At 32.4% G+C, this 64,794-nt stretch overlaps 4 protein-coding genes across 4 annotated transcripts; 3 read left to right on the forward strand and 1 right to left on the reverse strand.

The window, feature by feature from the left end:
* Positions 1-2,545: 2,545 nt before the first annotated feature.
* LOC109802475 (pescadillo homolog) lies at positions 2,546-9,270 on the reverse strand. Its single transcript, XM_020363860.3, has 13 exons — positions 9,107-9,270; positions 8,707-8,792; positions 8,203-8,451; positions 7,992-8,117; positions 7,689-7,773; positions 7,491-7,601; positions 7,262-7,355; positions 6,875-7,164; positions 5,843-5,950; positions 5,635-5,756; positions 3,600-3,822; positions 3,276-3,476; positions 2,546-3,017 (listed from the first exon to the last, which is right to left on the reverse strand). The coding sequence occupies exons 1-13, from the start codon at positions 9,128-9,130 to the stop codon at positions 2,931-2,933; spliced, it is 1,806 nt and encodes a 601-aa protein (XP_020219449.2). The 5' UTR covers positions 9,131-9,270; the 3' UTR covers positions 2,546-2,930.
* Positions 9,271-20,271: 11,001 nt separating this feature from the next.
* LOC109802145 (Cyclophilin-like peptidyl-prolyl cis-trans isomerase family protein) lies at positions 20,272-24,274 on the forward strand. The gene is made up of 7 exons (XM_020363377.2): positions 20,272-20,529; positions 21,153-21,176; positions 22,452-22,539; positions 23,012-23,104; positions 23,455-23,487; positions 23,593-23,649; positions 23,943-24,274. Exons 1-7 carry the CDS (start codon positions 20,351-20,353, stop codon positions 24,051-24,053), a joined length of 585 nt encoding a protein of 194 aa, XP_020218966.2. The 5' UTR covers positions 20,272-20,350; the 3' UTR covers positions 24,054-24,274.
* An 8,495-nt stretch (positions 24,275-32,769) lies between these two features.
* Positions 32,770-35,699, forward strand: LOC109802302 (LYR family of Fe/S cluster biogenesis protein). The gene is made up of 2 exons (XM_020363612.3): positions 32,770-33,131; positions 35,362-35,699. Exons 1-2 carry the CDS (start codon positions 32,916-32,918, stop codon positions 35,545-35,547), a joined length of 402 nt encoding a protein of 133 aa, XP_020219201.1. The 5' UTR covers positions 32,770-32,915; the 3' UTR covers positions 35,548-35,699.
* An 11,817-nt stretch (positions 35,700-47,516) lies between these two features.
* On the forward strand, positions 47,517-48,629 carry LOC145950532 (putative F-box protein At3g23260). Its single transcript, XM_083061625.1, has 2 exons — positions 47,517-47,859; positions 47,974-48,629. Exons 1-2 carry the CDS (start codon positions 47,517-47,519, stop codon positions 48,627-48,629), a joined length of 999 nt encoding a protein of 332 aa, XP_082917751.1.
* Positions 48,630-64,794: the final 16,165 nt, after the last annotated feature.

Here is a 64,794-nt window from a genome sequence, read left to right on the forward strand (position 1 = left end):
AAATTATTTATTTTTTAAACATTAACATTTCATTTTAAAAACTTAATTTTTATATTTTTAATTAAATAAGTACAGAAATAAACAAATTTAATTAAATTTATATTTTAAGTATTTTGTTTAATATAATTAAAAATATAGTTTCAGTAATTTGTTAATAAATTTAATTAAAAATAATTAATTGTGTAGTTTAAAGAAAATTTATTATTTAAGTGTATTAATAATTTTTTTATATGTAAATTTTAAAAAAACCTGGGCAAAAAATAAGGGAAAGAAAAAAATGTAGAAAAATACAAAAAAAAAGAATTACAAAATAAATTTAAAAAAAAAACTAGTAGAATAAATCTGGAGAAAAAAATGACCCAATAACAAAAAAAAACAAAAATTTAAAAAAAAAACTGAGGTAAAGAAAACAAAAAGTAAAATATAACATAAAGGTATAATACACTAGCACTCTAACTTTTTATATTAATAAACTGTTAATTTAACCATCTAGACATTTACTTTAATTTAATTTGATCTTTTAAGTTTTTTCTATATTATAATATCGTAATTCATAAAGGCTGAAATTAAAAGTTATAACTTATAAGACGGTAATATTTATTTTTCTAATAAGCTGTCTATAATATGGTTTGTTTTAATTCCAAAAATAAATCTCATAAATACATGTGCTTCTACATGACCAAAAATAAATTATTATTAATAATAATAATAATAAAATGAACGCGTGAAACTACCAATATATTATGATATTATTTACATGAAAGCGTGAAAGTGAAACTACCAAGAACTTGCGTCTACGATCTACTATCAATAAACAAAGTACACTTGACTTTGAGTCTAACATTTTATAGATTTGTATTTCATAATATATTTAAAGGAAAATTATTCAATATAGAAAATTTCATCATCTTCTAGAGTAACTGAAGGCGACCCTTCATTAAATATCAATTTTTTCATTGAGAAGTTGTAAAATGCTGTAAAGAAAAAAAAAAGTATAGAAATTTAAGACAACAACTAAAAATAAGACTAATTGCAATTGTGGAATCCTTAAAAAACAGTGCACCAAATAATTGTTTCTGTTTGGATCTTTTAAAATATTTAAGAAGGATAAATTTATTTATGAGGGACATGAAAAAAGAATCTTAGTGTTCACACTTACAACTCTTTGTCCCTTTTCGAAAGATATATTTTTTTACGAAAGTTAAGTGTGTTTCGTCAACTTTGGTGGCTAACTAATCAATAAATAAACTCAACTTATCTAATAATGCATGTATTTTTTATGAACATCTTTCCAGCCAACAATTTAGATTTTATCATTAATTTAATATTTTTTTATTGTTATATTTAAACATTATTTACTTATTTATCATTTCTTAAGTGACCTAACATTTATTAACATAATATATAAGAATAAAAAAAAAAAAAAATTAACATGCAAAAGATTCTATTTGTATATATTTTTACGAGTGATAGAAATTTATTTATATATTTTAAATTTTTTATTTTTAAATATTATGTTATTAAATATCATATTACTTAATATTATGCTAGTCCTAATTTACTGTACCTTTCTAGGTGCATACACCTATAAAATATTTAAGGTTTAGGGTTTGATAATTTGTTTGTTATAAATGTTATAATATATATATATATATATATATATATATATATATATATATTATAACATTTATAACAAACAAATTATCAAAATGCTTGTCACAAACTATTTTTGAACATTTGAAAAGCTATAGGTTGGACACGAACGTTAACTAGCTTAATTGACTTAAGTGCTACACTAATTCATTAAATAAATTAATGATAAAAAAAGTGTAAGTTTTACTCTTTTTCTATTATAACATGCGTAGAAAATGATCATAAAAACAATTTTGTTTTTCATTTATTCTATACATCATCAGTGATTTCCAAAATAACTTGAACAAATACTAATTTATCAAAGTCATAGGTCATTATTTTGTTATCATCAAAATTGAATTATTGAGACATATTATGTCTTTGATTCCACAAAATGGTTAAACCGAACTGATACCAAAATCAAGTATATTGAAAAACAAGGTTCCAATTTTTAAGACAGGGTGTACTAAAAATTACAAGAATAACTTTACTGAACTTTGTGGGCATGGTAGTCACAAATATCTCACATCTATAAAGACAAGTGAGCTTGAGGATGATAATCAGATTACAAAGCATTCCAATTCAGAAGGAATGTTGAGAAGGGAAAGCAGTATAAAATCAAATCTCGACGAGGAATCACTGGAAAAGATTGCAGAGTCATACTCTATTGATAATTCAAAAATCAAAAATTGTGGAAAAACCTTGCCAGAGTGTGGTTACAAAACAAACAACCAATCGGAAAGATCAAGCCTGAAGAGTGTGGTTAAAAATTTTGTAACTTTATAAATTTTTTATATTTAGTTCACTTTTAAAAAGAACAAGAGGAAAACAAAACTCTTCATCTAATTGTCATTCTCCTTAAATATTGAGAAAATTTGCAGGAATGGGAAAGAGAATAAACTAATTTTGAATATATCTAAAATATCTTTATATTTTTTAATTCAAAATTTTATGAGTACAAAGATAAATTAATTGTTAAGATATCTTCTGGTCAATGAAATAAGAAAACAACTCATCTCTCTTCCTAACCAAACAGAATTCTAGCTCCTTTTTCCTTCCCTCATTTGGACCAAACTAAGCCTTAGTCTCAAACAAGAGATACCAGCTATAAAAATTTCGTTGCTTAAATGAATTTCTTCTTTTGACTTGAAAGATATCAGTAACAAAACAGAGAACAAGACTGCAATAAGTTCAACTGCCTCTTACTCGCAAACCACAAAAATGAGCTAGCCTTTTAAATCAGCAGCTATGACACATAAGGAAGCCAATGCTGGAATCCTTGAAAATGCAGCATCTCTTCAACTCCTTTGACTCTGAGCTTCCTCTATTTTCTTTTTCCGTTGTTTAATAAGATCATGCTGAGCTTGCTTGCGTTTATTAGATATCTGAATCACAGATTTTAAAAAAAAAAAAAAAAATTTAAATCAGAATCGAAAAGATACACCACGAAGTTTACATAATAAGTTTAACGACAATCCATCACACTTTGCAACTGGTTATATAAGGACAATTACTTAGAGAATAGTAATAGTAATATTGTAATTTCAATTCGGCAGATAATTGGAACAAAAAAAAATTATACGCAGGCAAAGCACTGCAATGAATCAACTCAAACCCAGCATAAGGAGGATAAAAAAATTTACCTGCATAGCTTCCAATAACTTCCTCTTTTTACGTGACATCATAAGTTTACCCATGTCATCTTCATTTTCTTGAACATTGGTAGTTGATTCTCCTGTCGGTACCACTCCAGTAGATGTTTCTTTAGAACCTGCTGAAGTATGTGTAACACCTTGAAGTTCTTTCTTCAAATCATCATGGTATTGCTGCTCCAGGATCATCATCTGCAATGCAATCATTCAAATGTAAAATACTTGAGTATCAGAGTTTACATAAAATGATCCACTCCCATTATGCCACTATGAAGATGCAACCTTTTTATCACAACATGCATGCATTATGCATACCTTCTGCTTTCTCTGAGCTGCATCATTAGCCTCTGCTCGATCAATAACACCTTCAACCAGAAGACTTTGAGGATCTTCCAGATCTTCCTTCCCAACACCTGGAAGAAGAAGGACTTCCTTTCTAGCAGCAGCTTGCAAGTGCTTAATGGTCTTTGCATAGTCAGGAATGTACGCTCCTTCTTCGTCATACTCAATAAAAGGTGACAAGTGTGGTGGAGGAATCCTGTTGACAAAAACATTTTAGCTATGAAAGTTATCATTAGAATCAAATAAGCTTTGCCTAGTATACATACACATTTTTCTTTAAATGTAACACACATTTCTATATATTTATGTATGGACTATGAAAGTGCATGGACTTGGGTATTACGGGGTGCCTAAGTCCCACATCAGGTATTATGCGACTTAGTTCTCCCCCCATAACAGCTAGCTTTTAAAGGAGAGTTCCCCAAGTGCTTGAGTAGTCATCAATTGTTCCCCACTAGGACCTCAACTCTTAACAGCTGTGCTATGATCGGAGCTTAAGTACCATGGACTGCCCAAGTCCCACATTAAGTAGAATAGGATGTTTGTTAGAGTACTAATAGCCATCTTTCAAGAGAGGGTTCCCCAAATGCTTGGATACTCTTATCAAGAGATTTTTCTAATCTGTTTCCTTAGGTTAATTAATGACTATGTCAGGAGAACTAAATTGTGGAACTAATTTTTTTTGTAGACTTAAATATGTTTTTAGTCCCTCAAATTTAAGGTAAATTTACTTTTAGTCCATCAAATTTTAAAATTATCTTTTTAGTCCATGTAATTTCAAAAAATCTTGTTTTAATCTTTATGTTCAAATATTTTTTAGAGTCTGTCAAATATTGTTGCACAAAATTTACCTACTAATGTCTCTATTAGCAAAACCATAACATTAAACTAAGTTGATTTTGCACAACTATCTCAATTTGTCACTTTTAGATGTTATTAGTGATTTAAGAGATTAAAACAAGATTTTTGAAAATTACAAGATTAAAGAAAACAGTTTTACATTTGAGGGACTAAAAACATATTTATCATAAATTTAAGAAACTAAACATATTTAAGCCTTTTTTGTTTTACATAAATGCTGTAGATTATGCATTGTATTTTCATTATTGAATATTAATTATAACTTTCATGCATGAGAAGTAATTATACTAAACTATACCAAATACCTTTATGTTTTTAATACAACTCACTCCATTGTACACTAAATTACTTATCCAACTTTTAATCTCCCATCGAATAAAAATCAACATAGGTCAGAAGAATATAATTTTTTTCCAATTATCATTTCAGGATGAAACTTTCTAATTTATATACTTTGGTATGCTTATTTATTACGAGTTTTACTCGCCTGTTTTTCTATATATGCAAAAAATAATTCAAATAATTATAGATATAAAATACTAGCATATAGACACTGTCTTACAAGCTAGTAAATTCATCCTTTTTATTGTATTCCTTTAGTATAGAGGGAAAAACTGCAATCCTACCCATAATTTCTTCAAAAGTAATTCTGAAACTTCAAAGTAACTACGCACTCTACTAATTTGGGATTTAACTACCCACTATTCAGATCCATAAGGTTTATGCCACAGCCTCAGGCGTGTGCCTGCAGATTAGAAGTATGCAGATGTGGTGTCTGTCTCTTTCAGATTAGATGATAAATATTTTAAATTTTAATTAGTAACAAATTCATGAAACAAAATGAATAGATGAATATGTAGACCTATGATCCAGCAGAAAGATATCACGATTTATTGTAGAAGAAACCTAATTGGCTCAAGTAGATTCCTACCAAGACCACTACAAACACTAAAGAGCCCCAACGAACCCATAAACCAAACGAGAGGCATTGATAATGCAAATTCAATTACCAAAGAAAAGAGGCACCAAAACTAGTTTTCTGACAATTAACAATATTAACACTGTCAACATTGTAAGAGAGAAATTGTAAATTACCACAATCAACACCAAACAGTAACTATTAAAGAAACACAATTGGACCAGTTACCTTCCCACCAAATAATTCTCCGTTGGCAAATTAATACGTGCATTCACACAGTCATATACCCACTGGGGTTGAATATATTCTCTTGAGAGGAACCTATGTCCTTGTGATTCCCTGTCAACAATCTAAACATAAGAAAGAAATAGATAAGTGAACCTAAAAGTATGGTATAAAATGTAAGGACACCTAGAAGGTATGCTTAATCACAAACCTGATGAGTAATGCTCTGGTCAGACTCCCCAAAAGGTGCCCCTTGTCCCTCCCAAGAAACTATACCACCAAAAGCAGGAATAACAAAAAGTAATGATTCCCTTGGCACCTGAATAATTAGACCAAATCAGATGCAAATATGTCAAAACATACACACAACCAGGATAAATTTCTGTTCTATAAATCGTTCATCTAGCAACACAACAGTACACAAATTCACTATAAATAATGATAAATTCAGCATTTACCCACCATTGTAAAAGAATAAATCAACTATGCCCAAGTACTAACTTGACAGATAACTCCATGGTTTCCACAAAAATAAGATGATTCTCCTTAAAAGAATTTTTTTCTTGGTACAAACAAGTATAGGGAGAGAGGAGGTTGCCCCATTCTAAGGTGGGGCATGCCAAAAGCTTTTAACAAGGGTTTACATCGGGTACCACTAAAAGTCCACTAGTATGAATCAAACCAAAAATCTTGCAATCAACAATATCAAATCTTAAATATTGGGGGCAGTTTAACCCAACCCTAATTGCTTAATCAAGATAATGTTTACATATTATCCAATAACATCCAGTAGAAATTCAACTACAGTGGCAGTTCAAGTTCTAAAACAAATTCATACATATTTTCACATATTATAGGGAATTACTCAGTTGAGAAACTTGGTTGTAAGAAATGAGAACAATGAATATAGACCACTGGACCTTAATTGAAAGGTCAAAATCAAAAGATAAATATGCATATAGCTTGTAAATGATCATATAGAAAACTTTTAATGTTGATAATCCATGTCTGGTTGTATGATCCTAATTTATAATTCTCACATTCTTAAAAATTAAAATGAAATGAGAATTGTTGCCATTGTGTATACGTGACTCACATTCTCGTTAAAATGAGAAAAGTTCTCGCATTCTACATTTTTTGAAAGAAACATAAAATGTGACTCAGCAATACAAGTGTTCAAATTCCCAAACTATTGACAGAAACTACTTTAAAAAGTAGGGCTAAAACCATCAAAACATCTTACCTCCCTGCTCAGGAAGAATTTCATATTTTTAAAGAGCTTTTTACATTCTTTTGTATCTTGATCCTCTTCATCTTCACCAGAAACTTCCTCAACAAGGTGCATAAGTGCACCTGGCTCATTAGAAGGAAGTTGATGCTGAAGTTGAGCAAGTCTTAGTTCAGATTTTTCAGTTCCAGTCTCTGCCTCGTTTTGTTTGGTCTCTATTTGTTCAGATTCAGATTGCAAAGATTCAGAATTCACTACAGAGAGTCTGGTATTTCCACTGACATACCTTGACAGTGCATATAGATCTGCATGATTTGAAAAGGAATTTAATCACCAGATACATAAAAATGTATGCGGTAAATGAAGTTTCTAGAGTTTGATTTAAGTTGAGAAAAACAGTACCTGCTGCCAAAGACTCCAACCGTGGATCAAGTATTGGGGGATACTTCAAATTTATAGAATGATAGAGGCGGAAATTCACGAAACTAAGAAGAGGCTGTATCATTATAAAAGATTAAGAAATTAATGTCAGCAATACCAAATAAATAAGGATGAATATGAAGGATTAGGAAATGCATGTCCAAAATAAAGACACAAGTACATTTTGTACAAACATGAATATGAAACTAACCTCATACAATTGCAGAAAGTTTAGCATGGTAATGATGTCAACATCATCTGATACAACCTGTTGTAGTGAATGAGGAGTTAACCATGTTATTGTCTGACCCTCAACCTCAGCCTGCACAAACAACCAAATCAATCCATCACATTTACATAACATGTGCAATTAAGATTAAGAAACATTTACATGTGCAAGAATTGATACCTGGTAGTATATGCCTTTAACAGATACAAATGTTTTTCTTAACTTGTGAGTGCGTGATATGAATGCTTGCCATTCATGTGCCAATCTAGCAAACAGATAACAATAAATACATATGATTAAAATCATAATATCGGATTGAAATTTTAATATTTTTCAAAAAGAAAACTCAAGAAAATACCAATGAGATTTAACCATAATCTATTCCCCATGTACTTAACTCCTTGTTTTCAGAGGAATAAAGCCGCAGAGGCTAATTTCCTCATTACATATGAATCCAAAGTTATCCAAATTCTATGTATATACCTTCGACATTTGTGGACACTCTCCACTTCAATTTTTTTACTCTCTGATGCAGGTAATGCTGCAAAAAGGTGCACCATTGTAAGGCAGTCATCCAATTCTCCCAGTGCATCCACAAATCTCGGGTACCTATAAATTCAAAGAATAATCAATTAAATTGGAAATTCATCAACAGTTCCACAACATAAATTGAAATCAACAAAACCAAACAAACCTCTGCCGAATAATCCTATCTATCTTGGGTTTGGGTGTTTTCTCCCGCAACCTGTTTGCACGTTCATGATTTTTCTTAGCCTCTGCCTTCTTTATTTTTCTCTCATGCACTCTTATTGCTCTATGTATTTCAACCAAAGGTTCATGATGAAGAAAGGCAATATCCTTCACATGGTAATAAGTCTGATGAGTTCCCTTGAACTTTTTCTTTGGCTCCCGAGGAGTTACACCTTTCAAAATGCATAGTTTCCTAAAATTTGAACAAACAAATATTAGAATCAAAATCACTTCACCAAACTTTCGTTTCCAAAATGTTTCAGAGTCACAAAAACATGCAATTTCCAAACAACATCAATTCAGTAATGACAAAAACTATAAATGATACAACCAGGTGATTTTTAACCTGAAGGCACCATCCTTTTCATCCAAGGAATTCAAGGACAGAGTTGAACCAACTACCTTAAATTGATTTATATATGGTCATGTGTTTCATTCAGAGTGGTACCTGAAAAGGGGTAGACTAATTTGAAGCTGCTTGAGCGCTTGTGACCTAATGACAAACTTAGCAGCATTTCCCTCCTTTTTCTTCCCCTGAAACACAAAACAACAACAACAACAACAACAAAAACAAGCTCTTAAAGCACTTAAAAACTCAATAGCTACAGGCATAATAATGAATACAGAGAAAAGGATTAACTTTCTGCTAGAAAATTCAATTTTGTTCCCCTCTAATTCATTATTCCAAATGAATAGAAGCAACTGAAACATTACTATTCCAAATTTCCTCACATCCAACAAATAACCACGGCATGGCTACCAACCAAAAGACAAAAACAAAAAACCTAAAATAAAAAGAAGGTAACAATGATTCAGCAAAGAAGTGGAAAAGCGTGTTGTGTACTCACCGGGGGTCTATAGTGTTTCACCATTGACGCTGTTATGCGATGTGCTGAATAAGAGAAAAAACACAACGACAGTAAGTTGATATCCGCACACAAGTGAAGCTTTCAAGTTAAGGTTTAGGAGGGTATATAGGTGGAGACAGAAAACAAAACCTCCGTTTATGCCTCTGTTTTTGTTTTGGGCCTTTACGCCTTCCTCTTATCCTTTTATAGTGAACCGCTGAAGCCCAATGAATACTAACCCATCACTTTTTGTTAAATACACCTCAATGAATTAATAATATACCTTCTATATTATTTTATTTATCCTCTAAATATCTTTTTCCAAAAAATAATTTTTGCAGGAAAAAAATACTTCAAATAAATACTTATCTGAAAAAAAAAATACACTTTTAAAAAATAAATAAATTTACTCTTAAAAAAATATTTTTTGAAAGTATTTTTTTCTTTCAAAAATTATTTTTCAAAAATATATAATTTTATTTAAAAAGTACTTCTCAAACGTATATTTTTGAATTTTTACAAGTACTTTTCGAAAATATGTTTTATCACCCAAATTCTAAGAGTAAAACTATACTTTTGAATAGTATTTTTTGAAAGATAAAAAGAATACTTTTTGAAAGTATTTTTCAGAAACATGTGTTGTTTGTAATTTGCATTATCCTAATTTAAACTTGAATAAGAAATATATATATATATATATATATATATATATATATATCCACAAAATATTAACAAGATGTTTGTAATAACATTAGATGTTGCAATAGTAAAATAATATAGCAAATCAAATAAAAAAGTAGAAAATATCATATTAGATAGTTGTTGGGATTAAATTTCACCTATCTCATTCATATATGTTCCTATGATCATTCATAAATGAACCTTATTATCCAATGTTATTGAGTTCATGAAAATCATTCTAATCAATTCCTTGCATTCATAAACTTTAAGGGACCAAGCTCAACAATTGATTCCTCTAATTATCAAGCTAGACACCTTGCATTAAACGTTAAGAACTTGACTAACTAACAATCTCAAAACTATTCCTAACTTTGAAAATGATAGATGATTAGATTCAGAACTGATTCAAAAATTATTTTTCAACCAAATTTTAAACCAAAGATCAAAGATGAGTGATCAATTTATCCAAGCATCAAGTGCAAAACCATAATCACTAACATTGAATAATACGACATATATATAAATGAATCAAAAGGAAACATAGGAATTGATGAATTACATTTAATCCCAACAAAACAAAAGGATTGACCCCTCATCATGATAAGAACCAATCCAAGATACAAGAAAAATGGAAAAGAGAAGAAAAGAAATCCATAAGAACCCTCGTTCCCAATTGGTTCCAAGATCCTTCAAGCTCTCTTCTTTCTTTCACCTTATTCCTCTCTTCTTTTTCTTCATTTCTCTCCTTGCTTCTCCTTTTATATGTCAGCCAAAATAAAACAGAGTGTGGAGGAGAGAGATTAAACCGCTCAGCACTTTTCAAATGGCTGAACGATTTGAACATTCTTTATAGTGAAGAAACATTAATGGATGAGCCCTTGAAGATCTGCTGAGCCTCGAAGACTCGTTGAACCCTTTGAGGTCAAATTCTTCACGTCCTTTGGACCCAAACCACTCAACTCTTTCTAAATGGCTAAGCGATTTTGGATTTTCCAAAATCCTTTCTCTTTGCCTTCAAACCGCTCAATACTTTGCCAATGGTTGAGTGATTTTGGGTTTGAATTCGAAATATACTTGTTTTTTCACCTATAAGACCATAAACCCAAAGTCAATATACAAATGTCATCAACTCTTAACAAAATATATAATTTCATATCCTTTTTGATTCTAGTAACAAACATAGGGAGTTTACTTATCAATTTCATATCAAACTAGCTAGATAAGTGTCTAAAATGATCAACTAATTAAGTAAATTAGACATTTATCACCCTCTCTCTCTTTCTTTCTTTCTTTCTCTCTCTCTCTCTCTCTCTCTCTCTCTCTCTCTCTCTCTCTCTTTCTTTCTCTCTCTTTCTCTCTCTCTCTCTAAATGTTGTTGAACTAAAGGCATCTACGAAGATTTAACACCCTAGTTTTGATAATAAAAAATTAATGAACTTGAATGACTAATATTTGACTAAGTTATTTCAAGAAGCATGCATCCAAGCTGAAGAAGGAATGACGACAAAAAAATTGTTTTATTAAATAACATCTTCTACAATCATGCAAGAATAAGACTAGTGTAATGCATAGTAATTAGGATAGTTAGCGTCTACACCCAATACGTTACAAGTGTTTGTGTCCTATAGGTGTTAATAAGTCCAAAGCTTGTTTGAACATTTCATGCCCTTAAAAGTCATATTTAAATGTTCAAAAAGTATAAATGATAAGTGCCCTCATAATAGGTGGATGTCGTAAATGCTTTATTTCCTATTTTGTGATTGTATGTTGAATGGTACAATACGTTTAAACAAGTACATCGTCTAGAAAATGAAAGTCATCCACAAAGAATTATCAACATATACAATAGTACGTTCATATGTTATTGCCCTATGTTTCAATCTTTTATAATGACAAAGCATGTATGAAGCTTTGAAGCGTTTAAATACAAGTATAGAATGGCCACTTTTATGAGGATCGAAGATTATCTGTTTTAATGGTCAAAAACAAAGGTTCTCATTAATGGATACATATCTAAAGCCTATAAATACAAGAAGACTTGAAGAGAAAGTTGTTGTTGTGTGAATATTGCTAAAACATTTTCAGGTTGTGCCAAAACTCTATAAAAATATCTCCAAGTGTATAACTTTTTGTATATCCTCGTCTAGTGGATGATCACGAAATAACTTAAGTTTTAACTTAATTTTTTGGTGTACCCAAACTTACATATATTTCTTTGTGGGAGTTGGTTTTTAAACACTTTATGCCTTTGTTGTTGTAAGCTTGAAGAGGTTAGTTAAAGAATACTGTAATGTGTTATTGTTGGAAAGAAAGATACACACTAGAAGGGGGTTGAATAGTGTATATCAAAAACTCATACTTTTTGCAGTGAGGAAGTAAAGAATACAAACAGAGAAAGTACTAGAGAGTAATTAAATGAAATAATGAAGAAAGATGAAATGACACAAGTGTTTTTATATCGATTCGTCTCCAACCTAACAACTACGTGCAATTATTAATCCAACTAGATTGAATTTCACTATCTTCAATAAGATACAAGTATTTTTTTATAAGCCACTTTTGACTCAAGCCAAGTATTCTTTCAACAAGCCTCTCTAGGTTAGAACCTAAGAACTTTTTCAACAAGCCTCTCTAGGCTCAAACCCAAGTATTCTTTCATCAAACCTCTTTAGGCTCAACACTAAGTATTCTTTCACCAAGTCTCTCCAGGCTTAAACCTAAGTATTCTTTCACCAAACTTCTTCAAGCTCAACACTAAGTATTCTTTAACCAAGCCTCTTCAGGCTCAATACTAAGTATTCTTTACACAAGTCTTTATAGGCTCAACCCTTACAAATACAATTGATAAGAGTTATAAGAATAGTTTCGTTTCTTCTAGAAGTGATGCTACACAAATTAAGTACATGTAGTCTAAAAAGAACTCTATACAAGATTTTCTATGAAGATCTTCTTCGTAGAGATTCAGCTTTGTACTTCTCACTGTGTGAATTTTGCTCCCTGTATGATGCTTCTTATTTTCAGCACTGTCTTTCATTTTGCTTGCACACTTTTTTTACTTCATCATTCATATTATGCTTATCCTCATTCACATTGTGCATTCATTTCTTCTTCATTGTTTGAGAGCTTGACCCTTATATAGTAGATTCAGAGAAGATGACCATTAGAATAATGTTCAAATTTAAACATTCATATTTCTTCATTTGTTAGTTTGTTTATCTTCCTAGTTGATCTTGAAGAGTATTGTTGATGCATTTAATGCTCACATTAAATGTTGATCAGAGATGTGTGTATCTCCTATCTAATCTAGGTAGCTACTCATCATCTATTTCTTCTGTTTTGAGTATGGAGAGTGGTGTCAGTGTAGAGTAGTTTAAAACTTGGAGTTGGTTGAGGGTGAGGAGGAAGGGGGGTTTATTCCCTCAATTGGTTCTTAGACTTTGAATTTGTTGGCTTGTTTTAAGGTGATTAGTTAAATTGGTTTGTCAAGGACATTGCATGAAGGAAGAAAGTGGAAAGAGTGATTGTAGTTCTCCTCCAATCTCCATCTTCAAGTCCAATCGTTCTCTTGAGGTCTTCAATGGTGATTTTGACGAAGCAAACACAAGCTCCAAAGCTTGTAGAAGCAACAAAGTATGTTCGGTTTCTTCCTTGAAGAGAAGGAAGAATGATGAACCAAGGCACAAAGGAGGAACTCCTTTGTGAAAGTTCCTAGGGGAGAGTGATTCTCCACGGATTCTAAGACTCTTGGAAGAGAGAATTTGTGAGAAAATTCTGATTCATTAAGTCCAAAAGTGATTACAAATGGTAAGAAATGGTTTATATAGAGTAAGGTAGCTTGTGGAGCAAGGTAAGCTTAACCATGGTTCAAAAGAACCATGGTTGGCTTAGCTTGACCGTCCACCATGGTTTAGGAGGCTTGTGGAGCAAGCTTCTGACTTAGTAGCTTGGGAAGCAAGCTAAGTTAGAAGCTTGTAGCACAAACTTCCCAAAGGCTCTAAGAGTAAGAAGCAAATCCGGCCAAAGGAAGAGGTGGGCGGCATTGGGCTTGTTTTCTCCATTTGTCCAATCCTAAATAATTTGGGATTGGTTTAGTTAGGTTCACCCAATGATGGTGAGACCTAGCTAAATCAATTCCCTGAAAATATGGAGCAAAACAAGTCCAATATGTAAAATTTGGCCTAGGCTCAGCTCTGACCCATTTACTAATTACATCCTCATACCTTGTTAATTGTCACTCGACCACTTCTACTACTGAAAAATGTACAATGAGTGACCTTTAATACAAGGTCAAATGGAACAAAATTTTCCAAAGAACCTACCCTAAATACAAAATAGAATAGTCTATAAAAAGGAAATAAAGTGCCTCAAATACAAAAGACAAAATAAACCTATACAAGTAACTACTATGTACACAGTCATATGAAAGGTCTTCAAAATCATCACATTCCTCTTGGGTCCTTCAATGTATCACCTTTTGGTCTTCTTAGCCTTGACATGTTTCCATCATTGCACTTGTAGGGTCTATCAATTTTGGAAAAAATGTAGTAAGGTTAGATTTATATCATTAGATAACACACTTGTTGTGTAGTTATCATGTATTTGCCCTTTAAGTGTCCTAGAGCATGTGATTTGCGCTACTACACAATATGAGTATTTTTTATTTTTATTTTTATTTTATATTTTGTATGAGTTCATTTTGTACTTTATTGAGTATGATTTAATAAAAATTTCTATTTTGCTCTCGAATTTTTTATAAAAGAAATGGTTATAATATATAAAATTTAATGTCTTAACCTCATAAAATAATTTTAAAAAAATGTAAACAGAGCTTGTTTGGGGAAGATTTATTTTGCCACTTTCAACTTTTTTTTTCTTTAAGGAAAAACCGTTTACAAAATAATATATATGGAATAATAGCTTAAATTTGTAAACAATTTTTTTCTTCTAAAAAATATTTTTTTTTATGAAGCTAAAATTTTAAAGTTTATCATAATTTCTCAACAACTTTTTTTTCTTCTTCCTTTTGAGTTGATTTACCACCTAAAAACTATTCTTTTTTGTTATTGCATTCAAATGGAATTAAAAATCTTAAAATCATTTGTAGCAAATTTAAGCAAATAATTTTCATTGTCATTATAAGTGATTATGACTTATTTATTTAATTAATTATTAAAATAATTTATTTTTCACAACTTTGTCAAACACTCACACCAAACCTAACATATATGGACATGCACATAAAAATAAAGGCTTAAATGTAATTTTGGTATCTCGAATATTACAATTGTGTAATTTTAAAACTTACATTTTAATTGAACAATCTTAGTTACTTAGTCCCTGCATTTTTTATTGAATAATTTTATTTCCTCAAGTATTATAATTATATAATTTTAAAAATTAATAATTTTTGTTGATACGACATTAACAAATGATACAATATATCAATATTTTTAATTAATTTTTTTCTAATATATTTATCTTGTCTAATATATTTATCTTTTTCATAAAAGTGTACTATTGTATTCAAATTTATATTTATGAAACTATTAATTTATTAATAAATATATTTATAATATTATTGATGTTAATTTTTAATAATATTAATAATATATATATATATATATTATTTATTTATTAATAATAAATATATATCATATGATACATGAACATAAATATATAAATTAAATAGGTTGACAATTATATAATTTTAAAATTATTAAATTTTTAATAAAAATACTAAAATTATATTTTTATGATATTTAAATGAATTAAAATTGTTAAATTAAAACTTTAAAGATTAAATTTGCACAATTTTAATATTTAAAATATTAATATCGTACAATTATAATAATTAAATAATTCAAAACACAACTAGGCCAAAAATAAATTAAAAACTCTAAAAAATAATACAAAATATAAAAATCATAATGAATACCATGTATTACTAAGGGGAAAAAACTAAAATTAATCTACACGTTAATGTAATAAAAAAAAATTATTACAATATATCAAATTTAACATAATAAAAAAATTATTACAATATCAACATTTTTACAAGTTATTTTATAATATTTTTAAGAAGCTAACATTTTATTATACGATTGTAGATAATTTTTTAATAAAAGAAACATTAAATCAACTTTACAAACATGGTTAGAAGAAGATAGTCACTGAAAGTGAAGCGAAGATTGATTATTTGGAAAGTTAGTGATATTTATACCAAATGGTTCTAGAAAGTCTTAAATATATATATATATATATATATATATATATATATATATATATATATATATATATATATGTGAGACCCTGTTTTTCTTTTTCCCATTTAACTCCCCACCTACTCTTTCTCTCGTTCACTTGGACTGAACCATTTTTCCTCCAACTCTCAATTCTCTTCTTCCTCTTTCTCAATTTCTTGTTCTTTTCTCTGGAATCCTTGGTGGCTGTAGGTGCTGGTGGTGAGTGAGCTGATTTCTTTCCCCAGGTGCATTTTCTCAAGCTTGTTCTTCTCCTCCAATCAAGCTTCTTCTTCTCTTTCGTTTTCCTTTCCCCGGAGCTCGGATTTCTTCTACCGAGGTAAGGAAAGTTAGGATTTTATGCTGGTTGTTGTTGAGTGAGTTAGAAACTCATGGATGTGTCTGATTCCTGAGAAATTGATGGCTGTGTTTGTAAAGTTTCCGTTTTCGGGGTTTCGTGGTTTGATGAAAAATTTGGGGTTTTTGGTGATTCATGGTTGCATGTTGGAAATGATTTGGTTTTCATGTTGTTTGATGAAATGTGATTATTTGGATGGTTTGCATGTGTTGAAAATTCTCTGGTTGCAGGTTGTTGTTCAAAAATGGAGGAGGGATTGTGTTTGCTATCACAAACGGCTGAGCCCTTTGGGAGTTTCGTGACAGGGGAGAGTTTTTGGAACCAAACGGCTAAGCCGTTTTAAGGCGCTGAGCGCTTTTGAGGCAGAGAGCCAGAGGAGAGTCCCTGGAGGTAAAGCGCCGAGCGCTTTGGAGGCGCTGAGCGCTTTTGTGCTTTCAGAATTGGACTTTATAGTCTTCATGAAAGTTGTAGCTTTGGATCTTAGCTTTCCAATGGCACTGAAATCACCCAAAAAGGAGTTTTAGAACTCCAGATATGGCTGTTTTAGTGAAGAGGGGTCAAGCTGCTAGCTTTACTTATAGCTGTTGTGGTTTTTATCATTTTCAACAAGGTAGATGAAGGAATTAGGACTTGGTGCCTTCATGAGAGTTGTAGTAAATCTTCTTATCTTTCATATGAGATAAGGATGAGTATGTTAAGAGTAGTATAACTCCTGATGCGCTGGTTTCTGTGGAAGTTGCCATTTCAGTTTAGTAATTTGGTTGAGTTGAAAGTTGTCTTAGGTGCTTAGGTTGATTGGTGTTGTTTGGATGAGTGTCGCAACCCGAAAATTTCTGATCTTGCGACCTATGGTTTAGACATCCTTTTAAAGATCTCATCAATTAAGGAATGCCCGGATACCAGACTAATCCTTAATTAATGATTTTGAAAATAGGTTCATGGAGTCGCCACCAATGTTTTACTCAAAACATTGGAAAAAGAAAAGATTTTTAAAAGATCCAATAATGGCCTTGATAACCAGAATTGGGTTCGGGGGTCGGTTACGTGTAAGGAAGGTATTAAGCACCCTTACAACGCCCTAAATCGGTACCCTATGATGAAGTTAATGCAATAAGAAATAATAAATTAAATATTATATCCCCTTTTATTGATGATTATTTACATGCTTGAAATTAAAATTATACGTTTTACCCTAAAATGTCTACATGATTATTTTTATTATGAATTATATTTATTAAAAAATAAGAAATAAAAGATACAAGAAAATTAGCTGAAATACCTCTTGAACGAGCTCTATTAATCTTCAAAATGGAGATTTGGGCGCTTTTTGGCAACCCCTCACACTACAGTGCCTCACAAAAATCTCAAGAAATACAAAGAGAGGGGGGGAGAGACAAAAAGAGAGAAATTTCGTGCTATAGGAAGTCTAGACGAAATTTTTGGAGTCCCTAGAAATGAGCCCCGGCTGTTTATTTATAGACTTCGGAAAGGGGTCCAGAACGGCCCGTTCCAAAATTGGAACGGCCGTTCTGGATATGGCCGTTATGTGTTAATTCGGACCCCCAGAACGGCCCGTTCTGAAATCAGAACGGCCCGTTCCAGGTAACCAGAACGGCCCGTTCTGGTTTCAGAACGGCCCGACGGCCCGTTCTAGACATTGGAATGGCCCGTTCCGATTTTGGAACGGCCCGTTCCAATTTAGGTTTTTCGCCCCTTTTAAAAGACTTGGAACGGCCCGTTCCGGGCCAATAAAAATTTTTGGGCCTTTTAAAGCCCTGTATTCTTGTTGGTATGTTTTGGGAGCTCCTTCCCTTCACATCAGAGGTCCATGTCCTTGTTTGTATGCCCCCGGACGAAATTGGGTGTCTACAATGAGTTGTAAACAAGGTGGATGAGTCGTATTATGTGTAGAATATGTTGTATGTTGAATTAAAATATTGTTGTACTATAGATTGTTGAGCTGAGTTGTGAGTAGTAAGTTGTGTTGTAGACTACCTAGCTGTGCTGGATGCTGATATTAATGTGCTGCGCTGAGCGCGGCCCTTGTCGCGCTGGGCGTGAGACTCCTTGGGAGTCTCTGCCTTGTGGGTGCTGGGCACAATTGGTATTGCGCCAGGCGCGGGTGAGCCTTGGGCTCTCTAGCTGGGTCCTGCCGGGCGCGGGCATGCTTGCGCTGGGCGCGTTAGCCCCCTGGTGCTCTCTGGTTGTACCGCGCTGGGCGCAACCACGAGGGCGCCGGGCACGAAGAAGAGATTTTTCTATATGATGGTTTATGTTGCTATGTCGATAAATTGAGTTGTGTTGTATGTTGAGTTTGAGTAGAAGCTGTTAATTATAATGTGATGACTTGTGGTTAACGTTGCTTGTTGATGTTGAGTTGTATCCGTTGTATATTGTTGTAAGTTGATATGTTGAGTTATATCAATTGTATATTGTTGTGAGTTGATATGTTGAGTGGTAAAGTTGTGTTGTGCTGTATGTTGATATTTTATGTTGTAGGCCGCAAGGCTGAGTTGTTGTAGGCCGCAAGGCTGAATTGATGTAGGCCGAAAGGCTGAGTTGTTGTAGGAGATCTCCGAGTTGATATGTGTGACGACGCATTGTGTGCTTATTGCTGATTATGCTGTAAAATCGATGAGTTGTATGCTGATGATGTGAGATGTGTGCTGTTATTGCTGGACGTTGTGGTATTTTAAACTAATTTTGTTAAACTGATTGATGTGTTGATTTAATGTGCTGATAGGGGTAGTTATTTACTATTAATATATTTATATATATGTATGTTATTTCTTTTCACTAGCTTACCCTTTGTGTTTCCATGTGGTTGGACTGCTATGATCGTACTATGTACGGGAGCAGAGCAGGGATAGGCGGTGGATAGTGACGAGTCGGTAGCCGATACATGGAGCTGATTTCTATGGATGCTTTGTTTGTTTTGGTCACTTGACATAGTGACTTTTGATGTAATTCTTGTATTGCATGCCCTAACTCTAGTCAGACTCGGGACATATGTATATATTTATATTCTAGATCCTATATTTATATACTCGTTCTATTCTGTCTAGTGTTTCCTGTGCGCTGTGGTTGTGAGTGTAGTGACCTGCCGGATCGTTACAATATATATATATATATATATATATATATATATATATAGCTTTAAGATAAATTTATTTTTAGTTATTAAATTTAAAATTAATTTTTTATTTTTTATAATTTAAAAAAAAATTATTTTAATTTTTGTACTTAAATTTTATTTAAAAAGTTATTAAATATTATTATATAAAATCTATTTACTAATGTAAACATCATATTAAATTAAATTAATATTATATAACTATTTTAATTTATTATTTTTAAATATATTATTAATGATTTATGAAATTAAATAAAATTTTAAAAATTTATAAAATTAAAAATAAAAATTTTAAATTTGAGAGAAAAAAATAAATTTACTCTAAATTTAATAAACTAAATACATATTTAAATAAAATAAAAATAAATTTTTCAAAAAACATTAAATTAAAAAACAAAATGCTTAAATAAACTAAAAAGATTGAGGTACTTAATACTTTTAATAGTTACACATACGGATTTTATATATATATATATATATATATATATATATATGTATTCATAAGAAATTATGACATAATTAAATAAACAAAAAAGTTTAAGAAAAAATAAATTATTTAAAAATATATTCCTTTTATTAATAGATATAGTGACGCGGGTAAAATTGCTTAAATTAAACAAATGCTGAATTGATTTTAAAAATTCTGAAAAAAAAAAGATATAAAAATATTTTTTTTTTAAAAATTAATCAGAAAAATGAACGGGTTAATAATTCTATTACCAGTGGACATTTTTCGATTCCATTTGGTTTTTATTCCCCTCGGGTCTTCACTTTGAGTCATTTAGAAGACGAGCGTACATCCCCGTTGTAATTGTTTTGTGCCGAGTGAATGAATGGCTGGTTCAGTTGGAGGGAACGCGAGCTCGAACGCGGGTGTGGAGTGGCACGTGCGTCCTCCAAACCCTAAGAACCCCATCGTCTTCTTCGATGTCACCATCGGTAACATTCCCGCCGGTCGAATCAAGATGGAGCTCTTCGCCGACATTGCGCCCAAAACCGCCGAGAATTTCAGGTAACAACGCTCTGGGCTTCACTTCGCCGCTAATTTTTCATTTCTTCTTTGCCTTTCACCATTGCTTCGTAGTTTCCCTTGCTACTATCATGTTCAGAATCAACTTCCACTAACATACTGTTTAGTTCATGTGATGTGATGTGATGTTATCTGTTTTACTTTAGAATTTAAGAATTTCGAGTTTCGCCTTACAGTTACATGACAACACCTTTGAAAAATGTGTTTTAAATGCAATGCATGTTCGGAAGCTTGAGTGCTTGTAGAATGGTATAGAGGGACATGAGGTGTCAGCCTGGTGGTCTCTGGTTCGATTCCTGTTTGTGTCTGTGTTAAAATAATGGTTGGTCAGGGTGAGCGGAAGTCACTTCCTGGGAGCAGATTAGTTCTTGGTTGTCGATTTTGGGACACTGCGTGAATTATGTCTATGGACTAAAAAAAACAAAAAAGAATAGTATAGATGATTTGATTACTTTAGGAAGACTACTTATTTTCACTCCTCCTTAAACTATATTTTGGACTCTTTTTTGGTGAATGCTTGTTAATGGTTATTGGATTGAGATTCTCTTTTGTTGACAAGTTCATGCCCTTTTCAATTGATGAATTTGTCTTTTGTTATTTGGCAGGCAGCTCTGCACTGGGGAGTACAGGTAGTGAAACAGTCTTTTCCAGTCTGGCCCTATTGTGGTTTTCCATCTCTTTTCATTTTTTTTATTTATAAAATTTTCGTTTGAAGTCATGATAGTTATGATGGTTTTGATCTATTAATGTGCTTTTTTCTTTTTCTTTTTGTTTTTAAGACACCCGCAACATCATTATCATCGTTATAGTATACTTTACTAATTTATACTGCTAAATTTCAGCGTAAGATTCTTAGCTTAATCTGAGTTGGCAACACTTTCTTGTCCTTGCTTTCAAAGTCTGAAAGTTGAATGAGAATCAGTTCTATGGTGTTTGCTCTTTAGTGTTTTTTTCTTTGCTATCAGCATTTGTTTTATAATTATTGTGATTACGAATTGATAATGATGGTATTTCTAAGTCTTGTGACCTGAAGGTCATGGTCTCTCTAGTCTCACTTGATGGGATACGGCTGCATACATCTACTCGTTGAGAAAAGAGGAAGGTGGTGGGGGGGGGGGGGGCTGTGTTAAAATCATGATTCTATTTCACAAAGGGCTAGAGGTGCAATTCTCTTCTCATAAAACCTGTGGGATTGTAAGGTCCTACTGGTTCTACCTTGTTCACCAAATGTTTAGGGTGAGCAAGAATCAAACCCAGAAAATACCAACCTGACAGTAACCCAACCAGAAACCCTTGCTGCTGTGACTGAAATCTGAAATTGAAATGTGAAAGTAATTCATCTCTTTGCTGCAACTAAAATCTGCAATTGCTTCTGCCTCCTTTCAATTGTAATTTCTGCTTACCCCTTCCAACTGCTATTGCTGCAAGTGGGTTAGCCACTTGTATCTGATTTTTTTGTTTGTAACTCTGTGATTCGCACCTTGCATCTTCCTTCATTCTCTTTCTCTGAGTGGATGACAATGTGGTCGAAGAGATTCAGATGAGTATAATATTATTATTTTATTAACTAAATATAAGAAAGAAATATATGCTAAGGTTGTATATCAATGTACAAGACACCTATTTTTTATTTTTGAATTGTAGCTTGTTTAATCTTGTGATTTTAAAGGTCTTATGATTATTTGGGTTAAATCACATTTTACATTTCTTCTTTCCCTGTCTAATTTCAAGTCTAGGTAGGATCTTCTGATTTAACAACACCTTTTGGATTGGCAGTGGTGTTGAATTATTTTTTGATTTTACCCCCCTCTGATTTATTTTCACAAATGGTTCTATATTGTATGCCTCATTGTTGGGTAGGTTTAAGTCAACTAATACTTTATATGATCTGATTTTGTTGGCAGGAAAGCAGGACTACCTGTTGGTTACAAGGGTTGTCAATTTCATAGAGTTATTAAGGATTTTATGATTCAGGCCGGTGATTTTGTAAAGGTACTGTTCTGGTTTATCTTTGATTTTTTTTTTTTTGGCATATACTGTGCGGAAGCAGTGGTGTGTGTCGACATTTATGAAAATAAAATAAGCTGAGCCCACTTTTATGGTCCTTATGCATGGCTTGATCTTATTGGACACATATAGCATGATGGTTAACTTAGTTATGAAATCTGTGTTTCTTGCCCAATATTTTGTGGAAACTATTTTACTCACAGTGATCAATCCCTAATAGCTGTGTGGAGAGTCTGACTACAAAACTGCTTTTGCGGAATAGTAGGATGACTGCTATTTTGTACTGTTGTTTATGTATATGCATTGATTGATCTATCTATGAATTTACTCTTAATGCAGTTCTGCCTTCCATTTTAATTCACAAGATTTATGCCTTGTATAAATGTTGTTAGTGACAACAATAGAGTTGAATCCTGGTTTTATATGAAATCCTTACTAATAAATTCTTCCTTGGTAGGGTGATGGTAGTGGATGTGTTTCCATCTATGGACTCAAGTTTGATGATGAAAACTTCACTGCCAAACACACTGGCCCTGGCCTTCTGTCGATGGTATGTGTTTGCTTTTTCTACCTTCTGTCATTTTGGGTTATATGAAAATAGGGACTGTTGATGGAATGGACACACAAGGATAAATATGTACCTGTATGGTATTATTTACTGTGATAATTGTAACGTATCAATTCTGAAACAATTGACCTTACGTTCATACACAAATCTACAAGACATTTCTTAACATACTGTCAATTATTTCACTTCCTGAACACTTTGGAATCATATTAATCTTTCTTTGCTAAACTTCAGACAATTATGGCATCAATTGATTCAATTTGTATGGCTAAATTATGCTTTCATTTATTTTAATGTAAGGAAGGATTAAGTCCATTTTGTCTAACCTGCAGGCAAATAGCGGGCCAAATACCAATGGTTGTCAGGTAACTTCCCAATGGTTACTCCCTTTTCCTTTCCCTTTTCTCAGCAGTAATGTTAAATTGGTAATGCTCTATGACTACTGATGGATTTTCTCTTATTGCTTGCAGTTCTTTATAACATGCGCAAAATGCGACTGGCTTGACAATAAGCATGTCGTTTTTGGGGTATGCTTCAATATCTTCAGCTGCATGTATTAATTATTTTTCACACGGCTAGAATGTGAATTTACTTGTTCCTCAAGTTTTATGTTTGCATCCTTCAAATTAGGTAGCTGGGAATTTGGGTAGCAAAGAGTGCAAGATTTATCAAACCCATGAGCTTTAAAGGAATTTTAACCTGTCTCAAAAATTCATATGCATTCTTATCTATGTGCCTTTATTTGTAATGTTACTAGTAGCTTCCTTCTCCTTAACTGTTGATGTGTTGTGCATTTACAACCTGTCTTCCCTTTATGCAGAGAGTGCTAGGAGATGGTCTTTTGGTTGTCAGGAAGATTGAGAATGTAGCAACAGGACCCAATAACCGACCAAAATTAGCTTGTGTCATTGCTGAGTGTGGTGAAATGTAACTTTTAAAGCTAATTCACTAACAAACAATAGTTGTCTAAGCAAAGTTGATTGAATCCCCCCGCAGCAACTGCACTTACTATACAGATGTGAGCTTTCTACACAAATATTTCTATGGCTTGAAACTAAACTTTCAAGGGATTTTTCTGTAAGGCTGGATAATATATCATGACTCATTTGAATAGCCAGCTAATTGAATGATCATGCTTCGGAATGGTAGAATGATATTACTATGATGAATCCTTTTTGCCCAAAATCATCAAGCACATGCAGTTGCTAACATATTCCTACGTATTTTCACTTTTCAGTATGTAGTTATAGTTGGTATTAAAGTACTTCTGAAGGTTATTCCCATTTCCCAATATAGAACCCCGTTTGAATCTGAGCCAATAGAGTTATTGGGAGCTTTATTTCTGGTTTAAGCCTTGTGTTTTTCTAAAAACAGGTAGGATTATAGAACACTTGTGCAGGGAATATTTACACAATACCAGCCTAGCTACTACTTTCTAATCTCTAAAGTTGTGATTTCTTCACGATGTTCTTAATAGAATCTGGGGGAATGTATGAAACAGGTATTTCATATATAATAATGAAATGTCCTGAAACTGGATATATATTCTCTTTCCTAACCTGAAGAAGGATGCATGAGTCCATGGCCAACGGTTGGGAAGAGTTGATAGATATGTTCAGTGTAAAACCATTAAAGATGACCCAAAAAGCCATTTTCGTTATGCTGCATGAGAAATTTGATGCATACATCAACCGGTAATTTGGCCTCCCGTTGGTAAGGACAATGGCAAAGATCATTCATTCAGTCTTGCATCTTTTATCTTAATTCCAAGTTTAATTTTTTTCGTATTGGATCTGTTTGTCTTAAAGTCAGAATTCTAGTATTCGTGGAATGAGCCTAGTTGGAAATTTAATTTTAGTCACACTGATTAGGTATAGACTAATTAAGTGAAGACCATATAAGCTCATTTAATTTTAGTCACACTGCTTAAGGTTTACGGTTTTGATAACAAGTTTCTGATTTCTAATTTGTTCGGATAAATAACTTAATTGTTTTGTTAAATACATGTTTATCGTGTTTTTATTTAAGTTTTACGATCAAAGAGAAAATAAGATTAAAACTATTTTATGTAAGTTGTAAATTCTTTATAAATATTTTTTGGAGAACTTTTGAAACGAGTTAGAAACCATTGCAGGATACATTATAAGTTGAGGAAAAAAATTTCACAATGACAACGTAAAGTAACTTTACGTGATCATTGAATCACAAACTATCTTACATACATGTGGTATCATTCAAAATTATTTTAATAGAAGTAGTTTAGTAATTCATACAATTGATGAATCATCACACTATGGTGATTTGACATTATCACTCTCAACTAGGATTACAATTCTAACAACTTGTAGGGGTTGGCCAGCTTTGTAGGGATATTCCAACCTATATGTAAAGAAAAGGTAGACATTGGAAATGGGTTGTTTATAAAAAATTCAACACTTAATGAGAAAAAGTAAAGTAGATATTTAAGATCAAAGAGGTGTAGATGAAGGAAAGTAAAAAACACAATAATTTTATATTGGTTTGTCTCAATGAATGAGACCGTGTTCAGTTTTTGATCAACATGGTCAAATTTAATTATTTTTCATAAAGATATAAGTATTCTTTTATAAACTACTTCTAGTTTATCTTTAAGTGTTCTTTGATTTGTCTTTTTAAACAAATTATCCAAGTATTCTTTTAACAACAAAGTTTCTCTAAACTTCAACACCGAATATTTTTTAAATGTAAAGCCTTTTCGGGCTTCAAACAAAAACAATTAGTCTAATCTAGGTAGATAACAAATAACTTGTCTTATAGGCAAGATATGAAAAACATTAGGTATAAAGAATAACTTTACGGAGAAAGAATAAAGAATGTTTGTTTGTTGCTTTTGCTTCTCTAAGATTGCCAAAACTTCTTTAAATATGAGGAAAAAGTAAAGATAACAATTGGAAATTCTTGAACTTCACTTGTTGACTTACTTCGTCTCACTTTCTTGTATGAAAGTGTGTTCACTGGTGTATTTAATGCTTAAATTTAATATATTTCATCAAATTGTCACTTTTTATTTGATTAAGAGTATTGCTAATTAACTTCAAGGTACAAAACAATAGAAAATTGTAGAATGTGTCAATTATAAACAACTTTTAACTAGTTTTGTATGCTTCAAGATATCTACTTGTCCTTTTTTAACACAAAAAGCAAAATCTTGTCCTTTTATACGTTGCTAGTATAAAAGAAGCATTTATTTCTTTGATCTATTAAAAAATATTATTCCTTTGACATATTAAATGTGGCGTTTAAAACATTTTTTTTATGATAGACGATACATTTAGTTTGATAAGCAAACATGCATAAACATTATTTTATTTCATCTTATCATACGATTTAGACTGACATCTTAGAGTTTGATCTTTCTATGTTTTGTAAAAATGCTTATGTTTGTTATCATTAAAACATAATTTTTGAGAGATCTTAATTCTTCTTATGATCTAACACTATGAGATAAATATAGGCCACGCGGGGATTTCACACTAGGTAACATTCTCGAGGCCAATATTCAAAATCTTTAGTGGCCTCCCCAATTAGACTCGTATAATTACTTGAATACATATTTTTCATGTTAGGAGGCATGTATTCACACAAATGCATATGGTATCATAAGATACAACACATGTTGGACACTACCTATCATAGGCTAGGTCCGCATTCACTTTATTTAATAACATTTATCATGAAATCTAATAACATATATCTTGTTTACTTTCATTTACAAACAACCAACAAATACATCATTTAAATAGGTATCAAATGTTGTAATAGTAGTTGCATAACTAGTAAATAGTCAAAATTTGAAACCTACGACAAAGAGAGAAGTGAGGTGAGAGATATGAGGAGTTGTGTTTTTTAAGTATATTTTTCCTTTTCAACAAAATGTGGTATTTATAGGTGAAAAAAGTAGCATTGGGCATTAGATAATAAACACAAAATGTATAAGAAATTAATGAGTAATAAAAACATTTAATACATAATTAATGACCAATATCCAAAAAATTAAAAGGTTATTAAAACGATATTATGAGTAGTTAATTTCAAAGATTTTAAAACTATTACGTTTCAGATAGCCTCTTAATTTTTGAAATTATTTTAAATATAATTAATTAAAACCACAAAAAATTGCTAGAAGCTTATGTATTTCATGTGGATAGTGGGGAACATCGACTAATTTGCACTACAATAGGCATACTTGGTCCATGTTCATGCACATAGACTTCACCACTATTGGTAGCCTTTTTGTGTGTCTTTATCACAATGTAGTATACTATTCTCCAAAGGCAACACTAGCTTGTGTGGGACTTCATGCCTTTTGTAATATCACATATATACAACTACAAACACTTCAAAATAGAACCACTATGTCAAGGGTTATGTGCTTAGGGAAAATTCCCCCTTGCATAACGCCAAGAGGTTAAAGATCAACCCTTTGACACTCAACACCCACCTTTTATTTCTTAGCATTGAGGGAACAAAGATTTCTCTTTGGAGCTCCATTCTTAGCCACACAAAAATGGCACTTAGCCAAAGCCTTACTCATAGTTCAAGTGTTTCCAATTATCCTCATCATGCAAGAGTTTTAAAGGTGTCATCTAGTGCTCCTACACTTAGTCATATAAATCTCACACCTAATATTGACACTTAGTTTAGGAGTAACAACACTTAGCCCTATGCTCTAGGAGTTCCAAAGAATCTCTCTAGAGTTATCATTCTTAGCCTCATAATTTTAATGCATAGCTTGATCCTAGCACTTAACCTAGGAGTATCCACCTTTAGTTAGGACAAAAAATACACACTTGTGTGTAATTGTGATTTTTATGAATGGGAGGGCTTCCAATGGCCTCTAATGGTTCAAGTATCACCCCCTCAAACACCAAATGACATATAAATGTGGAGACATCACCAGGGTTATGCATTACAGAAGATGAAGTATAATGATGGGAGGACTTACAAGGGGACATCAGGGGTGACACAAGAGGTAATAATAGGCAAACAACACAACACACACTAGATCCAAAAAACAGAGAGGATAACATAAGGAGAACCAGGAGGATAGATTTTGGGCAACACAAAGGAATGTAAAGATTAAACCAATGGGACACAGACACACAACATTGGCAATGTGCATCTAGTCGGCTAAGGAAGAAACTCATAGGGGGACCAGAGTGATGATTTTCACAACAAAACATGAGTATTATATGAGGAATATGGTCAGGCTGCTGAGGGAGGTTGGAGGGAAACTTCGGGTATTTAATGCATGTAAAGTGGGTTGCTGATGGAGGCTAGGGGCAGATGATAGGGTTAAATTAATTATGTCAATTGAGGAATTAGATGTGTATCATGGATTCACAACCATCAAATTTGGAATAGGCTATTGAGGGAGGAAAGTTGGGAAATAGTGGGGATCATAAAGGAAATGGGCGGAATCATAAGACATGAGGGATATACTGTCCATACTATCTAGAGGAAACTGAGGATTGTTAAAAGTGAGGAAGAGAGTATGTTTAATGCAAGCGGTAAATAGAGAATATCTGTCAAAAATAGGAGAGGCTGGTGCGAAAAATAGAGTCAATTGCAAAAGATGAGTTACGACGAATATGAGTGATAACTTTAAGTGTTAAAGTGGAGAAAGAAGAGTTAAGCTAGGCTCATTTATGAAAATTTAGAGAGGTAAAAGGAGAGGTTGAGGGTAGTTAACGTAAATTATAAGAAAATTTGTGAAGGAAAGGAGAAGCATGAATGTATAACAGAATATGCATCTGGTGAGGTGCGAGAGTTTTGAGTGAAAAGTTCTAAAGTGTTAGAGTGGTAAAAGGTGAGTTATGATGGGTTCATTTTTGGAATATTTAGAGTGGTAAAAGGAGAGGCAGAGGGCAATCTATGAAAAAAGGAGAGGTCTGAGTGAAATCGAGAGTCTAAAGAATTTGGTGAGCTATAAGTATTTCAAGTGAATAAAATCTGAGTGTTACAATGAAATGGTGAGTTTTAACTAGGTTCAACTTTGGAAAATAAGAGAGGTAAAAAGGAGAGGTTAAGGGCAATCAAGTGATTTAAACCTGTTTAGAGTGGAAAAAGGAAAGGAATGAGCGTTTAAGATAGTCAAAAGCATTTAGTGAGATGAGAGCTTTGAGTAAAAAGAATCTGAGTGGTTGAGTAGAAAAAATAGTTTCTATACAGGGACATTAACTGATTCATGGGAAACAAATAAGAGCGGATGGCAATCACTCTTATCTTAAGTGTGGATTTGAGATTCATTAGTATGTGCATACATTATAGTTTCAATACAATTCTAATCTCAAGTGAATCAAGCATACACAATTTCTTAGGAACCAGGCAGAGCTACAAGAGTTCGAAGAAGAAGAAATGTTTTAACAATGTTGTAGCAATCGAAGTGTACTAAACTCCTTTAGAGAGCACTTTCAACAGTTCACGAAGGTCAAAGTCGTCTTCTTTACACTATTCATACCTCATTCTCTCAGATTCATACATTAAAAAAAAACTATGAGAAATTCAATGGAAGTAAATCAATCAAGAAGGAGAAAAATTGGCATCCATGCAATTTATGAGGCTATTCATACCTGCTTTGATCTTCAAAATAAGTTTCTTCATAGATGGGAAACTTGGCATAGCAAGATGGTAGTGATCAAATGAAGACTCACTTTCATTTTTATCTCAAAAAATGCAAGCCTGCCATTCACAATATGCAGGTAAACTCTGTTATTGGGGATGAGAGATAAAAAATGTAGGACAACTTTGGTGGGATAATCACATTGGAATGAGGAATGCGTACTGAACCCACTAGAAGTGAAACATTTCTTAGCCACTAAAACAAGCACCCATTCAATGAACTTTAGTTGGTTGACATCCACTAATTATTGTTTTGCTTTGCAATGTTGGGTCAAATATACTTTTTGGTGGGATTGTAAGATTTTGGACTGACTATGTACGGGCTCATAGCCCACGACGAGTTTCCAATCAAGCACTTTTGTTTGGTTAATAGGTAATTTGGGTAGTTAATCTAAATTATCCCTAGCCAATACCTTGTAAATATGGGATTACAACACCTCTAATGTCACAATATAATTTTATTTGGCCGTTTAAAAAAAACATATAAATGTGGTCAACAGAAGTCATGTCCAACAAGCGTAGATTAGTCTTTGATTATCAGTTTTATAATATTATGTAGACTATATCAATGGACACAAAAATGGCATATAAATGTTTTCTAATGCTTATAAACCTTAAGTTCATGCATAATAACTCTTAAATGATACAAATCAAACAATATGTCTCAAAATCTATAATTTTAATAATACTAAGTGACATAAGTACACAAACAAGCAATCAATTTATAATTGAACAATCAATGAATTTATATTTGAACAGTCATTACAAGAATTAGGCATTTTGGGATATTCACAACTCGTCTAATTAAGGTAAATCACATATATTCAGTCCTTATGAAGTTTAGGGTCAACCTTGTTATCTACAATTCAAATTTGTTAGGAAAGATGACAACCAAAATGGTGGGTGAAATGGTTCTTAAAAATTTCTATATGAATCTTCTTGGTTTTAAAATTTTTTCTAGAACTTTGCAAAGAAATATATTAATATATAGTTTTATGATGTTGAGATTATATGAAAATTCAAATTCAATTAGTCTTATATGTAATGTCCATGTTTCATATCATACAACAATAAGCATATAATCAAATTTGCAAGAATGTAAAATAAGTGTAGGGATAAAGAAAAATGCATAGCTAATTTATATTGATTCAATCACATCCACTTGTGACATACATCTAGTCCTCAATCAACCCAATTGAGATTTTTTACTTATCTTTAATATTAGAAGTTTTACAATTACAATACCATATACAATACACTTTTACACTATTAAAAAAATTACTTCTTATATCCCAAGAAACACTTACTTATAGCATCTCACTATAGGATTTCCTCTTCCTAAGAAACTTACTTAAGAAAACAAGTCACATAGATTAAAGAATGAATTCACCTGATGTGCATAACATATCAGAGTAGGTAAATCAAACCAATGTCGCTCATCCTAACATTCCATAAAGATGATGCTCAATTCAACTTTTGAATCCTTTCTTGAGGTTCTCATAAAGGGTATCAAACCTCTTGTAAAGAGAAATGTTTTTCTCATAGAGTATTTTTTAAAGTAATATTACAAAGATTTAAAATATCTATATTTTGAATGTGAAAAATTATATATAAAGTTTTCTGACAGAAATAGTTGATTATTTACATGGATAATCGATTATTTTGTTCTTCGTAAATATGAAAATCAACTAAGAATATTTTAATCAGTTATTTTGAGTGATAATCGATTATTCCAAAAAATTATTTTTAAAATAACCATTTATTTTGTTGCATAATTGATTATTATATCAAAGCTTCACAAGTTACTAAAAAATAAAGCAAATAATCAATTATTACTTAAAATAATCGATTATTTTAAGTGAAAACTTAATATTTCGATTTTTCATACTAGTTCTCTATTCAAATCATTTTTAAAACTTTTTTTTATCATCAAATATTATTTAGATAGAAATATAAGATTAAGTTACCTACAAAGTACAGAGCATACAAGCAACAAAAACATACAATAAGATGCAATTTGCACTTTTTTGTTTCAAAAGAATTATATTTGTAATCATCAAAACTAAATATACTATGTCTTCATCTTGAACTTAATAAAAAAAATTCATATTCATGAGTGAGACAATAAAAAAATTCATATTCATGAGTGAGACAACTCACTCTCCGTTATCTCAAAAGCAATTTCCTCCACAACAAGGGTGAAAGTGGTGATTCAACTCCTCAATCCTTTATTTCTTTCATTCATAACTTCGACGACATACATTCCAGAAGGCAAAAGAAAAATATTAGATCTTAAGAACCCTAACAACTCTAATAATGATTTAGGTTCATAAAATAAGGTCCAACACTCTTCTTAAAAAAAGTTTAACGTTCTATAAAAACCTCATTTTCTATATAGACTCAAAAACACTTCATGAAATTATTTATTTAATTAAAATTAATAAAATATTTTTTTAATAACTACTAATATATATAAATAATTAATTAAAAAATAAAGTCTTATAATCACCTATTTATATTTGTGATGAATCATTTGTGTCCCTTTTAACTATTCTTAAGGAAAAAATGTTTGAAATATAAACTAAAATTTGGTAATTATTTTTTAAATAGTTATTTGTTTTCCTCAAATACATTATTCTTGACTTACCCTCGAAATTTTCAATAGCTTTTTTTAACTTTGTAGTTTTATTTATATGCATTTTTCTTAATTTACAATGCAAAAATTGATTTTCTTTATATCAAAATAAAATTAATTATTTTAAAATAATTTTTTTATCAAAATTATCCAAAAAAAAAATAATTCCTGACTACAATTAATTATAAAAATAATTTAATATTTGCAATTATCTAAAATACACCCTTAATCTAACAAAGATCAAAACTAAAAAATACATTTTAACATTTTAATTTTTTAACACGGACCATTACCCTAACACCACGAATTTTTCCAACCCTGGCATGAGCACAATTTGCACAAAGCCCCACATTCAAAACGACGCCGTCGAACGCGTGCCCATCACGTGTCTTCAATTCTTTCTTCCACTTCTCTCATCGCAATAAACCAGTTGCACTGCTAGGGAAGAGCAAAAGCAGTAGGAAGAATCGAGCGAGTTGTGACTCAGCGAGTTTACGAATGGCGAACGCAGCGTTTCGGAACGTGAAGGTGCCTCCGAACTCGGCGAGTCTGGAGGAGGCGCGTCAGCGAGTCTTCGATTTCTTCCGCAAAGCTTGCAGATCGCTTCCCTCCGTCATGGAAATATATAACCTACACGACGTCGCTTCGATCTCCCAGCTTCGCTCCACCGTCGCCTCCGAGATCCGCAAGAACACTCACGTCACCAATCCCAAAGTAATTTCCATTTCTTATTAGTTTTTACACATGTCTAAGGCAGCGTTTGGGAGTTTTTATTATTTCACTTTTTCATTCACCGCCACTTTAGTGATAGAGGATAACGGAGTTGATTTTATTCGGAACATTATAATTAATTACGAATTTTCTGATTATTTCGTATTTTAAAAATTCCGTTGAGGAATTGATGAAAACATCGAAATATGTGAGGGTTTGTGGTTGATTGTTAGTGGAAATGTGAATGAAAATAGAAAACGTTGTTGGCGTATAAGATAAGCGTGATTGCGTTCTCCAACATTGTGTTCCTTCGGATATTATTGAATTTCTTGTTGTACGGGAACCGTTGCAAATGTTGATTCATGGCCCCCTGTTTTCACGTAAATGTTCTTTCGGACACTTTAGGTTAAATGGATGGCGAAATTCTTGGGGATTTGACTCGAGATTTAATTCATGGTTTGTTTTGCAAATTATATATAGGGTGTTTGTTTGATGCATTTGAATTGGATTTAAGGTCGAGGAATTCTTTAAGAGAGGATTTATCGAGTTATTTGAATGGATATTGGATAATTTCTCATGGTGAATAATATCTCTGTTAATTTGGTATTTTTTAAGAGCAAAACAGAATTCTGAAATCTTACTCGGGAGAATACAATATGTACCCCCATACAGAGTATAAAAGATACAAAAATTGTGTAGCAGCACAAATCACATGCCCTGAAACACACCTAAGCGGCGAAGACATGCCTTAAAAGTTAAAACACATTAAAGTCTCCCAATAAGTGTGTTTTCTAATGATAATTATGATATAAATATAAGCCCTACCTTTTCCAAAACTTAGAGACCTTGTAAGTGCAGTACCTATATCACCACACCATGCCAACACTCACCAATCTCCCTATGAACCCATTTAACCAATCACTCCTAGGCAACGGAATCTAGGTCCAAGAGCCAACTGAGTGATTGAACACCTTCCTTCTCGCTCACAACCAACTCCAAACTTTAATCTTTGTTAAATCTACAATTCGATGTAGCTCCAACTGATAATTTGTTTTTTACTTGAGCTTAATAGCTTCGTGTTATGTGGTCCATGTAGTCGACCTTACCTAGTGAGAATAGGTTATTTTTGTTGTATTTGAATGGGTTAAGATTTTAGTTGCCTATTGGTAATGGGGTACCTTGAACGTTGAAGTCATGTCTTTGCTTTTGGAAGTTGAAACATGTTTTACGAAAATTCTTGTGTATGCTATTTAGTGTTCTTCAATCATTGAATACACATTGCAAGAGTGAGTTGAACTATGGGTTTTTGTGAGCACAATGTCAGCAGGTATTTAAAGCCTCTTGATATTTTGGTGAATGGTTTTTACTTTTGTAAGTTGTGGGCGCATTGCTTGGTTAAACACTTGGATAATATAGAGTTTTCTAATTGGTAGTTAAGTGAATTTTCTCTTCCAATAATTTATGTATTCCAATACTTTGGTTTAGTATGTAGGATTTCCTAGTTTTAGAATTGAGTTGTATAATTTTCCAGTGGATTAAATGATATGCAGTATAACTGAGCCTGCAATTGTTTGATCTGATGTCGTCTTGTCAAATTTCAAGGTGAAGGTTATAGTTTTGAATTTATCCATGTCTGGATGGAAACATGTGAAAACATAGGGTGCGTTTTGCTGATATGTAATTTGATTAATGGTGTCCAAATTTTTTAGTTTCTTAGTCGACAAACCATGAATAAGTTGATTCAACCATATTTGGTGTTCTTAGTTGGCAACCTGTGAATAAGTTGTAGTGCATTGCCAGATGCTGGAACAGTATGTTTTAGTTGTCGGAAAATAACCATTTATTGTTATTGTGATTATCTTTTATTTCATGTCATGTTTAATTTTGCTATACTTCAGCAAATTGAATTTACTTTCTTTTGTAGAACACATTTTTAAAATATTTTATGCCTACTATGTAACGACTTAGTTACTGTCAGAAGTCATCTGCTTCCTCCTTTGATCCTTAGACATGAAACTTTTAAGCATGAATTCATGATTTTCTGTTCTGGGCTCAGTGCCTCTTCCCTTCAATGGAAAAACCATATCTTCTACTTGCCCATATAGGTTTTATTCGAATTTGGTTCTGTACGCCACAGATTGAATGCATCAAGGCCATTAATACATTCGAAAGACTTTGAAAATTTATATCTATGAAAGATTTATGAATATCACTAATATTTGTGGAAATTCAGGTGATTGATATGCTGCTTTTCAAGGGGATGGAAGAGCTGAAGAACGTTGTGGACCATTCAAAGCAGAGGCATCATATCATTGGTCAGTACGTAGTTAGACAGCAAGGGCAAGGGCAAGTGGAAGGCTCAAAAGACCATGGCATATCTCCTTTTCTGAAGAATTTCTACAACGGCAATTACTTCTGAAGTTTGGTCATGAGCTGTTCCTGTTTCCCCAAATAAAGAATAATTTTAAAATGTTTTGTATGTCAATACTGGATGAGATAATACTTTTGGTTTCAGATCAAACTGTTGCATTCATTCTTCCTGGCTTAATTAAGAAAGTGATGTTTTGCTGATTGTTGTGTAAGTGGGCACACTGCTAAAAATATTGTGGCGTATTAACTATTTGACGTCATTGCAGATGAATATATTGCCGTAGCATGTCTGAGAAATAATAATGTATTTTGGTAAATGCCATGGTATTAGGTCACTACAATATGCAGGCACTACTGGTTGTTCATAGAGGATTCTGTCATTGCATTCCCTGTACTTTCTTCCTTTTAGATCTGCCAGCAACTAATTCATTTAATGACAGCTTTGGAGCAAAGGGTCCTCAGAAACGGAATGAAATCGATATTTGTTTGAAGGACAACGGTTTTTGGTGAGTTTTATACTATTACAGGTTGAAGAGAGGATCAAATCATTTTGGATACATGTATTTAATACAACACAAAAGCGATGGGGATAGAGATATATGAAATTCTAAAAACTTTATGATTGGCTACGGTCTATGAATATTACCACGGGGCAAAAGAAACTAGGTGATCATAACAAAAACCTAGCTTGATTCAATCAGTGGATGATAATCACAATTTACAAAAACGTAGTTCATAGAAAAAAGGATAAAAAAAGTTTGCTTGACAATTGGAGTATTCTTTTTAAAATTAATTACGTAAATATGGTTGTTTTGAAATTATAGTGATACTAGTGCCATGTGTAATATTTTTTTCTATAAGTCATGAAAGTTATGTTATAAAAGTCGTCACAGTTGGTAGCACTTTAACTAAAGTTGTTACGGCCAGTAGCAACACATAATAACTTAATGTTATATATATGAAGTTGCTACAATAGCTTAATGTTATATATATGAAGTTGCTACAGGCTATATCGCCTAGGATTTTTTTTTATAAAATAATTAAATAAAATCACTACGAGTTATAACGATACTAATTAATTATTTTTTTAAAAATTTATTTAAATTTTTAGTATATAACATTTTTAAAAAATTAAATTTATTTAATAATTTTTAAGACTAACATAAATTGTTAAAAATAAAGAAAAAATAAATTCATTTTTAAACTGAATTATTTAATATAAGAAATATAATCATAAAATATATAATTGTAAATATAAATATAATAAAGTAAGTAAATTTTTTATTAACAAGAAAATATAAATTTTCCATAAATTATTAAATAAATAAAATTATTTTATAAATATTAATTAAATATATTAAATATAATGTCGTTATCCTCCCTAGCGACACATTTTTTTTTAAATTTATTTTATATAATATGTAAAAATATTATAAATTTTAAAATATTAATTTATATTTTAAAAATGAAGGTAATATAATTTGAAAAAAATAAATTTAGAAATAATTAAATAATTTTATTTGTATGAAGTTGTTATAGACTATAACATCTATATTTTTTTATAAAAAAATAATTGTTATAAATAATAATTAGTGGCTTAATTAGTGGATGTTAATATTCACTATTCATCATTATCATTTATATTTCTGTGATGTATTATTTTCTTTTTATGTAATTGTTTAGCTAGCTGTCAAAATGAGCCAACTTGACCCATTTGACCCGGTCCACCTCAACCCACTTTTTAAGTGGGTTGACCTGGCTCGGCCCACCAAATTTATTATGCAAATATTTCTAGCCCAACCTAACCCACCACGGGTTGGTAGGCTAAACGGGCTGCCCCACCAACTCACTTAATTTAAAAAAAAAATATAATTTAAAATAAATTTTAATATAAAATAATCTATAATCTAGAGTAAAAATTATCAAACTAAGTATCATGGATACAACATTAAACTTAAATTAAAAAGTGTACAATCTTAAACAATCAAAATAAAAAAAATAAAAATCCTTTCATGAGAGTGATTATTCATCAATATTAAATTTTATTAGAGGTTGAGGTAGATAAATTTAGCAATTTCATATTGTTTAACATTAATTTTATCTTTATCTATAAAAAAATAATATCTTATTAAAATAATACATATATAATAATAAATAGTTAAATGAGTTGTTAGTGGGTTGTTAATGAGTTGTTAGTGGGTTAGGTTGATGGGTTGATAAGTGGGTCAGGTGGGCAGCCCGGCCCACCACGGGTTCAACCCGGGTGGGCTAGGTCACATTTTTTGACCCATCATAAATTTTTTCATTTTTTTGGCCCAGCCTGCCATGTTTTCAAGGTGGGCCGGGTTAACCCATGGGCTAGAGCCCACTTTGAAAGCTCTAGCTACTAGATGTATTTATAAATAGGTTAGTCATCTCCCAAAGATAATACATCAGTCAGATTCTTTTCTCTATCTCATATTGTCTTGTTTGTTCTTTCTAGTTTTTCTTTCTTTTATAACACGTTATCAGCATGATAGTCTTTCCTTAATTGAAGTTAACACAATGGTCTTTTCTCCATTGATGTTGCAACATATAAGATAAAGATGAGAAAAAAAATTATCAAAGAGAGTCATATTTTTTCAAATTCATATTTCAAGGTTAGATATTTTATTGTTATTCATATTCTATCTTTAGTCATATTCTTCACATTATTTATTTCATCGAATATTTGTATTGTTCATATCATTGTGAAATTTAAATATAATTGGTCTTGAAAACAAAATCATGAAAATAGAATTATAAGAACATTTTTACGATGGTCTAGAGAAGACATTGTAAAATAAAGAAATTTTAAGAATACTTTTTGCTCATTGAAAATGGGAAAATTGTGCAACAATGAAAATAAAAGATTTTTTTTTTCACCTAAAGTGATAAAATAATATGAAAAGTGAATTTTCACCGGAAGTGGAAAATTTTTCCAAAATGTGAAAAAGAAAAGGATAGATAAAGAAACAAATATGATATAAATATTATGTTTGATTCTTTGATATAAATAAGAGTACTACCGGAAGTGGAATAATTTTGTCAAGGTCATTGTTGCAATATTAAATGATATTTGGGATAATTATAAAAATTGTGGATAGTGAAGCGAGCCCTAAATCTTTTTAGGTTTATGTGTGATTTCTTGAAATGGATATGATTTCTCTACTTTTATAATTTGATATTATTCCTAATTGAATTGGCTAAAATAATTGGCATAGTATGTGGTTGAATATGCGTGTTGTTCTATTAAATCTTAAAGAGTTTGTGACACCCTCTACCCCAACATACATATACAATAATTATAAAAACATATTCTTGGGTTAAGTAAAATCTTTAGAATTAAAACAATGGTTCCATTAACATAAGAGTAGTGAATTCACATTCGTAAACTTAAAACATGGTCAAATGCGAAATTTACAGAAAAGTGAAAATGAGTTTTTTCAAAACAAATAACAATAATGAAATTTTAAACTAAGCCTAGTTATGCCTCGATGTCACATATCCTATCAGAGCATGCCTAATTGAAGCCTAAGCCTCATCACCAACATCCTCATGCTGATGATCACCTGCAATACAATTTAAACACATACAAAGAACAAAAAGGGAGTGAGAAATATCTCACTTAGTTTCAGGTGTAAAAGTAATAGTTAGGCAACACACACAAATCATAACAAGCACAACCATAGTTACACATTAATCAGGTGAAAATTCAAATTATACATACAACAGTAACAAATGCATAGTCATTCATCATGCAATGATGTTATGGACTCGACTCATAAATGCATGCATGTGGTGCTAGTCACATATCACATATCACTGGTGTGCTGCCTAAACAACACACCTAAGGTAGTCTAGGAGTACATGTAGGGAGCTACCCATACATTCTCAACTAGAAGGATGTACTGCTAGGGTCTAATCGAGATAGTGAAGCTGCGCAAGTCATGTCTCATACTCACAAACGGGCAGAATCGAGACATCTAAACCACACTATTCCCTAGGACTCCCCTAAGCTATTACATAAGGAGGGCCTTCCTTAATGGTGTACTCCATATCGTACCCTTCACATAGATGCACATGATGCATGTTACACATATTTACACTTTATGGATTTATCACTTTACTTGTCATAGTTCATCATATATCATGTCTCATTGTCACATATCATATTTCATATCTTATATTCACTTTTCACATTATCTCATTTCATCACGTTTCACATTCTCATAGTCATAATGTTCACAATAGCACGTCATTCACATCATGTCTCATGTGATTTATTCACATTTCACATAGTCATACTCATAATTGTTCCATATAGGGTTTCGCACAGGAACCCACAGAGCATTCTAATTCATATCAAAACTTATCTAATTTTGAAATCAAACACATATTTACACTAAACATCACACAAGGAATGCAACAGAACATTCAGAAAGCAAAATAGAAAACATTCATATTTTGTCTATTTCTCATAGGGTTCCTACAGGAACCCACCGAACACTCTAATTCATATTAAAACTTATCTATTTTTTAAATTAAACACATATTCACACCTAGAAAACATCAAGGAACACAATAAAACAATTAGAAAGCAAAACAGAAAACTTTCATATTTTTCCTGTTCCTAGAAGCATGCATCAGGCAAGGGATTGGGGGCCAATCCTGCTACCCAACAATTATTCCCACACCCCGAGTGAGGTTTCTCACTCCCCCTTACCTAGACAAGCAGAAGATGAAGCTAGAGAAAAATCTGGTTGATCTTCTTCTCTTGGTTCTCCTTGGTCTTCAGAGAGTGTGTCTAAGAGCAGTACTAGAGTCTGCTATTTATAGATGTCAAAAGTGGCCAGAACGGCCCGTTTCAGATCTAGAACGACCCGTTCTAGATTCTTTCATCATGTGTTAAATTCACATCTGGAATGACCCATTCTTAAACCAAAACGGCCCGTTTTGGAGTTGAGTTTAACTCATAACGACCATGTTTGGAACGACCCGTTCCCAAAGTGGAACGACCTGTTCTAGGTTCAAATTTTACTAATAACAGCCTGTGTTGGAACGACCCATTCCAGGCCTTTTTAGTAGTTTGGAACGGTCCGTTCCAGTTTGGGAACGGTCCATTCTGGGCTACTAAATCACCTTTATTGGGCTTTGAGTCTTCATATAATTTGTGAAAATCAGGGTGTTACAGAGTTTGACTTCAAATTCTATTGGTAGAATTGATATTATTTGTTTTTATAATGTTATGTGTCTATTATTTTAATTGACGGAGATATCATTCAGTTATAATTTGATTATAATTTGTATAGGAATGATAAAATTTAATGAAAATATGACCAACTTTTATTTCCTTAATATTTTTGATATAACTTTTTTAGGGAAAATGATTTTCCTAATTTTTAGCATTATTTTCCCCCTTTAAAGTCAGCTTAGCAATGACATAAATATATTTTTATTACATAATTTTTTAAAAAATATTTTATCATTTTGTTATTAATTATTATTATAATGAGAAAGATTATTTTTTTAAAAATAAGATAAAAACGTAAACATTAAAGAGTTATGATTTTTTAAAAAGGAATATATGATTATATTGTATCATTCATTTCCTAAAATGATAAAATAAAGTGTTAGTGAAATATATCTTTTAAATATTTTTTTTTGTATGAAGCATTTATTTGTGTATAATATACATGAGATGATATAAAAATTAGTGTAGATTTTGACGTGAAACTGATGTCTTAAGATACATAACAAAAATATCATTTTTACAATGATTTCTCAATTTGAAAAATTATATTTTTCATACATTTATTTTTCTCTAGAAATGAAATATTTTTTTATTGAAAAAACAAGATTAAGAAATATCCTTAGTTAGTTTATTGTCTTTTGAAGACGAAAACAAAATATTGAATTTTTTTATGCAAGAAACTATTTTAACTCGGATTATTTCATTTCCTAGAGTTAATCTTTTAATGTATTAATTTTTGTCTTCTTATATTCAATAATGCGAGAAGTTAATGTCATATGGTACTACAAATATAATTGAATGCTCCAGAAGAACTAATATATTATTATCAAAAGAAACAAAGTTTCATATTAAAAATGTAATGTATTTTTCTAAATCTTAGAGAAACTTATTAAGTTTCAATGATATTTGTTTAAATGGGACCATATTGAAACAAACAATGAAGGATATGTAAAATATCTTTATATCATGAAACTTCACTTAAATAAAAAGGAAGTATTGGAAAAATTACTCACTTTCTCCTATAATCTGTATTACATGTATGATAATACAGTTGAAACACATACTATTGTAAACCATAAGTTTACACTAAACCAACCAGATGTTGGGCGTGTTTGGTTCAGGAATTGTTGGATTAAGGTCGAGTATGAAGGGCTGCATCTCCTGTGTGCTTGTTGTGGAAGATATGGCCATGTTGCTCGAGCTTGTCCGTTGAGAGAGGAATTAAGGGTGGAGATGCAAGAGCTACCATCAGATATAGGGACGACCGTGGAAGCTGTACCAGCACCTTCCAAAGAGGGTAACCCTATGGCAGTTACTTCTTTGGATATCACGGAGAGTAATTGGATGTACGGTGATTGGCTAACGGTTACGAAAGCGAGGAAAGCTCCGAAAAATAAGGCGCTGAGTGGGGTGAATAATAAGAGTGGATCTCAAGGAGAATATCCTAATAATTTTTTGAGAAATAATCAGTTTGACATTATAAGGGAATTACCGAATAATCTAGAAGGTACTTCTAATGATATATTCAGAGAGAAACCTGAGGCTGATATGGAGAAAGTTGTGAGTCAAAGGGTTTCAAAACCTAAGGTCTGGATAAAAGGTAAAAAACGTTCACGGATTGAGAACAAGAGTCATGCATTACATGATACAGTTGGAGGAAATATTATGATTTTACCTTGCCCTATGAGTGGGCAAAAGAATGCAAAGGAAACTACATGGGATATGCCAAACATGCATGCATTCACCATAAGCCCAGGATATGCCAAGGGTCTAAGCCGTGATCCTGGCCCCACCCATGAAGAAGTTGTTCCTTGTTTAGCCAACTCCTCCTTGACCGAAGACCCACCTGACTTAAAAGGTAATTATCGGGAAGGTCAAGGAAGAGATAACTTTGCTGACGACCCTATGACGATGAAAGTGCAAGAAGAAAAGCAACACATCATTCATGCAAACGTGATGTTAGAAGAAGTAGGGATCACTTCTTATGATCCTGCTTAGATTTGCCATATTAGCCCTGTTTGCTTTTTGGTATGGGGTTAATGATGGTAAAAGACCTAAAAATTTTAGCTTGGAACGTAAGAGGAGCAGCGGGAAAACGCAATAGGATTTACTTGAAGGAAACTATCAAGAATTGGTTCCTGATCTTCTTTTTCTCTTTGAAGTGCATACTCAGTTCTCGACAGTCGCATCATTTTGGAAGAAGCTAGGCTTTAGTCCTATATCAATACAAGAGGCCAAGGGCCATGCTGGTGGCATTTGGGCTTTATAAAAAATAGATTCGGTGTATTTTTACGGCTATTGCTCCGGTGCCCTTTTATTTGAAGGGGTTGTGGTGCCTCTTGTTTAAGGACCAATCACAGATTGACATGTGGTTTTAATGAGGTGAGTCACCTTGTGAGCTAGAAAGGTGTGACTTGAAAGTTGAACAATTCGTAAAGGGACAACAAGGTAATTTCACTGAAGGCTATCAACGTAAAATTGCCCTTCTCCGCCGAGGGCTTCGTATTGTGAATTTTACTGCCTCGTTATTGAACCCTAAAATTGGCATTTTCTGTCGAGGTGGTTGCGATTGTGATTTATGAATGCGCACGAAGAGTCGTTGTTGTTCTCCAGAAGGCTAAGAAGGTAAAATTGTCCCTCTTTGCTTATCGCTGTGGATTGTCATTTTTCGGCAATGTGATTGCGACTGTCCATTTTGAAAGTGCACGTATAATCGTTGTGGTTTCGTTTTACGTTGTTGTTGTCTGGCGAAGGATGTTGGTTTGTCAGGCATAAAGCGTCATCATCTCTGACGAGGCATTTGGTCGGAGTGGTTAGCTATGGGTAGTCGGTGGTACATGTAAGTGTTATGTTCGAGTTACGTTTTCCGTTGTCGTGTTGCCGAAAATAGTATTGTTCATATGGTTAGGTTTGTTTTCTAGGTAATTTGAAAATGTGATTTAGGGTTTAGTTGCTTTTATTGTGCTGTTTAGTAATTTTTGTGTTTGATTTTTGACATACGATACGGATGGCAAATTTCAATGATGAATGAGGTTTGAATGATGAATCATTTTTTAATTTAAGTAATTTTTTGTGTGAATATTGAGTTTGGTGTTTAATGGAATGAATAGATGAGTAGTGTTTGTTAAACCATAAAGTTGGAGTTGTCAGAGGAGTTGATTGGCAATGTGTTATTTGAAAGGCGTTTTTGAAATCTAAAATTTCCCTTGTTGGTTGAGGTTATCGTAGTGTGGTTTTTCAACCGAGTTTTTGAACCATTAAATTGGCATTTTCCGGTGAGGTGGTTGCGACATTGATTTATGAATCGATTTTGTTAAAGTTAAAAGTGTGTTTGTGGTACGATGTGGTATGTGTGGGAAAAGTAGGTTTTGTTTGTAATCGGTTGTATTTTGTGACAAAGCAAGTGACGAGAGTTGTGTGTTATGTGTGTACTGTCGATTTTGGTAAGTTGTTGTTTTGCGGTTTTTGTTTGTTTTAGCATGGTATTGGAGTTTTGTTAAGTAATTTGTTAGAAGGATTGAAGTTGAATAATGGTTTTGAATTTTTTTATAAGGAAATATTAAGATTGATTGATTGTGAATGAAAAAAAAATATATTTTGAACCATATTAGAAGATATCTATGTTATCTAATTGTGGTAGAAAGTGTTGGTAGACTAAGGTCTACATTATTGTGTTACAGAATTAACTATTGTAATAATGTTATATTACATAGAAAAATATTATTGTTGAGTAATGTGTTATATGGTTTGAGTTTTGAGTGAAATTTGAGGAATGAGATATTTGAAGTTGGACCCAATGTGATTCATAATATATGGTTGGCAAATTATTTGAAACAAAAAAGAATGAAAAAGTGTTTACTGTAGAAGAATTTTTTATTTAGTGCGGTTTGATTGTATATGAACGTTGTTAGATTTGTTAGTGGCATATTATTTGTTAAACAAGGCATAATCATGTGGAATAATGTGGATTGAGGCTAAAGTAATTTGTTTTGTTTGCAATGGTTGAAGGATGGAAAAATGTTTATAAATTATATAATGACAGTATGATTTGTTGACGTTATGGTTAACAGAAATTGTGATATGGGTGGAAAAATGGCAATCGGTTGAAATTTGTTACAGATTAAAGTGATTAATAAGTTGCAAATGGAGGTACAGTGATTTGCAGTTGATACAATTTATATTAGTCGCACAAGTGATGTTGGTAGGCGTATTATGTTTAGGCTATTACAAATGAGCTTATCTTTAATATATTAGGTGGTGTAGTCGCAGTGGACAAAATATAGAATAACAGTAAGGCTCATGTTTTATTAGGATATTTCAGTTGCTAAGTTTGCAGAAAATAATATGATTTTAGGATTGAAAAACATATTGGTATGTCGATTGAAATAACGTTCATAAATTGATTGTGAATGATGTAAAATAACGTTAGATTGTTAAATAATTATGATAAAAGTGATGATAAATAATAGTTAAAATTTATTGTAGTGTGTGAGGCTTTGTTATTACATTTGTAAGTGACTGAAATCGTAAGATGGCAATCTGCAGTGGGGGGTTGGCAGTTGTTACACAAAATAGGAAAAGACGACAAAAACCGTAATAAACATGTATTTTTATAAGTTCATTTGTTAAAGAGTAATCCATTTTCAGTGTTTGACTATAGCGTTAATGAGTAATAAATGGTTACGACTTCAGTTTATAACATGAAGAAGAATATGAATAGTAAAGTTGAATTGGAAAGGTAAATTGTATGTTTAGGAAAATGGTTTGCAATACGCAAAGACCTTAGGCATTTTGGTTTCCTTAATATGGGGTTTACAATTGCAATTGAAAGACAATTAGTATAAATGTAACTTAAAACACTAATAATGATATAAGTGATGTTCATAAGACAATATAAATGATAGTTAAGTAGGCGTCAATATTGAACTTCAATAGTCATATTGATATAGGTTTAGTTCATCAGATAACATAAATGTAAGTTTTTGAGAGAAGTAAAATAAATAAATAAAATAAACTTAATGGTTTATCTTTTAGACTTGAATAACTAAATTGTTTGGGGTGAAAAGCTTCTGTAAAATCAAGTCGTCTCCCGGTAGAAACCCTTGTTGTTTGAAGAACTTTGAGCATGTTGATGTTAAGTAGTACTCAAATGTAGATGCCATTTTCCTCTTCCTCTTTAGAATATGACAATTTTGATGGATATTGTTAGAGTTAGTCTTTAACAAACAATTTGTATAATTGTTAATTTCCCATGCCCGAACAAAAGTAAGAGGGATATACTGAAATATTGTCAATCAAGAGAAGATAAGTTATATTTTGTATAAGTGTTTATTTAATAATTTATAAATAATAATATAATAGTAAAATAAAAGTATTACAATTTGTTGGTTTCCCTTGGCTGCACTTGTTGTCAATTTGAAGGTCCAATTTTGTTCATGTGTTGGGAAATTTTGAATTGGTTCAAATGAGGCATCGTCGTCCAATCTGTATAACAGAATATTTTTACAAGTATAATAAATAAGAAATAACAAATAAAATGGGAATAATTGATAACATATATAATACTGCATGAATATGAACATAACCTTTGTGGTTGTTGCTGTTCATTAACTGTGTTTGGGGTATAAGGAATTTCGTTGTCAATAGATGTGAAGATTCTAATGGTGAACCATTGTCCCCCTTTGTATTTGAACAGAATAGAATGGAAGTGTTCAAGTCCATAAAAATGAGTCATTTGTCGAACTCCGGTTGTGAATATTCCAACCTGTGCTTTTCTGGTAATGTTGATGAGAGAACAGTTTCCTTCCGGATCTGTCATAAAGTATTTGTCAAACTTCAGGGTTTCTTTCCAATGATGGTAAAATCGTCTGGGAATAATCAGTTGTCCCTAAATAGAAAAAATAATTGTTAACATACAAACATTATATAACAAATTGTGTAAAATTTAAACGGTTTAGGGTTTAAACATTATATAACAATTATGTTGTCTTGTTTGTGTTGTGATAAAGAGATGAAAGAAATGGCAGTGATGGAGTCATGGTTTAACTACATACAATAATGTTAACATAATAGAGTTTAGTAGAAGGAGAAAGTTGGAGGTAGTATTACCGATGAAGGCAACAGTGGAAGTCATGGTCGAAAAAGGATGGAGGAAGATTATAGTGGTGCAGCAATGTCAATGAAACGAATGCACTATTGAACAAAATGAGACATAGGAACCAACAGGTTGCGTATGAAGTTATATTTGTAAAGATTGGGAGTTGTGAAATTTTTTGGGAACGCGAAGGGTGTCATTATTGTTTTATTTGTTTATTTTATAATTGTAAATATGAAGGAAAATTGAAATTTACAAAATGATAATAAGTAAGTGATAATTAGTATGTACGAAAAAATAAGTAAGTCATAATTAGTAATTAGTAATTATTAATTAGTAATTAGTATTTAGTAATTTAGTAATAAATATAAAATTAACATTTAATAATCAAATAAATTTTAAAAATATTAATTGGAAGTAGTTAAGTACAAGAAGTACAACTCTCGAGAAACCAAACGGCCCAGAAACCAAACGGCGCGAGTGATGGCTGAGGGGAAGGATTGCAAACTACGAAATAAGTACTCATGTACAAGTCCCCATTCATGACTATTACTATCCAATGAGTGTATATATATGTACCAACCCGAAGCCTTAAAATAGGAATATTTGTAGCAACAATATACAGTATTATACATACATATTTGAGAGTGAGATGGACTTATCGTCATTGCCATGTGAGTTGATATTGGAAATCATTGTTCGATTGCCTGCCAAGTGTATTGCAAAATATAGATACGTTTGTAAGAGTTGGCAGAGGTTATTGTTTGATCGAAACTTTTTGGAAGAAAATTATGCAGCGGTGGGTGGCATAAGGAAGCCTTTATTCATAAATGAAATAGTTCGACAGATATGTTTGGTTGATATCACCAAACATCTAAATGATAATGCCATTGTGCGAACATTCAGAACAGATTTGCTTTGCGAAGAATTCGAATACCATATCAAACCTGTTGGTGCATGCAGGGGTGTGGTGTTGGTCGAAGTTCTTTTTAGAGGTGAGTATAAGTTTTATGCTTGGAATCCCACAACATGATATTTGAGGAATTTCAACAAGAGGCCACCTATTCAGTCAACTCCATTTGTGGATGAATATATTCTTAAGTTTTAAGGTTTGGGGTATGCTCCAAATATAGTGCAGTATATTTACATTCAGATATATAAAAACAAATATGATGGGATTGGCATAGTGGAGGGTTATTCGTTGACAAATGATGAGTGGTTAACGATTGATACGATCATGGAATTTTCATATACTGATACTGATGAAACTATTGGGAATGGGTCCTTCGGTTTGTATTTTGCTGAACATCTGCACTGGCTTGTGTTGTCCTATACTATTAACTCATATCAAATTTTAGCATACAAATTTAGTGATGGTCAATTTGAGGCTGTTGGCCTACCTGGTGATATTGATTTGTCAAGGGTTGAACTATGTTCGTTAGTTATACTTGATGAATGTCTAACATTTTGTGGGATTTTTGACGATGCTGAATTACCGTTTTATGTTGTAAAAATATGGGCAATGAAGCAATATGGTGGTCAGTGCTGTTGGAGTCATAATGTAACATTGCATATGTGTGATTGGGCTTTCGGATACATCTTACCCATATGTTCTACAGATTACGGTATTGTTTACAAAAACAACAGCAGTGGAATGATAGTTAGGTGGAACAACATTTATCGGGTTGTTGAGCATCAGATGATTGAAATTATACAAATTTATCACCGCATGGCTATTTATGAGGAAAGCCTTCTTTGGGTTTAGGTTGTTTTTATTATTAATTATGTATAATTTGTTTGTATCAATAATTATGTATAAGATGTTTGTATTACTTTTTATTTTTACGTTATTTGTATTAAGGATTGTGTATAGGTTGTTAGTATTGGGTTTAGTAATGTTTTGTGATTTTAATAGAAAAAATGTGAATTATATTGTTATTATCTAATGTTTTGTGATTTATATAGAAAAAATATGAATTTACCTTTGTGATGGCCGAAATTAAACTTCAGTTCTACCTGAAATAGTATTTGTGCTCTCTATTTTATGGTATGCTTTACCTCCTCCCCTATTCTGTCTTTGTTTCTTCTCTTGTCTACTCCATTTCCAAACAACTGAAATTTGACGCATCATTTTCATCCTTATAATTAATTTTATACATTGAACGTTCGTCTAAACACATGACACGTGCCTCCTGAAGCACATATTACTTTCTCTATTCTACCAAGCACACTAATCCAACGTCGAAAAAATAAATGAGAAACCAAAAATATTTAAAATATGAACTAGAGCAGAAATGTGAATTGTTGATAGAAGAAGTAGAGGAATTTTTTTTTTGTTATTTTACTATCCTTCAATGAAATGAAAGAAAATACATTCATGAAAAAGTACCATAAGACAAAACCAGTACACAAAACAAAAGCATGCATGTTAAAAAGTTAAAAATACTCATATTCGAGGAACAAAAAATAAAAATAAAAACACACAATGACGTTTGACATTTACTATAACAATTGATAAAGATTTGTCATGACATATATGAATCAATGATTTTTTTACTAATCAAATGATTTAGGAATGTTAAAGTTTAATGTTTTGGCAATATACTAAATGTAAGTTAAATTATTTTGCTTTGGAAATTTGGTAATAAAAAAAAAGTAAGTAATGGCAAGGGCGTAGTTTTTGTTGTGTATACAATGATAAGTAAAAATAAATAGACTATGATGTCATTAGAGTAATAGTATATATATTTACATTTAAGTATTTAAATTGATATTTAAGTTTTTTTTAAAAAGTTGGTTTTTTTACGAATCAAATGATTTATGAATGTAAAATTTAAATGTTTTGGCAATATATTATTTAAGAAAGTCAGTTAATTCGAAGCGCCGCGTCGTGGTTATTGAAACTAAAAGACGGAGACGCACTAGTTAGAAACCAAAAGACGGAGATAGTTAGAATGGTTTTATGTATATATATAAGTAACCACTATTTGTGTTAGGCATTTTTGTTTCCGTTATACATAGAAATATTGGATGCACGCATGACCAAACCCCTGGTTTTGTTAGCGTTATCTATTCAAAATTCCCAGCATGGACCTATCATCTTTCCCTTTTGACTTGGTTCTGGAAATCATTTTCTGGTTACCGTCCAAGTCAGTTGCTAAATTTAGATGTGTTAGTAAGCAGTGGTGTAGGGTTTTGTCTGATCCTATGTTCTTGCAAGCAAACTACATTGCTAGTGGTGTAATCAGGAAACCCATTTTCATAAATTCGCTTTATCGATTTTGAAATTTGGGTGTATGTTTGATGGACATCAACAAACATATTGATGATATCGGCATTCAACGGCGTATAAGGACAGGCATGCTTAGAGAAGGTCTCATTTACGACCTGTAAGTATATGGAGTATGCAGGGGTCTACTATTGGTGAAAGGGTTATTTCAAGGTAATATTTCTACCTATGTTTGGAACCCCACAACTGGAAATTTCGTCGAGGTTAACCAGAGGGCACTGACTGATTCAAGCCCAATAGTAGAGGAATATATTCGTAAGTTCTATGGTTTAGAGTATGTTCCTATTGTAAAAGAGTATTTTTACATGGAGGTATATGATAACATATATGATGGCACAGACATGATTGAGCGTTACTCATTCATAAATGGTGAGTGGTCCACCATTCATACGAATATATTGTGTAGGTATATTGATCCTGATTTTACTGTATCAAATGGGTAGTTGGGTTTGTATTTTGGTGAAGCTTTGCATTGGATTGTTTTGTCTTATATTAGTCAGTCGTTTGTTATTTTAGCATATCAATGTAGTAGTGGTGAAGCTGAAGAGATTCTTCTCCCCAGCGATTGTGATTTCAAAAGTGTTGAAGTTTGTTCATTGGTTATACTACATGAACTTATGAGCTTTTGTGCAATATTTGACAATGTTGAAAGATCATCCTATTATGTTGTGAAAATATGGAGAATGAAGGAAAATGGTGGTCAATGTTACTGGACTCAATACGTAACATTGCACACGTCTCACTACGATTCTGGATACATGTTACTGATGTGTTCTACAGATTTTGGTGTTGTTTACTTAAACAACACCAATGGAATGATGCTTAGCAAGAATAACATTGATCGGATTCTTGAGCATAAGAATTTTGAAATTATTGAAGTTCCGCACTACATGTATATTTATGAAGAAACCCTTATGTGGTTGTAGTTTCCTTATAATACAGTTTATGTTTAAGGATGCATTCAGTTATGTTGTAATGTTTTAATTAATGGGTGTATTATTTTGTTTTGTATATTATTAAACATTATTAGTCATTTGTTTTGAGTTTAGGGTTTTGTATATATTTGTAGTTATACCTTATTAATTGCAGTCATTCATTGGCATAAAATAAGCAACACTTTTGAACAAATGTACAGTTAAACAATAAATGGTAACAATGAAAAGCAACATACACAATTTGAATAACAAGTTATATGAAGTTATGTAACACAATTAACAGAAAAATTCATTAGCACGGAATAAGTCAAATTATAATATAAGTAATTAATACGTGGTATAAAATTAACCATTTATAAATATTCAAATGCGCATTGATGTAGTAAATAAAGGATACTTATGATAAAAATTTGAACATTATTTATATAAATTTCATAATTCAAAAATTAAATTAATAAAATTTATATGACTGCAATTACGTACATGCGTCCCATCAAAATTATTAACATTTCAGAGGGTTTAAGTAATTATTACCTATTCCGTAGTAGATCCAGTGCCATGCCATTTTGTTGTAATGATGAATAGTTGATAAGTGACACGCTCGACGCTCGACGCTCGAGGTTCATTCGTGATCATGACGCCTGACAAAGATTCAACAAATACTACCTTACTTCTGTTACAAGCATATGTATTGTTATAATATTAAATTAGAAAATTTTATATGAAAAAAAGTTTATGTTGGAAAATATTGATAATAGTTTAGGGTTTTAAAAATAATTTGTGATGAATGTTGTATTTATAAAATTGTTAATAATTTATATGATATTGTAAGAACAGTTAAAATACCTTTAGTTATTATATACATTTCATATTACCTATTAGGTTCGATGTTCAGCTGATAAGTAATGTGTAAAATATAAATGAACGGGGTACCATGTCAAAGTTAACAAAGTTCAGTCGAAAAAGCAAAGGGTTAACATTGAAAGACACATACAGAAAATGAAAAAAAAACATGAATAAAGTTAACAGCAACAGTCCTTGTTACAAAGAGGAAATCGTGAATTAATGATGGACGACCTGAAATGTTAAAAAATGTTAGGTATTAGGGTTGCTTTTGAAATTGGTTGACATTAATAAGTTATAATTGATATTCAATTGAAAATGGTTTCAAAAGAGGATTAGTAAAAGCTTACCGTATGAATTCATAATTTTTGGTCCACGTACAGGTAAATCTTGTTTTCTCCAACAACTTTATCAAAAAATAGATAGTCACCTGTACCCAACTCCTCCTTCTTTACAAATTCATACCAACCAGGACCGAAAAAAATTTGATTTTTGTAACACAATAATGTCCACTTCATTTTTGTACCACTTGGAAGTAGAACAATTTGAACAGTTTTAGGTCGATATTTGGCTCCAACAAACTCTTCCTTATAAATATTAGCGGGAATCGGCTAAAATATGGTAACATAACAAAATTAATAGATACAGTTTATTAAAAAAAAAACTTCAATTTATAAACGGTCATTTGCAACTTACCAGAGCTCCTTTTATATGACTTTTTTTGATGAAGGTTTCCCAACCTACAGTTTTGTTGTTGTCCCAGAGTGTTTGATATAGTTCAGCTTCCTCAGGTGGCATTGGAGCAGAAGGGATATAAGTAAAAAAGAAATGTTTTTACTAATATAACGGAAATGCGCCTTACAAGTTCCATGGGGACAAAATTTGTCTATACGACCTGCGATTCCATTAACCATAAACATTCTTTGCTTTCCATTATACATCATTTCCTCAATGTTTGTATCTATTATTTCGTTATCCCTATCATGCACAAAAACTTTCCCATTGTTTTGATCGCGAAAAAGTTCGTTGAAATAGTTAGGGAGTATAATCCGTCTCTTGAAAATGCATATACATAATTAATTAAAAAATATATGAAAACAATAATATAAATGTATCAACAAATAACAATAGTGATAATAATATTTATAAATACAAACCTGGACCTTCAGAAGTGTGAGATTAAATGAAATATCGTGCAAGTCAATTTTTGCCATGACTGGAAAAACATACAACACTAGAAGCCCAAAACATACAAATTAATGTGGAAATGAAGAAAACTGTGTATATAGAATTTTTTCCCATAGTATAAATAGTATGTATTTTATGATCAAAGTGTTTATGCAGATCAGTTGGTCTTCACAAATTGTATAGAACTAGGATGACATTTTCAGAACATTGGAATGTGTGTTTACATTGTCCATTTTATACACATATATTTAAAAATATTAATTGTTGTTTGTCTAAATTTTATTAAATGTAATATATATATATATATATATATATATTATATAAATATATAATATGTGATAGAAAAAATTATTTATATTAACATTATCACTTACTACAATTTAACTTAATTAAATTGCAAAATAAAGTTGGTTATTTTAATTTATTGTTAAACAAATTTTATTAAAACAAAAATTTTCTTTAACATTTATGATAAAGTTAAAGAGTTTGGTTTTAAAAATGTGGACAAAAATGTATACTAAATTAAAAATGCTGGTGAGAATTTAGTTACATGGAAAGCCAATTTTGAGAATAATTAGTAAATGGTTGTAGTTATATAAATATATTCACTGTGGATTCATTTACGTAATTATTTATTTAAATATTAAATTCTTGGAATAAATTGATCAAAAAAGGAAAGGATATCCTTTTAGAGGAGTGCTACAGCCTTGGAAAAGTATTCAAAACATCGGTCGAACTTAAAAAAGTTTAATATTTATTAATAAATTTATTATTAATTAAATATTGAATATAATAATTTATAATTTAAAATAATTTTTTAAGGTTTGGGAACGTATTTCAGAATACGTTTTCGGAGGTTGTCGAATTTTTCATCGAAAATGGAGGTCGAATCATCGTCCAAATAATATGTTATAAAATTTAAATAAAATTTTTACTATAAATTAATTATTTAATTAAATATTTTAAATTTTAAATTAATATTGTCATTTTCAGAATCATCCGAATAGCATGTTATAAATTTTAATTAAAAAATTTATTATTAATTCATTATTTAATTTAATATTTTTTATTTTAAAATAATATTGTAATTTTCAAAATTCTTCAGAGGTTGCTTTTCGGAGGATGAAGAATTTTCGAAATAATGATCCGTCGAATAATTTAAATATTAATATTTTTAATAAATTCATTACAAAATAATTTTTTAATTAAATATTTTATAATTTATATTTTTTTAATAATTCTGAACACCATTCGGTGGATTCAGTCGGAACCTCCACCATTTTTCTTTTTTTGTATTCAGACTGAGTAGTCAAACTGATGGTGATGGCCAAGATATGAGAACCATGATGATGATACTCAGAATATCTGTGCGTCTGTATTGAGCCGTGTGTATGTCGTATCACAGTTGCATCTCCTGGCAAGTCATACCGAATTTTTAATGTCCACCTTTATGTAGTGAAATTTACAATCTAACGATAGGTCTTAATAAAAAACTAAAAAAAATTACAAAAATTAATAAGAATGCCATAATTTAGGTGGAACACATAAATAAAGAAAACGAAGACGAACATTAATATCACTTTTATACCATCAGCGAGACAATTTCGCAATTTGTTCTTTTAACATCACAACCTCCATTTGCAATTCCAGTTTATCATGAATAACTTTTTTAGATCCTTCTCAACTTCTAACATGCTATAGTAGTTAAAGTCCTTAATTTTTTTTTCCTTTTACCGCTAACAATTGTTGTATCAACGACAACGCAACATCTTCCTTTGCCTCTTCATCATTTGAAACAAATTTGCCTAAACACCCAATTGCCTTGTTAGGCACTATAACACCCAACGATCCATAAAACCTTCAATATTCAACATCTTCAACATATTTAACCTCAACTTTGGTGTAGACAGGAAAACCAATATTAAGTATGCGACATATGTCGGTTAACATTTTGGTCATACTTTGCTCAATGACAAATTCATCGGGCGAAGTCTGTTCAAGAATGTCAGTTGATGTGGAACCTGAAACTAACAAAGTGTATAAAATCATTAACAACACACTCCAAATATAAAGACATAATTTGAACTATTAAAAACGTCACCTTCTAGTTTTCCAAAATTGTCAGATTGAATGTTCGTTTGTGTTGGAATAGGCATAGAACATGAGTTCCTTTCAGAATGGCCACGACTGTTGTAGTATTGAATCTATGCTGATTCAGCCTCTTTGTATGTTGAATAAGACTTGTGCTTATTTCCTTTATAACCATTAACTTGTTGCTCGCATTCAAACCCCGACAAATAAATTCCTAGTTGCCTACCTACAAAAACAACATATGCTTTGCGGGATGAATGGCGTTGGCTCATTGGTTTTTGTTTTTATGTTGAATATACAAAGTTCGATGAGCTTTTGTATTCCCGTGTAAGTTGATCACCCATTGTGACCTAATTTATAATGTTTACGAAATATATATATATATATATATATATATATATATATATATATATATATATCCTCATGTGTCTTAGAGATATTAGGCACAATGATTTCCATGATTCCCTTATAGGAACCGTAGAAACAAGTTTAGGACATGGTCCTGTTTACTTCAATTGTTTTCCAAACAAAACTGTGAGTCTCTTAGACAGAAACGTCTTAGATTCATTATTTTTAAATATCAGATTGCATGGGTTAAACATGAAAGAAGGTTCTATCCCTGCAGCACTCCTGTATAGGATCCAATACAAGGTTATGAACACTTGCAACTCAAGGGTTCTCCTTAAAACAACCGATCGGGAAACCACTTTGTTTGTCACTGACATGGCAAAAGCCAACGTGGCTGTTCCCAAACTTATAAAATGGGATGAGGTTGAATTACCCACATCTTGGCAAATCGATAGAGCAACCCCAACCTTGCCCAGACAAGCCCCTGAATTCCAAGAGATTAGGCAATCTGAGGCTGGTAAGGTAGAGATCATTTTTGATCGGAGAAATTCTTTTTCCACTAGATCTGAAGCTACTAGATCTGAGTACAATAGTGCTAGAAGATCTTTTTCGATAGCATCCCAATCTTTTAGGAATCCTAGGATCGTCATTCCTGAAACCAACCTTCAGGGTTTAGACAATTCTTCGTCTATCCCTAGATCAATCTATAGTAGGGCTGAAGAAGAAACCACAACTGAAATCCATTCCCCTACTCAATCTGAAATGCAATATGGTCATCTATGAATAGTTACACCATAGATAAACCATCCCTTCATAAGGAATTTTACTCTGATGTTTGGACAACTCAGAGGAAGTGGTTCCTTAGTAATTTTAAGGGTGACCGTAGGTCAGATATCATAGATTTATTCTATACCTTCCTCAATAATGTCCAAACCCATGTTTGTTTCTTCGATTGGTTAAATGTTTACCTTCGAAGGAATAATATCCATCCACCTTGGGTTATTACCATCACAGAAGACCATTCTGTCAATACACTTACTGTTTGGCACCGTAAGGACGGTAAATTGGTCAAATCTGACCTTCCGCCTAACAGTAGTTATTTTATCCCAAACTTAGAGGACAAATACCTAGCTTCGCCCTTTAAGTATAAATCTGATGAAACCATAGGTGCTCAGGATATTAAAGCCCTTATGGAACAAAACAACTACACCAACAAGTACCTCCAAGTCCTAGGAGAAATTCTTGTAAGAAATCCTTCATCCTCTGGGACTAAAGATGATGATTCGGTTATCAAACCTTTGTTCAAACCTTTTAGTCTTACTAGTCAGACTAAAAACAAATTTAGAGCCATCCATCTTAACTGGACTAAGTCTTTAGAAGAATCTAAAGAAGCCAAAAATAGCTCTATTATTATTCCTGATACCCCTAGTTCGTCTCAGGTCGGATCTGTCAAGACAGGACCCGTCACTAGGAGTACCTCCCAAAAAGACCAATCCCTTAGGATTAACAAGCTAGGAACCTCTTCTATAGGTTCTGATTCTGAAGTTACTGAACCCAGTAATAAGTCTGTTCTCCAGGTTAATCCTGTAATCACCAAGGCTGTAAACTGGAAGCAGCCATCCAAACTTTACTATAATCGGGCCACTGCCCCTGATCTCCTTCTTGAGGAAAAGAATGATCAAAGTTTTCGATCGTTCAGTGCCACAAACATCTATGAATGGAATATAGATGGTTTAACCGAGTATAATATCCTCAGTACTCTCCAACATATGACAATGGTTTCTACAGCATATCAAACTGCTCTTGATAGTACTGATGATGCTATTGTTGAAATCCTGACGTCTGGTTTTTCTGGACAACTCAAAGGATGGTGGGATAACTATGTTTCTGAAGAAGAAAAACATGAAATTCTCACTGCCGTCAAAACTGATGCCGAGGGTAACATCATTACCACAGTTAAGGGTGAATCTATCCCCGATGCTGTAAATACCCTTATCATGGCCATTATCAAACATTTTATCGGAGATCCCAGTATTTGGAAGGACCGATCTGGTGAACTCCTGTCCAATCTTAAGTGTAGAACCTTAGGCGACTTTAGGTGGTATAAGGATACCTTCCTCACAAGAGTCTACACCCGGGATGATAGTAATCAACCATTCTGGAAAGAAAAATTCTTAGCTGGTCTCCCAAAATCTTTAGGAGATAAAGTTAGGGAGAAGATCAGATCCCAGTTTAATGGTGACATCCCTTACGACCAGTTAAGTTATGGTAACCTCATAGCTTACGTCCAAAAGGTAGCCCTCAAAATCTGTCAAGATGACAAAATCCAGAAACAATTGGCCAAAGAGAAGGCCCAGAACCGCAAAGATTTGGGAAATTTTTGCCAGCAGTTTGGTCTTCCTTGTTCTAAGGATTCTGGTAAACCCACCAAACACAGAAAATCCTCTAGGCTCCAGTTGAGTAATTCTCACAAGCCTGGTAAAAGAACCCCTAGATTTAAGTCTAGACAAATCACTAACACAACCAGGCCTCCTGCGGTTAAACCCACCCCTCGGGGCTTCAATCCTACCACAAACCCTAGGGAAACTAGGACTTGTTTCAAATGTGGCCGTAAAGGTCACTTAGCAAAATTCTGCAGAATCTCCTCTAAAGTTAGAGAACTCAATCTTGATTCTACCATCCAGGATCAGCTTAACAACCTTCTAATCAACTCCTCTGATAGTAGCAATGAAGATGTTGATACACCAATGTCCTCCTCCGAGGATATTCAAGCTGATGATGACCTTTCCTCCTCTTGTGACGAAAGCTCTGACTCTCCTCTCATCAACGTTATCCACAATGATGAGCAAAATCTTCTTCTTGATGTCTTAAAGTCTATTCAAGATCCTCATGAAAGAGATGAATATCTTGAAAAGCTCAAAACAATCCTCCATAAACCTAACAAGTCACAGCTTGATAATAGGTTTGTTAACAATAAGTTTGATCTTACTCAAACCCTCAAACGCCTTGAAAAATCTGCAGCTAAGCCAGTTACAATTCAAGACCTGCAGATTGAAATCAGTTCTCTTAAATCTGAGGCTCGTGACCTCAAAAAGAAGCAACAGTTACATGAGACTTTCATATCTCAAATAACTGAAGCTTTTTCCGATAACATGGTTCTGCACGACCATGACAATCCCAATGATGATCATGAATCTGACCATGTCTCCACTGATGATGATGATACCCTCTTCAACGCTCTGATCAATCATTGTAGCATTCAAAAATTCTATATTGATGTTACTATCTCAGTCGAAGATTTTGTCTTAAAAACAATCGCTCTGTTTGACACTGGAGCTGATTCTAACTGTATTCTGGAAGGACTCATTCCAACCAAATACTTCCACAAAACCTCCGAGAAGCTTAGGACTGCTAGTGGTTCACGACTAGAAATCCAGTATAAGCTCCCATCTGCAATCATTCAAAATGATAATCTCCAGGTTGAAACTCCATTTCTCCTGGTAAAAAATCTTAAGAATGATGTAATCCTTGGAACACCATTCATCAAATCCATTTTCCCTATTAAGATATCTGATGAAGGTATATCTACCCAATATCTAGGAAAAACAATCATGTTCAAATTTCTGAATAAACCCCTCTTTCGTAACATCAATCAGGTTGATAGAAAGCTTAACCAAATCAATTTCCTTAAGGAGGAAATCTCTTTCAAACATATCGAAAGTCAGCTTTCTCAATCCCATATCAAACAAAAGATTATGAGTCTTCATGATCGATTTCAATGTCATGTTTGTTCCGATCTTCCTAATGCTTTTTGGGATAGAAAGAAACATATGGTCAGCCTTCCTTATGAAAAGGATTTTACTGATAGGCAAATCCCAACCAAAGCTAGGCCAATCCAGATGAGTCATGAACTTGTCATCCACTGTCAAAAGGAGATCAACGATCTTATTTCCAAAGGTTTAATCCGGAAGAGCAAGAGTCCCTGGTCTTGTGCAGCCTTTTATGTCAATAAGGCTTCAGAAATCGAGCGTGGTGCTCCTAGGTTGGTCATCAACTATAAACCACTTAATCAAGCCCTTCAATGGATTAGATATCCAATTCCCAACAAGAAAGATCTTCTTTCCCGATTACATTCGGCAAAGATCTTTTCTAAACTCGACATGAAATCTGGATTTTGGCAAATCCAAATCAATCCTAGTGATCGCTACAAGACAGCCTTCACTGTCCCGTTTGGGCAATACGAATGGAACGTGATGCCCTTTGGTCTTAAGAATGCTCCTTCGGAGTTCCAAAATATCATGAATGATATTTTCAATCCATACTCAAATTTCTGCATTGTCTATATTGATGATGTTCTTATCTTCTCCACATCCATTGATCAACACTTCAAACATCTTGAAATATTTTTCAAGGTAATTAAACGAAATGGCCTTGCTGTTTCTAAAACCAAAATCTGTCTTTTTCAGACAAAGATCAAGTTTCTTGGTCATGAAATCTTTCAGGGAACTATCCGGCCAATATGTAGAGTCATAGAGTTTGTTGATAAGTTTCCTAATCAGATTCTTGAGAAGACACAACTTCAAAGATTTCTTGGTTGTTTAAACTATGTTTCTGATTTCTTTCCTCAACTCAGTAACATAATTAAACCTCTTCATGAAAGGCTTAAGAAATCTCCCCCTCCATGGACCACTGTCCATGCCAATGTGGTCAGACAGATCAAACAACAGGGAAAGACAGAATGCAATGACGCCTAAATTAAGGCCGCGACCATCCTCTTCTAGAGGAAGGGGAAAGGGAATCGTTCTGGGCAAACCAAATCGCCCAGCAAAATCAGCATCCTCAATTGAGGATGACAAATCAATCAAGGTTTCCTCAGAAACCTCAGACAAAGGGTCATTATCCCAAGCTGGGTCATCTCAGCAAAACAAACCAATCGCTGGGTCATCTATTCAGCAAACCAAAGCAGGGTCATCTACCCATCAAACCAATCCATCGGACTATGCCATGGCACTTCCAACCCTTCTAGCCCTTCAGGATTATGGGTTAACCAACCTCCCTTCCAAATCCTGGAAACAAATTTTTTCAGAAGAACCTAATGACCTCTTCTGGGATCAAAACCTGAAATCAATTATTTCAGAAATTTCCAAATCAAAGGTAACTTTACATCCAAAAGAATTGGTCGAGCAGCCTCAACCAATTACCCAAAAACAACCTCCCAAGGCCTGGAAACAGATTCTTGCAGAAGAACCTGACCCATATCTGAAATCAATTATTTCAAAAATTTCCAAATCAGAAGAATTGGTTGAGCAGCCTCAGCCAGTTGCCCAAAAACAACCATCTTCCTATTTACCAAAAGAAGGAAGGTTTTATCCTACAATCCAAATGGAACCCGAATTTTGGGATCCAAATCCAAACAAGATTTGCGAAAAAATCTTTCCACCAGGTTTTCTTTTCAAACCCCCTAGTCTTATCAAGACAAGGAGATTTTACGAATTCATACTGGTGGATTCTAAATCTGTTTCAATTAAACACAATTTTGACAAGAATGATAACCAGCTTATCACGCACTCAACAATTCAAATCCTCAAAATTTTGACTTTCAAAGATTTTGACAATAAACCCAATCAAGTCAGAAAATTTTCTCAGCCATTTGACCCAATTGGGTACAATTACTGGGATTATCTTAATGCCTGGACAAATGTTTTTTGGTTTCAAAACAAACACCACAGGCACTCCTGGCTTATTTATTTTAAACAAAATATTCGGTATTTCTTTCCACAATGGTTCGCCGAGTGGTGGGAGTATTTTGGACCTATCCTGAGTATCCTTCCCCCAGACATTAAAGAAGGATATAATCAGTTCAAATCAAGGTTTGAAGAGGGGACCAGCCAGTTCCATACATCTCTTCATTTCTTCTCAAAGTTCTCTTTAGCTTGGATCTTTGCCTGGCAACACCAGCTCAAGAAGACCTCCAAGCTTCTTCCAATCTTAGGCAAGCAAGCCTCTGTCAAATGGTGGGATCAGTTTGATGCATCCCGAGCCAATACACAAGGAGTAGCGCTTTGGTTCCAAAAGAATCCAAAGAGCCTCAAGGCCGCTGATCCAGAAACTTGCCAGTTTCTTAATCGAAAGGCTAAGATCGCAGCAGCCCTTGCAGCATCCACAAACGATGAAGCTTTAGCGACAAATCTTCATCAAATTCTTGAGCTCCTGCAGACAGACTCAGAGTCCAGTTCGTCGAAAGGAAAAGCCAAGAAGGAAGTCTCTTCTCCATCCTCTTCATCCGGGTCATATTTCCAGAACGAAGATGATTGCTTCGGAATCAACCTTGATGAAGCATCTGAAGAAGACTGAGTTCCTCCAATCGCTGTTAAAGCACTATTCCGGCTCTGAATATTGACGACATCCTGACGTCATCCTGACGAAAAAAGTCAACAACCCAGACTCAACAATTACTGCTCATTTTGCGGAAGTGTACTGTTCACTGTAGCGGAAGCGGAAGTGTACTGTTCACTGTAGAGGAAAACTCATTTTACTGTTGTAATAGTAATCACTGTTGTAATAGTATTTTTAAGTTTTCTATAAATTTGTATCCTGCCCACAATGGAAGGGCACTGGTAAGCGTGAAGAGAGTCTAGAGTGAGAACCTCCTCCTTCTCTCTTGCCTTTGTATCTTCTTGTTCAATCAATACAACAATTTTGTATTACTCTTTCTTCTTCTTTTATCATAAAACTTTGTGAAAACCTGGGATTCGTAAGCCTGACTCGTCAGGTGTGCCCTTGATACCCAGTATTGTGCGGACTACCGCCGCGTAAATCTGGTTTTAATTGTTGCATGCTCATCTGCATATTCCTCCTTTCCCGTATTCCCTAGATCCACTTTCGGGACATCTGGTATCAAAGTCTTAGATCGATCAATAACTTTATATTGATTGTCAATTTTGAAATTTGAACCATTACATTGAAAGTTCATATGTCTTACATCATATATATCAAATTTTATATTAATCTAACATGATTTGATACTTCATTCTCTTAAAACAAATTTGGCGTAACATATACATTTCAAAATATATTAAAATATAAACATTTTGATTACCTTAAAGTTGTTGTTCAATTTAAATTATAAAATATGGAAATAAATAATTTTATAATAAGTTATAAAAAAAATAAAATTTTATCAAAATTTTGAACCATGATTAGTTTCATTTTTCAGAATGTGTAGCAATTGTCATATATATATATATATATGTATATATATATATGTATATATATATATATATATATATATGGGGAATGCTAATATACTCCGACCTATTTTTTAGTCAGAGTATGTTAACAAGGTATTCGAAAAGTCAAAAATTTGATGACAAAAAACCAGTCATTTGTTTTCATTTTGTTAATTGGTGTAAAGGATATTATACTAATTAAATTTAATTTCAAATGAAAATAAATTTTTTTTGTCAATCTTATTAACTTCATTGTATAACTCATTTGTCTTTCTTATTAAATTCTTTGTCCAACTCATTTGTCTGTCTTATTAAATTGTTTGTGTAAGTTATTTATCTTTCTCCTGTTAAATTCCTTCTTTAACTCATTTGTCTATCATCTCTCATCATGTCTCCCCCCTCTATGTATGAGCAAATGAAAAATAATTAATAGAACCATTATAAAGCATAAACAATATCGAAAAACTACATTTTAAGCAATAAAATCAAGTATTAACCATTATTCCATGGAAATCATGAAGAAATCAAAAAGAACCCTAACCAAACCCTCTCGAACTCAATCCAGCCTCAATCATGCGTAAAACATGGAATGAATGTGATATTTTAACTCCATACATACTAGATTAAGTCTTATAAGTACTACCCTTACCTTAGAAGCCTCAGAAATGCAAGATTTGGACAAAACCCTCAAATCCCAACTCAAACTTTAATCTCATTTTTCAAAGCTTTAGATTCCAAATCTCTTGACACTTTAGTTCTGAAGATTGATCCTGCCTTGATATGCTTCCCAAATGTGTCTTGACCTTCCTTCCAGACTAGAGCTCCTCTCTCTACTTCCTCTCTCTACAAATTGTCTCTGTCTGACAAATGAGACCCTCTGGTCCTACGTCCCTATATATAGTCATTTTCCAAAACTTTCAAATTTCACCCTTACCACCTATTGACCTCAAATATCCTATTCGATGAAGTATTTCAACTCTGTAAGCTCTAAAACAACCTCAAATTGACTCAGATAGACCGGAATTATCTTATGTTCCTATCCTTCAATCTCTTACCCATCGTATTCCTTTCTATGCAATACGCACAACTCACCACCATATGAAATGCAACATGTATTAACACAGAAATGAACATCACTTTCAGATACATATGCTTGGAATAATGAGTTGCATGCTATAATACTTCACTTAACCAAGATGAGAAGGAAGGTGATCAATCTTCTTTCCGCTTAGTACCAACTCAGTATAATGGTGTACAATACATCATTCACGAAATTCATGCACACATATGCCTATATAAACCTCTAAAAAACATCAACCCCTGATCTTATACTATAAAATCACTACGATGCTTAAACAACTAATCAAAACCACATCAACATACTACTTGCACAGAGGTAAGTACATTTGAAATCCACATCTCCATAATCCAATCCAAATCCATATAAACAATGTGACACCCTTCTACCCCATAATAAATAAGTAACAACAATAAAAATAATTCAATAAATATAACATCAAGAAGGGTCCACATATTTTAATAAAAACTCATAGGTTCAAAAGTCTTGAAATAAATAGAAATAATAATAATAATAATAATAAAGTTTTACTCTTAAAAGAAAATTATCAAGGTCTCTAAAGAAAAATGAAAGGAATCCAGAATTTACAAATATAAGGTGAATATAAAACTCTTAAAATTAAGTCTCCTCAAACGACAATTAACAATTCATAACTAAAGCATCTTAAATTCATGCCCCAATGTCACATCCTATCAGAGCAGAACCCTTTCCCTTTAGAACTCAACAGTATGAGTGCCTTCATCTTCACCTAAAAGAAAACCACATAAAAACAGGACGGTGAGAGATAGATAACATCATATATGAACATAGAGCTACCCAATTCCCACCCCACACCGTGCACCAAAATATCATCATTAAATATAAACAACAAATACATCTCATATAATTACCAAACATCATTTTTTTTTAATCATACAAGCTTTCATACA

The sequence above is a fragment of the Cajanus cajan genome, chromosome 8 (genome assembly GCF_000230855.2).
Source record: "Cajanus cajan strain Asha chromosome 8, NIPB_CcT2T_4, whole genome shotgun sequence".
NCBI classification, from domain to species: domain Eukaryota; kingdom Viridiplantae; phylum Streptophyta; class Magnoliopsida; order Fabales; family Fabaceae; genus Cajanus; species Cajanus cajan.

Excerpts from the sequence above, each read along its gene's own strand:
- LOC145950532 (XM_083061625.1), top strand. The coding sequence starts at position 47,517 with ATGGACTTATCGTCATTGCCATGTGAGTTGATATTGGAAATCATTGTT. Across the intron at positions 47,860-47,973 it reads GGTCGAAGTTCTTTTTAGAG|GTTTGGGGTATGCTCCAAAT; the intron begins GTGAGTATAAGT and ends TTAAGTTTTAAG.
- LOC109802302 (XM_020363612.3), top strand. The coding sequence starts at position 32,916 with ATGGCGAACGCAGCGTTTCGGAACGTGAAGGTGCCTCCGAACTCGGCG. Across the intron at positions 33,132-35,361 it reads CTCACGTCACCAATCCCAAA|GTGATTGATATGCTGCTTTT; the intron begins GTAATTTCCATT and ends GTGGAAATTCAG.
- LOC109802145 (XM_020363377.2), top strand. The coding sequence starts at position 20,351 with ATGGCTGGTTCAGTTGGAGGGAACGCGAGCTCGAACGCGGGTGTGGAG. Across the intron at positions 21,177-22,451 it reads CTCTGCACTGGGGAGTACAG|GAAAGCAGGACTACCTGTTG; the intron begins GTAGTGAAACAG and ends TTTTGTTGGCAG. Across the intron at positions 23,105-23,454 it reads GCCCTGGCCTTCTGTCGATG|GCAAATAGCGGGCCAAATAC; the intron begins GTATGTGTTTGC and ends TCTAACCTGCAG.
- LOC109802475 (XM_020363860.3), bottom strand. The coding sequence starts at position 9,130 with ATGGTGAAACACTATAGACCCCCG. Across the intron at positions 8,452-8,706 it reads ATTAGTCTACCCCTTTTCAG|GAAACTATGCATTTTGAAAG; the intron begins GTACCACTCTGA and ends TTCAAATTTTAG. Across the intron at positions 3,823-5,634 it reads GAGAATTATTTGGTGGGAAG|GATTCCTCCACCACACTTGT; the intron begins GTAACTGGTCCA and ends TTTTGTCAACAG.